At 43.9% G+C, this 69,670-nt stretch overlaps 2 protein-coding genes across 3 annotated transcripts; both read left to right on the top strand.

Moving 5' to 3' along the window:
- Positions 1–27,884: 27,884 nt before the first annotated feature.
- On the top strand, positions 27,885–49,432 carry SCIMP (SLP adaptor and CSK interacting membrane protein). 2 transcript variants are annotated; one of them, XM_054575836.1, is made up of 5 exons: positions 27,885–27,968; positions 41,139–41,262; positions 42,861–42,924; positions 45,366–45,439; positions 47,502–49,432. In XM_054575836.1, the coding sequence occupies exons 1-5, from the start codon at positions 27,954–27,956 to the stop codon at positions 47,708–47,710; spliced, it is 486 nt and encodes a 161-aa protein (XP_054431811.1). In that variant the 5' UTR covers positions 27,885–27,953; the 3' UTR covers positions 47,711–49,432. The 2 variants fall into 2 exon arrangements, with proteins under 2 accessions (XP_054431811.1, XP_054431810.1); XM_054575835.1 differs by lacking the exon at positions 27,885–27,968 and having other exon boundaries at positions 41,094–41,262.
- Positions 49,433–61,939: 12,507 nt separating this feature from the next.
- Positions 61,940–69,359, top strand: ZNF594 (zinc finger protein 594). The gene is made up of 2 exons (XM_054575672.1): positions 61,940–61,985; positions 67,348–69,359. The coding sequence occupies exon 2, from the start codon at positions 67,368–67,370 to the stop codon at positions 69,357–69,359; it is 1,992 nt and encodes a 663-aa protein (XP_054431647.1). The 5' UTR covers positions 61,940–61,985; positions 67,348–67,367.
- The last annotated feature ends 311 nt before the right edge of the window (positions 69,360–69,670 follow it).

Genomic DNA, 69,670 nt, shown 5'->3' with positions numbered 1-69,670 from the left:
ACCAGGGCTTTGTCTATATTTTTTACTTTAGTCATTGAAGTGAGTGTGAAGTGGCGTCTTATTGAGATTTGGAATTGCATTTCCCATACAGCTAATAATATTGAGCATCTTTTCATGTACTTTATTTGCCTTTTGCATATCTTCTTTGGAGAAATCTCTATTCATATCCTCTGCTCCATTTTTTTCCAGCTTACTGAGATTGATACACGTAACACTGTGTAAGTTTAAGGTATATCTTTGTTGATTTTATTTTATTTTATTTATTTTTAGAGAAGGGAAAGGGAGGTAGAAAGAGAGGGAGAAAAATATCGATGTGTGAGTCATCAGTTAGTTGTCTTTCACACACCCCCAACTGGGGAGCTAGCCTGAAACCGAGGCATGTGCCCTGACTGGGAATTGAACTAGTGACCTTTGGAATAAGAGGCTGACGCACAATCCACTAAGCCACACCAGCCAGGGCTTTTTGTTGATTTTCAATGTTTATGTTTTTTATATTGTTGAGTTGTAAGGGTTCTTTTTATATTCTAGATTCAGGTCCTAAGTGAGATAAATATTTTGAATTAAGAAATATGAGTCCTTAAATTTTATGCTTCTTTTTAAAGGTTATTTTGGGTATTCTGGGTTCTTTGAATTCCCATAGAAATTGTAGGTTCACCCTGTCAGTTCCTTCAAAGAAGTCAGCTGGGATATTGAAAGACATTGTTGAATCTGTAGATCATTTTAAGGAATGTTACCATCTTAACAATGTTAAATTTTCTAATCCAAGAATATGGTATATCTTTCCATTTACTTGTCTTATATTTCTTTCAACAATATTTCATAGTTTTCAAAATATATATTTTGTACTTCTTTTCTTACATTTATCCCTAAATATTTTATTTGAGCTACTGTCAATGGAATTGATTTAATTTTATTTTTAGACTTTTCACTAATAGTGTATAGAAATACAATTGATTTTTGTATATTAGTCTTGTATTCTGCACCCTTGCTTAACTCAATTATTAGTTTTAATAGTTTTTTAGTGGATGCCTTAGGATTTTCTCTTTACAAGATCATGTTACCTGAGAATGAAGATACTTTTTTCTTTCCTACTTGGATGCCTTTTATTTTATTTTCTTGTCTAATTGCTCTGGATTGAACTTATAGTTTTATGTTGAATAGAAGTCACGAGAGTGAACATCTTCATATTGTTCTTTTGTAAATAAAATTCTTTATTTACTTATTTTAGAAAGAGGTTAGGGAGGGAGGGAGAAAGAGTGAAAGAGAAACATCGATGTGAAAAAGAAAAATCAATTGGTTGCCTCTCATTCGTGGCCCGACTCGGACCAAATCGCAACTTAGGCCTGTGCCCTAACTGGGAATCAAAGGTAATCCTAGGACATATTTTGTGCCAGAAAGCAGAGAAGACTAAAGAAAGCTCCAAGACTAATGGAAATGTCAAAAAGAAACAGAAGACAGTGAAGTGGCTTCCACTGGCCAAATTAGTGACAATTTGAGTATCAAAATGAATGATGATGATAGTTCATAATATATTAAATTAAAATTTTCCCATTAGTCCATAGCAATACTAAGATGAAAAAGGGAAAAACTCTTCTTTGTAATAGCATGCCAGCTAATAATCACAGAAGAAATGATAGAATAAAAGAAAATAAACATTCTGCAATCTCCAGTGTAATATCTGATTCAGACAAGGATCATTAATGGATCCTTGATTGATGATGATGCTCAAAGAATCATCAATCCTGAACTATTGGTTAAAATAGAGATCCAGCAGTCTTTGCTTTAACTAAGTCATCAGACTGAGAAACCACCAAAGAACTTGACAGGAAGGGCCTCCTGATGAGATTCACTAAAAAGCCACAATAGTACCTACGTAATTTTCTCAACAAAAACTATTGAACCTGAATCTAGTCATAAGTAAACAGTCATATAAACCTAGATGAGGGTTTCTCAACTTCAGCACTACTGAAACTTTGGGCTGGATAATTTCTTGTTGTGGGGACTATTCTGTGCACTATATAGTACCTTGCTATAGATTGAAGGTTTGTATCCCCCCCCCCCAAGATTCATTTGTTGAAATACTAATGCCAAAGGTAATAGCATTTGGAGGTGGGACCTTTGGGAGATAATGTAGGTCCTAAGGGCAGAGCTCATATGAAAGGGATTAGTATAGTTAAAAAACACGCACAAGAAAGCTCCCTCCCACGTTTGCCATTTGCCATTATAGCAAAAAAAGAGCAGCCTGGGAACCAGAAGGCAGGTTCTTACCAGAAGCTAAACATGGAAGCCCAGTCTATGGTATTTTGTTATAGCAGCCCAAAAGGACTAAGACACACCAACCCAGCTGTGATAACCAAAACTGTCTCCCGACATTGCTAAATTTTCCCTAAGTGGCAAAATCACCCCAGTTGAGGGGCTCCTCAAAAAAAAAAATCAATTTTGTGAAGAAGAAAAAAGGCAATGGCGGGGTTGTCTGTTTCACAGTAAAAGAGACAAGAGATACAATGACCAAATGTAACAGATACATCTTGATTGGATCTTGGATTTAAAAGAAAAACTTTTATAAAAAATCATATTTCGGGGATTTAGGGAAATTTCAATATGTGCATATTAGATGATATTAATTTATTGTTTATTTTCTCAGATGTAATAATAGTATTATAGTTACTTAGGGAAATCTTTATTCCAATTTTGGAAGATACATGCTAAAATATTTAAGGGAGAAGTGTCATGTTGCTCAAAACTTACTTTCAAATGGTTCAGCAAAAAAATTAAGTGTGTATGGCCCTGCCCAGTAAGGCTCAGTTGGTTGGAGCATCGTCCTGTAACTGAAAGGTTAGGGGTTCAATTCTTGGTCAGGGCACATACCTAGTCTGTATTTGATCTCCAGTCCAGATGTGTATAGGAGGCAACCAATTTAAGTTTCTCTCTCATATCAATGTTTTTATTTATATATATATATATTAAAAAATATATGAAAAAATACGTATTTTTTATTGATTATGCTATTACAGTTGTCCAATGTTTTTCTCCCCTTTATTGCCCTCTGCCCTATATCCCACCTCCCATCAGCATTCCCTCTCGCCTTAGTTCACATTCATGGGCCGCACATACAAGCTCCCTGGCCTCTCCATTTCCCATACTATTCCCAACCTCCCCCTGTCTATCCTGTACCTACCATCTATGCCTCCTATTCCTTGTACCTTTTCCCCTATTCCCCCTCTCCCTCTCCCCTCTGATCTCCATCTCGGTGATTCTGTTCCTGTTTGCTGTCACTTTACTGTTCATAGTTTTTGGTCTTCTTTTTCTTAGATAAGTCCCTTTAACATTTCATATAGTAAGGGCTTAGTGAGGATGAATTCCTTTAACTTGACCTTATCTGGGAAGCACTTATCAGCCCTTCCATTCTAAATGATAGCTTTTATGGGTAGAGTACTCTTAGCTGTAGGTCTTTGCCTTTCATGACTTAGAATACTTCTTGCCAGCCTCTTCTTGCCTGCAAGGTTTCTTTTGAGAAATCAGCTGATAGTCTTATGGGCACTCCTTTGTAGGCAATTGTCTCCTTTTTTCTTGTTGCTTTTAAGATTCTCTCCTTATCTTTAATCTTGGGTAATGTAATTGTGATGTGTTTTGGTGTGTACTTCCTGGGTCCAACTTCTTTGGGGCTCTCTGAGCTTCCTGGATTTCCTGGAAGTCTATTTCCTTCACTAAATTGGGAAGTTCTCCATTATTTCTTCAAATAAGTTTTCAATTTCTTGCTTTTCTTCGTCTCCTTCTGGCACCCCTATGCTTCAGATGTAGGGATGTTTAAAGTTGTCCCAGAGGTTCCTAAGCCTCTCCTCATTTTTTTGAATTCTTGTTTCTTCATTCTATTCTGGTTGAATGTTTATTTCTTCCTTCTGCTCCAAATCATTGATTTGAGGCCATTTCCTTCCCTCCAAAGTTGGTTCCCTGCATATTTTTCTTTATTTCACTTTGTATAACCTTCCTTTTTCCTCCATTTTGCAACCATACTCAACCAATTCTGTGAGCATCCAGATTACTAGTGTTTTGAACTGTGCATCTGATAGGTTGGCTAGCTGTTCAGCGTTTAGTTCTATTTTTGGAGCTTTGATCTCTCTTTTCATTTGGGCCATATTTCTTTGTCTCAGCTCAGCTGCTAGGTTGGAAGGGGTGGAGCCTTAGATATTCACCAGAGCAGGGCAACCCAGCTCTCTGTGCTGTTTCTTTTTATTGTTGTATGTGGGGGATGTTGTATGTCGGGGAGCGGCCCGAGAGGGAACAATGCCACTTGCTCGGCTCTCAGCCGGCTTTCAGTCACTTCCCCCGCTACCCACAAGCAAATTGGGCCCTTTTGGTGCTGATTCCTGAGTGGGTTGGTTTGTGTACATTCTAGGACCCTGTGGGTGCCTTCAACAAACTCTCCTGTGAGGCCGGGAGTTTCTCCTGCCACCACAACGCCCACAGACTTTTACAGACAGAGGTTGTGAGGCTTGCTTTTCTTGCGCTTGAGCTCTGGAGCGCTGGATTGCACAGTCTGTCTCACTCCCCAGTTGTCCATCCCAGTTTATCTGCATGCAAATGTGGGACCACGTGGCCCGCCGGATGTCACCTCGCCCACCTGGCCCTCCAGCCGTTGCCATGCTGCACGTCCTCTCTGCCCCAGCTGCCCATCTCCGCCCCTCCTACCTGTCTGAATGACTGTTTCTTCTTTAACTCTGTGGTTGTCGGACTTCCATACACTTCGATTTTCTTGCAGTTCTGGTTATTTTTTGTTTTTAAATTTGTTGTGGTCCTTCTTTTGGTCATGCGTGGAGGCAAAGTGTATCTACCTATAATACACTTGGGCTGGAAGTGTATCTTGGCTGGAAGTCTGATGTTTCTTTTTCTCCCTTCCTCTCTCCCTAAAAACAAAGAAAAATTAATCTCCTTCAGTGAAGATTTAAAAAAAATTACATGTGTGTGGATGCAGGAGTGAGAGAGAGTGCACACCTATGTTAGCTAAATATTAGCAACTGTTAAGTTTTGTGTAAGAGTATATGGGTATTACTACTCTTCCAAATTTCTGGTAAGCTTAAAATTTTTCAGAATAAATAGGTAAGGGGTAATAGGACGAAATTCATGGAGAAAAAAAATGAGGTAAAGAGACTGGGAATCACTGAGGGAGAGAATGTAGATGGAGGGCAGAAGACTGTTAAGGACAAGAGTCCTGGGGAAGCACAATAGATTCATAAGGAGGAGGAGGGAAACCAGGAGAGTAGAAAGTCTTGGAAACTCAATAAAAAAGTGTTTCATAAAGGACAGCGTTCAGCAGTATCAAATGCTGCTGAGAAATTCGGTAAGATGCTAAGAGAAAAATCAAACAAACATTGGTTTGGCCAAGTTGTAGATCATTGGTCCCCTTGATAAAATAGTGAGGACAGGAGCCTGATTGAAGAAGTTTATGGAAAAGCTGGCAATGAGGAAGAGTGACAGCAAGAAAGGACAATCCCAATGATAAGTTTCTTTGGGAAGAGAACAAAGGAATGAGGCAAGAGTTGGAATGGGATGTGGGCTTGTTTGCACATTTTAAAGATGACTCATCTGACGATATGTTTGCAAGCCAGTGGGAATGACCAATAGAATGTGAAAAAAGGAGTTTGAGGAATGGAGTCGTTGAGTAGATGAGAGGGGATGGGCTCCACATGGAAGGGTTGCGTTGGTGGAAAGAGGAGATGCCTCTGCAGGCGCCTGTTTTTTTGAGAGATCGCTAAATAAAGATACCGTAAGCTGAGGGGGAGATGGTGGAGATTTGAGGAGAGAGAAATAGTAGCTCAGAAAGAAGAAAAATGAATGCACTAGGAAAGTGAGGAAGTATGGTCTGGCTGTGTTGCCAGCTTGTTTGAGGTTGTGGCCATAAAATTGAAAGTGAGTTCAATCAGTATGATGAGGTGATTTTTCTCTTACAACCTGCAGTTGTTTTGGCTTAGGTGCTGAGTAAGACAACAGTTGGGGTTAATCAGTTATAATAGACTTTTATAATTTTTACTGACTGCTCAGAATGTGAAGCCTCTTCCTATGTATTGGAACCCCTTTCCCCATCTTTAGTCTTGGTGAATGGCATAGCACTTCTCCCACCACAGAAGCTGAAACTGTCAGACACTTTCCCAGTCTCTTTTCAGCTAGAATTGAGCACATGACCTAGATGCAGCCAGTCAATGCACTGGCTTGAATTTTTATTTTTATTTTTTAAAGATTTTTATTTATTTACTTTTAGAGAGAGAGTAAGGGAGGGATAAAGAGAGGGAGAGAAACATCGATTCAAGAGAAAAGCATCAGTCGGTTGCCTCTCTCACACACCCCAGCCAAAGACAGAACCCACAACCCTGGCATGTGCCCTGACTAGGAATCAAACTGGCAACCCTTGCTTTGTAGGATGACACCCAAAACTGAGCCACACCCATCAGGGCTGTCCTGATTTTTTAATCAGGAGCTAAGAAATAAACAGTGGAGCATCATCACTAACAGTAATGGAGATGGCGACAGCAACATCCAGTTTCTGGTGTCAGCAGTGGCAACAATACCAGTGGAGCCGCCAGCTCCCAGTCATTGTCAATGTCACTGCAGCATCCATCCCTCTGGGTTGGCAGCGCAGGTGTCCTCATCAGACCCGTTCTGTGTCAAAATTTTGGTTGTGGTTCGCACTGCGTACCTTCAAACCTGGCTCTCCAGCTCTCCTGGCAATTCTTTGAGGTAACCAACGTCTATGCAATGCAAATTACTTCATTTATAGAATGGTGCATTAATTATCATAAAACCATTGAGTTCATTTACAAATTAGGTGAGCAAATTCAATTTCTTTAAGTATATTTTATCGATCATGCTATTACAGTTGTCCCATTTTTTTCTCCCCTTTATCCCCCTCCACCCTGTACACCTCTTCCCATCAGCATTCTCCCCTCTTAGTTGATGCCATGGGTCATACATATGTTCTTTGGCTTCTCCATTGCCTATACTATTCTTAAGTTCCCCCTGTCTATTTTGTACCTACCAATTATGCTTATTCCCTGTACCTTTTATCCCATTCTCCCCCCCTCCCTCTTCCCACTGACAACCCCCCTGTGCTCTCCGTTTCTGTGATTCTGTTTCTGTTCTAGTTGTTTGTTTTCGTTTTTGTATTTTAGGTCAGTTGTTTATAGTTGTGAGTTTGTTGTCATTTTACTGTTCATAGTTTTGATCTTCTTTTTCTTAGGTAAGTCCCTTTAACATTTCATATAGTAAGGGCTTAGTGAGGATGAATTCCTTTAACTTGACCTTATCTGGGAAGCACTTATCAGCCCTTCCATTCTAAATGATAGCTTTTATGGGTAGAGTACTCTTAGCTGTAGGTCCTTGCTTTCATGACTTAGAATACTTCTTGCCAGTCCTTTCTTGCCTGCAAGGTTTCTTTTGAGAAATCAGCTGATAGTCTTATGGGCACTCCTTTGTAGGTAATTGTCTCCTTTTTTCTTGTTGCTTTTAAGATTCTCTCCTTATCTTTAATCTTGGGTAATATAATTGTGATGTGTCTTGGTGTGTTCCTCCTTGGGTCCAATTTCTTTGAGACTCTCTGAGCTTTCTGGATCTCTTGAAAGTCTATTTCCTTTGCCAGATTGGGCAAGTTTTCCTTCATTAATTTTTTCAAATAAGTTTTCAATTTCTTGCTCTTCCTCCTCTCCTTCTGGCACCCCTGACTCAGATGTAGGAACACTTAAAGTTGTACCAGAGCCTCTCCTCATTTTTTTGAATTCCTGTTTCTTCATTCTATTCTGGTTGAATGTTTACTTCTTCCTTCTGTTCCGAATCCTTGAGTCCTGGTTTTCTTCCCTTCACTGTTGGTTCCCTGCATATTTTTCTTTATTTCATAGACTTAACTTTGCATAGCCTTCACTTTTTCCTCTATTTTGTGTGTATACTCAATCATTTCTGTGAGCATCCTGACTGCCAGTGTTTTGAACTCTGCATCTGATAGCCTGGCTATCTCCTTGTTGCTTAGTTCTTTTTCTGGAGTTTTGGTATGTTCTTTCTTTTGGGCCATATTTCCTTGTCACAGTGCACCTATTACATTGTAAGGAACAGATCCTTAGATATTGGCTAGGGTGGGGCAATCCACTTTGCTGCATGGTGCTGCTGTATGTGGAAGATGGGTCAGAAAGGAAACAATGCCACTTGCTCAACTCTCTCCCTCACTGTCACTTCCTCCACTACCCACAAGCAAATTGGGCGCTTCTGGTGTGGATTCCTAGGTGGGTGGGTTTGTGTACTTTCTAGAACCCTGTGGGTCTCTCCAACAAACTCTCCTGTGAGGCTGGGAGTTTCTCCCACCACCACAACCCCCACAGATTTTTACAGACAGTGGTTTTGAGGCTTTATTTCCCTGCGCTTGAACCCTGGGTTGCATGCTCTTTCTCGGTCCCCCGTCTCATTCCCCACTTGTTCCTCCCGGTTAATCCACACACAAATGTGGGACCATCCAGTCTGCCAACCGCTGCCTTGCCTCTTGTCCTCTCCACCCCAGCTGTCCATCTCTGCCCCCCTACAGGTCTGTATGAATGTGTCTTCTTTAACTCTTTGTTTGTCAGACTTCCATACACTTCAATTTTCTGGCATTTCTGGGGTTTTTTTGTTTTTAAATTTGTTGCTGTCCTTCTTTCAGTTGTGCAAGGAGGCAAAGTGTGTCTACCTATGCCTCCATCTTAGCCAGAAGTCCCCAATTTCTTATAACAAGTGTATTTTGTGGCCTACATGAACAAATACAACCTATCATAATGAATATATTCTACAAGTTTTATGGTTCTTCCAAACTTTGTGGTTAAAGGTTACATTCCTGTGAGATTAACAGAAACAAAAAACTTCCTGTACTCTTACAGCTGATTATCTCATGGAACCTCTCTAGTTCCTTCTCCTCAAATACCAGTCAACACATCGAGAGGAACTGCCATCACGATGACAAGGAAGCAAGCATGTGTAGCTTAATCATAATTAGATCTTGGTGGCACCTGGCTCGTCTCCAACAGTGCTAACTTTTCATCCTTCTCCTGTTCACATGGCAATAGCCAGCACAACACTCACATTCTCAAATAATTTTGGCACAAATATATTTCCTTTCCAGCCTTCACATCAAACACACTTGTGACTAATAGTTTCTTTTGATTTTAACTAAGGCAGGAATAAAGTTTGAGCCTTATATTTTTGAATCTACATTTCTAGCAGTTGTAAGTTTTGTTTCTTTTTTGGTCTTACTGCGTTTCCTAGAACCCTCAGACCATTATTAAACAGTAGAGGCAAGATGATCGTGCTCATGTTTTCAGTCATGCAACTGAATTCCTTCCATGACCAGTGTAAATCAGTTCTCCAGCGTAGCTACGACTATGCCTGGACTCTGGAAGAAGGTAAAGTGGATGGCATCTGGCATGCATATGTAAGTCTAACTTCTCCTTTTACTTACCTTGGCTCACTATTCTTCATTCTGCCCTCCTTTGCTTCTCGGACCTCCTATATTAGTTTTGTTGTTGTTAATTATCATTTGGCAAATGAGGAATGAGAGCCTCCAAGAGTTTGAGCCTGAAGTCACACAGCTAATTAGCGGCTGCCAAGCCTACTCAGATTTTTGGGGCAGCAAGTCCAAAACCTTTCCAGGGTGTTCCACAGCTACCAAATTCTGTGAGTTTGGGTTTCATTATAATTTAAGTTCCTAGAAGGTAGTAATGATATTTTTCTATGCTTATATAAAGCAAATTACTTGGCCAGTGAGGACAGACCTTTAATTAAATTCAGTAATAAAATTAGTTATGAAAAAGTTTTTAACTGAGCTTTAAAAAACACTGAAACTTTGTGAAAACAAAAGACTTTTTCTCTTTCATATGAAATGTTTACTTTAGTAAAAGATTCAAATAAAAATGAACTAAGAATGTAAGAATATTCTAAAATCATGTCCTCCAGAGAAATGGGAACATGCTTTACACACTTTTTAGCAACCCACTTTTTAAAAAAGATTTATTTGTTTATTTATTTTTTAGAGGGGGAAGGGAGGGAGAAAGAGAGGGAGAGAAACATCAACGTGTGGTTGCCTCTCACACACCCCCCACAGGGGACCTGGCCCGCAACCCAGGCGTGTGCCCTGACTGGGAATCAAACGGGCCACGCTTTGGTTCACAGGCCGGCACGCAATCCACTGAGCCGCACCAGCCAGGGCAGCAAACCTGTTTTAAAAAAGATTTTATGTATTTATTATTAGAGAAATGGGGAGGGAAGGAGAAAGAGAGGGAGAGAAATATTGATGTGAGAGAGAAACATCAATCGGTTGCTTCTCAAACGCCCCCTGACCAGGGATGGAACCAGTGACCCTTTGCCTCGTGGAATGACGCCCAACCAACTAAGCCACACCAGTCAGAGGGCAAACTGCTTTTGAATTTAAGATATATTATGGACATTTTTTCATTTCAGTACTTATGGGACTAACTCATTTTATAGAATCTTGTAGTGTTTTGGTTTATAAATATGCTATAATTTTTATTAGCCATTACCCTGTTGATTAATATTTGGCTTGTTTCTCATTAACACCAATGCTGCAGTAATGAACAATGGCTTCATAAACAAAACTTTAGCCAGTGAATTTCAATAAACTTGATCCATATAAGTGGGGTGTACTTAAAAAGTAGCGGTGCTTTTAAAAATATTGTTGATACAAATTGCCAGTTTTTTCTCTGAAAAGACTCGGCCAATTTACATTCCCACTAATAGTGTATAAAAGTACCCATTTCCCTACACCCTCAACACTGTGTTACCAGTCTTTTAAATTTTTGGCACTCTGATAGGTGAAAGGTGATATGAAGTTTTATTTGCATTTCTCTAATTTCTGGTTTAATCATAAGTTAATTGCCTATTTTAATTTTAGTCTTGAATTGCCTGTTCATATCCTTTTACCTGTTTTTATCTCTGAGTAATCTTTCATTGTATGGATGTACCATAGTTTGTTTATCCATTCTGCATGACTGTCTATAATAGTTAATCTGTTTTTTAAAACTTATTTATAGGAGCCCTCGATACATTATAGATAGTAATGCTTTGTTACAAATATTTTCTCACAGCCTTCTGCTTATCTTTTAACTTTGCAATGTCCATCATAATATGGACGTTTTGGGGTTTTAATATATAAAGGTCGTAAATAGTTTCTGTACAGCTTCTAGTGTTTATTATAAAGCTGTGTTGTATCCCACCACTTACCTAAATTGAGCTCAGTTTTATGTGCTGAGCAGAAGTTGGCCAGGTGAAGGCAGGAAAGAGCATTTCAAATGGAGAGACCAGAAGGGCAAGCCTGCAGGTGTGAGCAGGTGCAGCGTTTTCCTAGGCAGGCTTCCTTCCCCGTTGCTTCATTTCTGCTCCAGGGACCTGTAGCCGTCCATGCTGGGCTCCTAGTACCATGCTGTCTAGTGCTAGGGCAGAGTCAGAAAGAGACTGTCTTAGTGTTGTTAATGTGGGTAGCCAGTTAGTATTAATAAAGGAAAGGAGCAGATAAAATCAGACATGAGGCCTTAAAAGTAGGGATCTGAGTACGACATTACACCTGACTTACTAGGAAGCTCTAACATTCACATCTCCCCTGGAACTGCCGCATCCTCTGGCTAGGGGACTTAGTCCCCAAAGCAGGCTCCCCAAGGGACATCCGTTTGTTACCTGGGATTACAGAGGTAGAGATAAGGCAACAGAAGCTAAATACCTCGGCTGGGTGCGTGCACAGCAGAACCCAAGATAGCGCAGGTGGAGGGCCTACTTGCGCATGCGCAGTCGGAGCCAAAATGTCAGCCATAAAGGGGCAGTGTCTAGCCTGGGAAAAGGATTGGATTGCATAAAAGACGCAGAACCCCGGAAGTCTAGGAAAGGGATTGGATAGGAGGAGGACCCAACACAAGTCTGCCAAGAGTCAGGAAAGAGATTGGTCAGTCTGAAAGCCTAAGGTAACATAATCAAAGGTTAACCATAGCCCACAGGTAGCACACATTGGTCCGTTTGTTCACACATTTTTCTCTCTCTCTCTGTAGCGGCCACCCAGGCTCCAAGCAGCTCCAAGCAGCTCCAAGCGCAGGCCTTCGTGCAGCAGCGCTGCACCGACCAAAGCACGACCAGCAACAGAGACTAAGCTATCCGGATGGGGGCACAGACTCAGCTGGACTAAGCTTTGGTGTGGACTAAACTGAACTAGGGCAGCTTTGGATGCCTTGCCAATGCCGGGTAATAGCGAAATACCGCTGACCCTGGTGCTTCTTTTCGAATTGGTGAAGGCAAGGCTGACGTTTTTCCCCAGGGAAGCCACCTGCTCGTGAATGAGATACCAGGCACCGGGAGACAGTCCTTGGTTTTTATTTAAATAAATATTTCCACTATACCTCATCCTCCCATGCGTGTATCCCCAAAATGTTTTTCTTACAACTCCATGGAAGAACCCCATTTCCACTGGCAACAGTGTGAGCCTCAAATCTGCCCTCACTAGGCCAATTACCTTGGTCAAATGACCAAGCCCCAGTAGTGTTTTTACGTCATGTATCCATCCAACCAGCCAGCCAGTTACCCAATATTGAAGGTCCAGAGCAAGATGAGGGCCAAACCCAAAGTCAAAGATGTGGTTAAGAGTCTTGCAGAGGGACTAACATCTCTAAGGGATAATTCCTCTAAGGAAGCTGCAAAGAGCCTTTGACTGACACCCTGATAGTGAACTTGTAACTGAATAATTTGCCCAAACCAAGGCTTTTGTCAATTCCTCATCTTTCTTTGGACCATGTCATCTCCCACGACACACACCTTCTCCTTCTCTCTCGCAGTATTGCAAGCTTGTGCCTTGAGTGCCACCCTGAAACAAGGATCTGGACCTGCGAGATCAGGAAGGCGCAAGTCCTGTTCTTTTGCCCTGAGCACACACAGAAAGTCAGCCAGCCAGGCAGACAGCCAAGTTATATTTAGATTCTGTCACCTGATGGGGTCATCCATTAATCAGGGCACAGTGGCAGCTGTGGCATTTTGGGAGTAAACTGAGGTGGGGTCAGGGGTCGTGAAGAAGTGGGCAAGGAAGCCAGGCATTGACTTAAGGCTCATTTAAGCAAATCACAAAACAGATAAAAATATGTGGTTTACATTAAACTTGGAGAGATGGAGGTCAGACACAGGGAGGACCTTGCCTTTAGAGAGAAATCAGTGTCTGGCTTGGACAGGGGAAGGACAGCATGGGGAGATCAGCAGGAAGCAGTGGCTCAGCTGGTTAGGCCTCTTCCTGCCCAGGAAGCCTGGGAGGGTAGGGAGGAATCTCTAGCCCCTTCCTGCCCTGTGAACCTCTGCTGAGTGAGTGACTCCGGCTGGGCAGTTGACACCCAGCTGCAGTCAGCAGAAGGAGCTGCTGGCACAGGGCCCCATTCACAAGGGAGAAACCACGAAGAGGTAGACATGAAGGATTTTTGTTTCAAGCCCCAAAGGCCTTCCTTGCCCCAGATTTGATTGATCAAATTACTGCTTTAGGAGCCAGGGAAGGGGCCGTAAATTATCAGTGATCCAGTTTCTTTACCTTCCTTTTATCTCTAGAATTTATCTCCACCCTTGTAAGCATCTCCTGGTCTGGCTTTGGCCCCTCCAGGCTATTCCAGATCCTGCCAACAGGATTGGTTTTCTACAACCCAATCCCATCTGCAACACCCAAAGCTGCCCCTGGCCTCAGGGTCATCCACACCCCTTGGTCTGGCTTTCAAAGTCCCCCGCCTCCTAACATCCTGCCTGTCCCCAGACTTTTTTCCAACAGCTTTCCTGGGGTATTATTAACATAAAATAAAGCGCACATATTTAAGTGACATATATATATTCCCAGAAATCAACATCACAATTAAAATAATGAACATACTGATCGCCCCAAAGTCTCCATGTGTCCCTCCGTCTTCCCTTTTTGCCACTTCTCCCTGCACCACACCCCAACCCCAGTGAACTCTGATATGCTTTCTGTCACCACAGATTAGATGGCAATTTGAGAGGTTTAAAGTACAAGTGGAATCGTACAGTGTGGACTCCTTTTTGCCTGCCTTGTTTCATGCAGTACAATTATTCTGAGATTCATCCCTGCTGTTGTGTATTTCAGTAGTTCGTTTTCTTTTACTGCTGAGTTTAATACTTTTCATTGTTTGAAGGTACTATAATTTGTTTATCCATTTACCTGTTGATAAACATGTAGGTTGTTTCCAGTTTTTGACTCTCAAAGCAGCTTTGAACGTTTGTGTGCAAGTCTTCACATGGATATATGCATTCACTTCTTTTGCGTGCATACTAGGGGTTAATGGGTGGCATTAGGATAAGTGCATATTTAATACTTTTTAGAAAGTATTGTAATATATTGTCTAACTGAAAATATCTCTGATTTTTCTTTCTTTCTTTCTTTTCTTTTCTTTTTTTTTTTTTTTTGGTAAGATGTTTTCACTGATTATAAAATTCTAGATTGCACTGGCTGGTGTGGCCCAGTGGATTGAGCGCCAGCCTGTGAACCAAAGGGTCGCAGTTTCGTCTTTTAGTCTAGGACACATGCCTGGACCACAGGCCAGGTCCCCAGTAGGGGGCGCGCAAGAAACAACCGCACATGGATGTTTCTCTCCCTCTCTTCCTCCCTCTCTTCCGTAAAAATAAATAATTTTTTAAAAAGATCTAAAAATCTAGATTGATTTTTTCTTTAATATATTGCGCCACTATCTTCTGGATCACACTGATCCTGTGAAAAATAATATAAACGGAGACACTTTAGAGTGGAGTCCTAGCAGCCCTCCCAGAGGAACTGCTTTGCATACCTACTCCGCAAGCCCTTGCAATGCTAAAAATGGGCAAAATTACTTTTGGGCTGGGCCGAAAGCCGCACTGTATTCCAAACAACTTTGTTATGACTTGGGATTAGATATTGAAGATGTTCTTTAGAATTTTCATCATACGTTAGCTTATCTGCACCTACAGAAATTCCTTCTGTCTATTCAAGTAATTGTTCCTTTTTCCTTTCTCATAAGTGCTCCTTGCCTTCGCCTCCTAATCTAAACACTATTTGGGTTTCTGCCTGAATCAGTGCTTCCTAAATAGCTATTCTTTTGGACCTCAAATAAATACATGCTGCCTTTCACTTTGGCCTTTCATTTTTAGATTAACAATTACTATAAGAAAATTACTGAGCTATTTGTTACCCTATACATAATGTACCTTTATTTCCTCCAGCTGCTTTTCAATGATCTCTTTATTGCTACTTTTAAAATAGTTTGATTGTGATGTACCTTGCTGTAATTTCCTTGATGTTTCTTATGCTTTTAGTTCTTCATAGAGCTCCTTGGATTTGTGGGTTTATAGTTTTCATTGAATTTTTTTAAATGTATTTCTTTTAATGCTTTTTCTGCACCTCCTCCTCTTAGGACTCCAGTTACATATATCATAGGCTTCTTGAAGTTACCCAACATTCATCTATTTTCAGCCTTATTTTTTCCTCCACAATTTATTGTGCATAGTTTCTCTTACTACATCAAGTTCACTAATTGTGCTTTTGCTAGTGTCTAATCTGCTGTAAATTTCATTCCGTGTATTTTTAAGTATCTGTCTAGGTTTATTGGCCATTTGAAATTTAAGAAGAAAGTCATATGTCCTTTGCCCACTTTTTCTTCTATTGGTTTGCGCATACTGATTTATAAAAAAAATTTTATATACATTAAGGAAAATAACTATTTTCTTGGCACATAATGTAGATATTTTTCACAGTTTGTCTTGTCTTTCACATTTGTACTTACTGTTCTCTATGCCTGAAATACAACTCACTCATTCTCTATTATTCCAATCTCCCTTATCCTGTTCCATTTTTCTCTAATATATATGTTATGTTTCCTTTTGTGATTATCTTTTTTTTTTAAGTTTTATTTATTTATTTTAGAGAGAGGGGAAGGGGAAGGGAGGAAGAACGAGAGGGAGAGAAAACATCGATGTGTGAGAGGAACATCAATCAATTGCCTCTCATGCTTCCAACTGGGGACCTGGCCTACAACCCAGGCATGTGCCCTGACCAGGGATTGAACCTGTGACCTTTTGGTTCTCAGGCCTGTGCTCAATCCACTGAGTCACACCAGCCAGGGCTCTTTTCTGATTGTCTTTGAAGTAGAAAATAAACTGTACAAGAACAGAGATTTATCTCTTTTATTTACTGCTGTACCTCCCAAGTATCAGGAACAGTACATGATAAATGCTTATGAAATATATTTTTGGGGGGAAAGGGTTAATTTTGTTTCAATGTTTTTTGTTATTAAAATCAAACACATTTTCTGTTATGGTTCCTGACTTTAAGACATATTTAGAAAGATTTTCTCACTTCGAGAATACTTACTTTAACTGTAATTAAACATTTTTTTAATTTAAAAAGATATATTTTTGCATTTAAATTCTATTTATTTATTTATTTTGTTGTGTCACTTATTCATTCATTGGTTGATTCTTTGTATGTTCTATGACTGTAGATGGAACCCGCAGCCTTGGCATATGGGGACCCCCATTCTAACCAACTGAGCTACCCAGCCAGAGCCCAAAACCATATTCTTTTAAAGTACATGAACCCAGAGGTTTCAAGGGTAGGTCTGTATGTTTGTGTGGGTGTTTGTTTTTTTTTAAAATTTACTCATTAGTTGATGCTGGGGAAAAACAACCCAAAAACTTTCAATTGTTCTGATTTGAGTGTCAAAGGCAGTGACATGCAAGTTTCATCTCAGAAATGAAGTACACATGTAATTCTGTAAGTGATATGCCATAGTCCCACTCCCCGAGTTCAGGATTGTGCTTGTTCTTTGATCTGCCCCTCAAAGCCTCTTAAACTGTGTTGGTTTGTAGAGAGCGGGCTGAGGCGCAGTATTGACAAGCTGTGGTTTGCTAAGTTTGTCTCCCAGATTAAAGTGAAACTCTTTATAGAATTTACTAGGGGAGAGGGAGAAAGAATAATGTTAACTTTGGTTTGCCATCTTTATGGTAAATCTGGCATTTAATTTTCCCCCAAAAAGTGTGCATGTGAGAAATCCTGCACTTTGTAAAAAAACCTAGGGTGAGAGCTGTGTGGTGCAGGCGCCGCAGCGAGCTCACAAGCTTCCCAGGAAGCTGTGTTAGGCTAGAGCGGTTCTCAGAACTTTTAATCTCAACTCCCCTTTCCACTCAAAAAAAGTTAGAGCATTTTGGCTCATGTGGATTATATCTGTTCCTATTTACCACATTAAAATTAAAACTGAAATTTCTTAAACATTTCGTTACTTTCTTCAAAAGTAAATACATTTCAGCCCTGGCTGGTGTGGCTCAGTCGATTGAGTGCCAGCCTGAAAACCGAAGAGTCACTGGTTCGATTCCCAGTCAGGGCACATGCTTGGTTTGTAGGCCAGGTCCCCAGTAGGGGGCGCGTGAGAGGCAACCACACATTGATGTTTCTCTCCCTCTCTTTTTTTTCTTGAATAATATTTTATTTATTTATTTACTTATTTACTTATTTATAGAGAGGGGAAGGGAGGGAGAAAGAGACGGAGAGAAACATCAATGTGCGGTTGTTTCTTGCGCGCCCCCTACTGGGGACCTGGTCCGCAACCCAGGCATGTGCCCTACACTAGGAATCGAACTGGCAACCCTCTAGTTCGCAGGCCAGTGCTCAATCCACTGAGTCACACCAGCCAGGGCCTCTCCCTCTCTTTCTGCCTCCCTTCCCCTCTGTCTAAAAACAAATAACAAATGTTTTAAATAAATAAATAAATACATACATACATTTCATCTTAATGTAATTAATATTTTTAGAAAAATATCTTCCAAAACCAAAGCACATTTTAACGAGTGACATCATCTTACAGTTTTTTGCATTCAAATTTTTAAATCTGTTTGGAATTAATGATATGTGAAGTATGATTCTGATTTCCACAATGAATTTTCTCTCCTCCCCCTGGCTCCTGGCAATTACCATTCTTCCTGTCTCTCTGAATTTGTTCCCCATATAAGTGGAGTCATACAATATTTTTTCCATTTGTGGCTGGTTTATTTTACTTAGCATAATGTCCTCAAGGTTTGTCCATGTTCTACCATGTGTCAAAATTTCTTTACTTTTTAAAAATTTAATCTTTATTGTATTTTTTCCACTACCATTTAGTCCCCTGAGTAATACTCCATTATATATATATTTTTGTTTATGTACTCATCCATGAATGGATACTTGGGTTGTTTCTACTTTTAACTATTGTGAATAATGCTGCCATGAATCCTGGTGTACAAAAATCTCCTTGAGATCCTGCCTTTAATTCTTTACAGTATATACCTACAGGTGTAATTGGTAGATAATATGATAGTTCTATTTTTAAGTTTTAGGCAACTACCATACTATTTTGCATAGCAGCTGCACTTTTTTACATGCCCGCCATTAGTGAACATGCATCCTAATTTCTCCATATCTTCACCAACACTTGTTATTTAACCTGTTTTTTTAAAAAATAGTAACCATCCTAATGGCAGTGAGGTGGCATCTCCTAGTGATTTTGATTTGCATTTTCCTAAATGATTAATAATGTCATGCATATTTTCATATGCTTTTTGGCCATTTATATATATTCTTTGAGAAAATGTCTATTCAATATGTTCTTTATTTTTTCAATCAGGTTCTTTGGTATTTTTTCTGTTGTTGAACCATTGAACTTTTAATGGTTGAAATTTCCATCTTTGTACAAAGTCAAGTGAAACAATAGAAAGAATAAGAAGAAATGTGTGGTGAGGAAGGTTGGAGAAAGAGAGATTTCTGATCAGGATTTCCTTTCCCTGTCTTGATTTTCATTCAGCTCTCCAAGCAATGACTGCTTTCCCCTACTCCTCCCTCAGCCCAGAAACTTGAAATTCCCACCTCCTGAAGGGAGCAGGGTAAATTAGGTTCTGCCAGGCTCCTTTTTAGTTGCGAGAGTCACTTATCTGGTTTAACAATTAGCTCACCTGGGGGTGAGGGGCGCCCTCTAGTGGTAGAAGTGAGAATGTTTCCAGACTTGCAACAATTCTTTCTTTTTTTCTATCCTTCCTTCCTGTCCCTTCCTTTCTTTTTTTGTTTATGCTATTAGTTGTTCCTGCTCTTTCTCCCTTTTTCCAACTTCACCCAGCCCTCTCCTCTCCCTCATCAATCCCAATGTTGTTGTTCGTGTCCATGGGTCATACATAAACGTTCTTAGGTTAACCCCTTCACCATCTTTCTTCCAGTCCCCTCCCCCCTCTTCCGCCTCCCCTCTGAAATGTCTCTCTGTTCCATGTACCTACTCTTCTGACCTATTTGGTTCATTAGTTTATTGTGTTCATTAGATTCCATATATAAGTGAAATCATACGGTATTTTTCTTTCACTGACTGGCTTATCTTACTTAGCATAATATTTGCTAGGTCCATCCATACTGTAGCTAAAGGTAAGAGTTCCTTCTTTTTTTTTTTTCTTACCACTGTGTAGTGTTTCATTGTGTAAATGTACTACAGATTTTTTATCCATTCATCTACTGATGAGCACTTAGGCTGTTTCCAGATCTTGGCTATGTAAATAGCATTGCTATGAACATAGGGTGCTTATATTTTTTTTGTATTGGTGCTTGGGGATTCTTGGGGTATATTACCAGGAGTGGAATCGCTGGGTCCACTGCTGGGGATACTCCATATTGTTTTGCGTAGTGGCTGCACAAGGCTGCATTCCCACCAACAGTACATGAAGGTTCCCTTTCTCCGCATCCTGGTCGTGGCTTTTTGTTTGTTGATTTATTGATGGTAGCCATTCTGACAGGGGTGAGGCGATACGTCATTGTGGTTTTAGCTTGCATCTCTCTGATGATTAGTGATGTGGAGCATTGTTTGATGTCTGTGGATCATCTGTCCTCCTTCAAGAGGCTGGATGGACATAGAGGCAGGATTTAGCCACACAACCAGGTTTTTACATTGTTTTTTAAAATCTTTAGCCGAGGATATATTTATTGATTTTAGAGAGGAAGGAAGAGAGAGAGAGAAACGTCGATGTGTTAGAGAAACATTGATCAGTTGCCTCCAGTATGTACCCCAGCTGGGGACTGAACTTGCAACCTAGGTACATGCCCTGACTGGGGATCGAAGCCACAATGTTTTGATGTATGGGACGACTCTCCAACCAAATGAGCTCCTGACCAGGGCACCAGGCTTTTACTTCTTGAGAATCTCTACAGCTCAGTGGGTACTGAAGTACTTCCTCACCTTACTCAGTTTGGCGGGGTGCCAGGACAGAGATAACAGACAGAACTCCTCATGCTGTGTTCATAGGGGCTCCAGGATGTCCATGCCCCCAAGCAGGGTTTCCCTTACGGAGTCCCAAAAGTCCCTCATTTATGGAATCCTTGGGGCTCATTTTGAGGTAACCTTGTCCTTTCTGGTTTTCGTTCTGGAAGGTGTATCCCGCTGTTCAGGCCCAGCCCTCGTGGCCTCCCTGACCTGCAGAGCATCTAGGGCAGTACCTGGTTTGAGTTTCCCAGCCTTGGCTAGGCTACCTGAGTGGACCAAATGCCTTTCCCCTGCAGCTTTGCCCTCATCTCAAACACTGTGGGCCTCCTGTCCACCAAGACTTTAGGGTCCAGTTTTGCTTTATGGCTTTTCTTTCCTACCTGTCCCTAAAGCAAGCCCTCATACCTTTCACATCAGAGTTCCACTGCAAAATTCAGCAGAGACCTAAGCCATGGGTAATGTTACCAAACTAAAGGGGTTTGTTTTCCTGTGCACATTAAAGCTCAGTAAGACATGAACAAAAGGAGGGAGTGTTTGAGATCTTGCTCCACAGCATATCTCATCAGATTGGCTCACATAAACTTTTATAAAAATTGAAGAGAGAGAGAGAGAGATGAACAGGAGTTTGCAGCAAAAAAAAAGTAAGGGTTTATTTAAGGAAATGTCACCATATCCGGAAGCACAGGTGAACTAGTGAGATAAAACCTGGCTTATTTTTGGTTTCTAGGGGATGGGCTATATAGGAGACTAAAGGAGTTGGGGTCATGGTCTCTACTGATTGGTCAACACTAAAGTAAGGGGTAGTTAATCATTGCCTGTGGTCCTAATATCGGCCATACCGTCACTCTGCCTGGTTTCACAAGGGGATGGTTGTTGGGGTTGTTCTGCTTTTCTGAGTCTGGAGCTGAAACACAGCTGAGGCCTAGTTTGACTGAAGCTCTGTCCCTGTGGTCACCAGGCCTGTGGCTTTGTCCCTGAGATTATTTGATGCTGACAAGAGCCTCATTGTCCTGAGGGCTTAATGATTAAGGGAGTGGATGTACAGGGAGAGAGAGGTGGACAAAAGTGTCAGGGCTCTGGATGAGGCCAGTCTGAATCAAAAGGAAAGAAAGGAGTAAAGGTCATATGAAAGAGATGAAGTTTCTGCTCAGTTGCAGTAACAATTCAACAGCTGAAGCTCTGGTCTTGGGGGACACAGAGAAAAGGCAAAAAGACCCTCACCCCTCGGCTTTGATATGGCCGGGGTCCTCATTCTGTCTGAAAGTAGTCTCCTTATCTCCTGGATGCTCTGCCCTCCCCTGCCTGGCTCAGGTTTGAAACAACACTGGAGACAGCCCTAAACTGGATTGGGTGGTTCCCAGGGGAAATCAGTAAATTCTTTAAAGTATGCTTTGTTTTTCCCTCAAGAGCTATGATAACCAGCTCATTCTGGGAAGGAAATTTACATTATTTACAGACCCTGACCCTAAACCCTTTGGTGCTCTTATGTTTACGCTCTCGAGTTTACTCCTCTCTTCTCAGATCCATGTAAATCGGTGTGTTCCTGCCATTTGTTTTCTTCAAAACATCATCTATTCTCTGTAACATTAACATACTGATGTCATGAGATCAGCTGTACATTCCTACTAGCTAGCCCCATTGATAACCCTTTCAATAAAAGCCTTTGGATACAGGGGCTCAGGACCTTATCCAGTAGAGGAAAGAGACACCCCCTCTCCTGGCAGCCAGAGAAGGGTCTGGAATGGTTTATTTCATTTCCCCCATCTATAAAGACCCTGGGACGGGCTCTTCGTGATCAGAGCCCATGCTTCCACCTCAGCTGACCCCCGGAAAGGGACCCTCAGATCCAGAGCTGCACTCTCTCCCACAGTCCCTAGTTCTTATTGGTATACAAACTACTTTACTCCTGATGCCCCGCCTCCCTCAGAAGCTCTATGGACCTGCTCTTCTTTCTAATTCCTTAGTCTCAGCCCTGCCATCTCTCATGTAGAGAAAAATTTCTAGTGGAAAACTTGAGACATTGTCTAATCTCCAGAGGACATTCCTTCAGGTTTTCTAGTTCCAGTTCTCTGTAAAGTGTAGATAACTGATAGCAACACAGAAACAATTCTTCTCTGAAGATATGGAAATTCTGTCCTATCCTACGCAGGGGTGTCCAAACTTTTGGTGTCTCTGGGCCACACTGGAAGAAGAGTTGTCTTGGGCCACACATTAAATACATTGTGACACATAATCACAAAAACATCTCATAACATTTTAAGTACATTTACAATTTTGTTTTGAGCCACATTCATAGCCATCCTGGGCCACATTCAGCCCACGGGCCAGGGGTTGGACAGTTGAATTGACTTTCTTTCCCACTCACCCACTTTGTGGAAAAACCAGTTCCACTTACATTTGTACATCCAGGCCAATATTCCTGAGCTATACTTGTCTGTCCTTTGGATTCTCTTTTAAACCTAGTATAACATTTGGCTGCCTCCCTCATTCATTAATTAGTAGGAGAAAATCTTTAACAGGTGCTCCTTTTTATATCTGCATGAGAGTCATGGTTTTCCCTCTCATTGAAAATTATCCTCTAACACTGAAGTGGGTAGTCCCCTACCCCCGAAAAGCCCAGCCCTCCAGCACTGACATGCGGAGTCCATTTTCAGGGGGAACAACCTGGGTGACCTGGTTCCCCTGTAGTTGCCCTCTGGCCTCTGGTGAAGACCTCACCTCTCTGTCCTGGTCACCATGGGTAGAAGGAACTGGCTTTGAAGATTTCTGTTTTGTTTTAGAACAGTTCAGTACAACTCAGGAGCTCAGGCGTCCTTGCACTTGCCAGGGTATTAAATGGCTGACTTTTGAAGATTTTGTGAAGTGTTAGTCTTTTTCAGGAAGAAGTGGCTACCTGTGGCTGGGGAGTGGGGAATGAGGACTGAGTTCTAGTTTAGGAAGATGGAAAAGTGCTACAGATGGATAGCGGTGATAGTTGTACAACGGTGTGAACGTTCTGAATGACTCTTGAGCTGTACACTTAAAAATGGTTAAAATAGTAAAACTTTATGTTATGTACATTTTACCACAATAAAGAGAGAGAGAGAGAGAGAGAGAGAGAGTTGCTAATTTGAATACTTTCCTGGGTGGGCCCTGTGGGAAAAGCTGATTCATAGCTTCTCAGAAACTGAAATTTTGTGTGTGTATGTGTGTGTTTTAAAAATAAACCTTCCTCCTCTCACCCCCGCCCTTAGTTCTCAACCAAACAGCAATGACTGTGATCCACCATCTCCAAGGTTCTAGGGAGCAAAATGGAGGAGATGAAAAGAAGGAGCTAATGGTGTGAAAAGACAGGCCTGTCAATGTGCTACTTATTATGGTTCTGAAAGGATTGTTTTGGTAGCAAATGACAGACACCTTCCTTGAGCTGGCTTAGCCATAAACGAGAAGGTATTGGGAGGATCCTGGAGGTGCTGGAGGGAACATTAGTTTCCTGTTGCTGCTGTAGCAAATCACCACAAACTCAGTGGCTTAAAACAATACAAATTTAATTTCTTACAGTTCTGGACATCAGTGAAGTCTAAGGTGCATTGGCAGGGCTGGTTCCTTCTAGAGGCCCTAGGGGAGGATCTGTTTCCCTGCCTTTTTCAGCTCCTAGAGGCTGCCAGCATCCCTTGGCTTATGGTCCCTCCCTCCATCACACCATCTTCTTGCTTCCATGGTCACTTCCCCTACTACTGACTCTGACCCTCCTCTTGGGAGGACCCTTGTGATTACCTTGCGCCCACCTGGATCATTCAGGATGACCTTCGCATCTCAGAAACCTTAGCCACAACTGCAAAGTCCCTTTGCCTATATAATGTAACATATTCATGGGTTCTGGTGACCAGGGAGCTTTCTGTGAAAGCTTGCAAATAAGGAAAGGACTACTGATGGCCCCCATACCCTCTCGTGGGGACCTTCAACTTCAGGAAAGGGGAGAAGTGGACCCCTTTCCCACGCAACAGATGGCTGCCTCTTGCCCCGCCACACTCAACTATCTCCACGCAGACCTTGCATCTGAGCCGGAAAGCTCCGACCGCGGTGACCTCGGGGCAGGGGTGGGAAGGAGAGGAGCTACAACGCCCACTTGGCTGTTGTTGTTGGGGATGAACAGAGTGACCCCAGGGGGGCGTCGTGATGGCCCCCAGCCCCACCTGAGAGCTCTGGCCTCCCGCACCCCTCTCAGAGCTCTTCAAAGAGTTCTCGTCTTTGTGATTCACAAACATGCCCACACATCCTCAGATGGTAAAAAGAAGACAATTTAAATCTCTAAAAATCCCACCACCCAGAGGTAACCACAGTTACCATACTGGTGTATATCTTTCCTGACATAGACTTAAGTAGACAACTTTACAAAATCGTTATACTAGATGCTTTATAATCTGCTTCATTCACTCAGTAATATGTTGTGATCACTTTTCTATGACAATAAATGTAGAATTACCATTTCTAGTGGTTTCATAGTATTGTAGAGAATAACATAATTAGTATATGATTGACTACCCAGTTGCTTTTAACTATTATAAACCGTATTACCATGAACCTCTTTGCCATCTGTCTATGTATCTTCTTAAGGTAAATTTCTAAATATGGAACTGCTGAGTCAAAGTCATATTTATTTACATTTGGATATTATTGTGGGTTAAATTGTACTCCTCTCTCCTCCCAAAAGATATGTCAAAGTCTTAACCCCTAATATTATCCATATTTTCTTCCAGTACTTCTATAATTTTGAAATTGGAATCTATGTAGGTAGTTTTTCAAAGTGATTAGACAGTACAATGAAATAAATAACCCATGTTTTTCATGCTGATCTGAAATGCCACCATTATCATATCCCAAACGTACAAGTGTACTGGGGGCTATTTCTGGACTCCCTCTTGGGATCACTGTTGCAATTAGCCTAACTAGTCATCTACTCTTCTTTATCCCAACTGGGAAAGCACAAGAAGTCACCACCAGAGGGCGCCTTCCATCCTCCTTGACGCCCCCCACTCCAGGCTGTCTAGCTGCCAGAACCTGCAGGCTGCATTTCTGTTGTGAGGAAAGATCAAACAGGCCACCCTGACTTCCTGCCTTCCTCTTGTGGTGGAAAGGCAATAGTGGAGCCAGGGGAAGAGTGTAGGCAACAGGATGTGGGCAGGTCCACAGGCCCTGGTGTGGGACCCGAAACTTCGCTCTCGGGCCTCCCTCTGCCAACACATCCACTCCCAGTCAGCTGGGACAGAGATGCCAGCTGTTCTCAACGCACTCTGGCTTGGTTTATCCACACTCTCTCCGCTAGGTGAGCTGCTACATATCCTTCACGGCCCAGTTCAAATGCTGCTACTGGGACCCTCGCAGTCCTACTCCTGTCTGTGCTCCCTTAGCCCCAGCATCCATTGCTTTCTGTAGCAACGACTTATGTGCCCTACTGTCCTGGAGAACCTGTGCTCCCCCAGGGACCATGACTTGCTCAGCTCTGACCAGAGACTTGTGAGCAGAGGGCCTGGCACAAAGGGAAGGACATTGAACCTCGTCTACATTCTATCATGTCTTCACCTGCCTCCTACACCTTGAGAGACTTCCCTGAGTGCAGGTGCTTGTCTGATTCTTCTTTCTGGGCCTCACACTGCCCAGCACAGGGTCTGGCAAAGCAGGCCCTCAAATTTGCTAGAATGAAGCAAACTTTGGTATATGTAACTCACTTCTGTCCGTGGATGTCTTTTTTCAGTCAACATGCGTCTCTCAGGCATTTTCTGTGCCCTGGGACTGTGCTGGGTGCCTCAGCTGGAGAGTAGCTGAAGAAGCGCCCTGTCCCAGCCAGGGAGAGCAGGCAGTCACAGGTGGGAGATTCCATGGCCTCATCGCTGGAGCTGCTCGATGTTTAACAGTCAAACTCTTTCATTTTACAAACAGGGATATCGAGGCTCAGACAGGGGAAGGTTTCACATTGGAAGTTGTTGGCAAACTGACCTTGGAATTCTGATCTCTGACACCCCCGGTTTGGGCTTGCTGTACCAAGCGCACTGTGGAAGCAGCAGGCCTGTTGAGCCTGCTGTGTCACAGCCAGATAGGGCTGTCCCAAAGGGTTAATGACATCATTTACAAATGAATCGATGGAACACAAGCCAAGGATTCTCCCGCTTTAGTAGCAGAGGATAAGCTTTACCTACAGAAGAATTCGTTCACTTCTTGAAAGCTCATTTAAAATTTGCTTTTAGGCCCTGGCTGGTGTGGCTCCCTGGATTGAGTGCCAGCCTGTGAACCAAAGATCGAAGGTTCAAAGATCGAATCGCTGGTTCGAGTCCCACTCAGGGCACATGCCTGGGTTGCAGGCCCTGTCCCCAGTAGGGGGCATGTGAGAGGCAACCACACATTGATGTTTCTCTCACTCTCTTTCTACGTCTCTCCTCCTCTCTCTAAAAATAAATAAGTAAAATCTTTCAAAAAATAAAATAAAATTTGCTTTTGGGGAGGTTTTTGAGCAGCCACCCTTTAGATGGACCTTAATAAGAAAGAGAACGTACTTTGCAAATGGACAGAGCTAGGTTCAGAGTCCCTCCCTGGCTGTGCAGAGTTAATTCATGATATAACCTCCCAGAGCGCCAGTGTTGCCACCATAACATGCAGATGATCGTCTCCCAGGTGAGAGAAGGAAAGGAGAACGCTGGCGCCAGACCATGGCCCCCGCAGGGGCTCAGTCACGGGGTCGCCAGTGTAGCGGGGCACCACCCATTGTGCTCCTCTCCTCCCAATGCCACGTCCAGCGACGAGCTGCCAGGGGCTTGGAATCGGCCACAGTGGGAGGAGTTACATCCCAGCACTTAGCAAACACTACCGGTCAGGTGGTTTTTTGTTTCCCAAGACATTTACAAGACAACTCAGGGTGTCATCATTATTGCGGAGAAGAAGAATTTGTGACCTCTGGGCAGACCCAATGCACACAATTAGGCTGTTTTTACTAACATGACCACTCATCGCCATCAGAATGGTCAGGTCAACAAAATGGTCAATTGGTTGTGGTTGACTGGCCCCCGTTTTGAGGCTGTCAGCCTCGCTGGGAACCCTGTCTTGTCGCGTTGTGTGGAAAAATTTAATTCAGTCAAAATTTCTTGACTCCGCCTGTGAAGTGCCCTCAGAAACAGGAGTCCTTCCCTTTCCTCTCCCAGCAGAAGCTGGGTCAGCAGCCCCAGGGCTCCCTGGGCGTTGCGAGGGCTGCTCTCTGTGTGGGGTGGGGTGTCGGTCACAGGCGAGCTGGGTGCTCACCCAGGTCTGCCTCTGGATGGGAGTCAGGGTCCTCTCCTCCGGAGCTCCGGCAGTGCTCAGGGCGGGCTCAGCTGTGAGGATGTCCCTGTCCCCCTACCCAGGGCCCTACCCCTCCCCACTAGGACAGGCCCCTGGCGCGGCCTGTGGGTGTACAGGGGGGAGCAAGGAGATCCTGGCTCCTGGAAAGTCTCGGCAGTCAGATTCCCTGGAAGAACGGATGGCCCAGTGGCTGCACTGGGGCCTTTCCCAGGGGGCTGAACCGAAAGAGGAAGTGTGGTCAGGCCTTGGCACTTGCTGCTTGGGGTGGGTGGGAGGCCTGTGGGTGAGGAACGCCTCTCGGCCGCTGTGCCTGAGACACGGCACTCCGGACACTGCCGTCACCTCAGCAGCTCACGTCTGAACATGATTACGACCCAGGTAAGCATCTGGGCTTATGTCAGTGTAAGTGCCTGTCTGGGCTTGGGCTGGGGGCTGTGGCTGGAGCCTTCATATGGCCACTGGGTGGGGTTGGAGAAACACTGGCCTTGAAGAATCCACTGTGCTGGTCCCTGGCTGGGCGACCTTGGAATCCCTCTGCTCCTCCCTGGGCCTCCGTTTCCTTGGTGTGTTGGGGTAATGAAGAAACCCATGGGTCGGGTTGAAATGACAACAACTGGGAGTGAGATGCCTGTGCTGCGAAGAGGTTGTGACCGCTCTGGATTCTGATGGCGAGTTTTGGTAACTAAGGGCCCTACGGGGTCTGTGTTGTTCGGAGAGGGGGCGTTCGCTGTGTGAACTTTGGGCTACGTCTTGGAGGAGCTGTTGGGTGAAAACCCTACACCACCAGCAGCCTGGGTATCTCTGTCACTGTGTCCCTGTGCTCTGGGATTTATTTGTAAGGCATCCTGCCTTCCAGAGGCCTCAGGATCGAGGTGTGTTAGGTTGGGGTCAGATCTCCATTTTGTCATCTGCTCTCACCCTCTGGAAAATTACTGTGGAGGAGACCTGGGTTCTGCTCTGTTGATTCCACTTCCACCTTCTCACTCATTACTTGTCCCGAAAGCCACTCCCTTTTCTGGCCCTTTGCACACACTGACCTCTGAGGGGGCATCGAAAGTAGACACTGATGAGCCCGGAAATGACAAGGCCTGGGAGCTTCTGTTTATTTTTTCAGGGTCTTCTCTCCCGCCTCTGAAAGCTGGAAATCTGCAGGGAAATAGGGAAACAATGGCCCCAAATCCCGCCACCTCACAGCAACGGCGGGGAAGAGTTTGGGTTTTATCGTCTAATCTTTTTTTCCTGGGTATACGTATTTTGATGTAAATACATTCTAGAAATAGAAATACAAACATGACTGCTGTGGTCAGGGCCCAGCCGTCTCTGTCCCCTCCACCCGCTTATAACGCCAGCATTATTGCCTGGGAACCACTGAGGGACAGCTTTAGAGTTTTCCTCCATATTCTTAGAACCAAACACATAAGAAAAGTGAGCTAAGCAAGAGACAATGTGGTTGGATCCAAGGAAAGGCTTCTGGGTTGTAGAAATCTGGGAGTAAATGTACAAGGAAGCTTGAATAATCTGCCACTTCGGGAGGCTCTGCTAAGGGCGACCAGCACCTCAGAGATACGAAAAAAGCAACCTGTTTGGGATCAGGGAGCAAAAGCTCTTTTTAAGACATGGTACCTGAATTTTTGAAAATGTGTTTACTTTATGCTTCACAGCAAGGCCAGGTGATAGCGAAAGAAAGAAGGACCCTACTCCCACCCACTAGAAAATCAAAATCATTCTTCCATGTTTGCTCCCCGTCGTCCCCAGCCACAGCCTCAGGGAAGGGCGCGCGTGGATGGGGCTGCAGCAGAGACACAGGCTGTGCTCTGCTCTTGTCCTTCTAAGCGGTTTCCCAACAGCCCCCTCATGATGTTTTCTTCCTGTTGCTCGATTGCTGCATCCTATCCCATCAAGTGACTCTGTCATTTTCTTCTCCAGCCCCCTCAGCGTTTGACTGCCGGGTAGCTCCCTGTTCATCTGCACTGCGGTGCACATATTTATGCACTTAGGTTTTACTCCTTTTAGATTATTCCTTAGGTTAGATTTCTAGAAATAATATTATGGAATCACAAGACAGGACCATTTTTTAAATGTATTACCATTTGCTTTCCAAAAAAATTTAAGTCAATGTATATAGGTGGCAAAGGCCATGTGGGAGGATCCGTTTCACCACAGCTTTGCCAGAACAGGGTTTTATTACTCCTTTTTCATTTTTGCTAGCAAACAGATGTAGTTTCTAACTGAGAGCAGACAAATGTGCCAGGAGACAATAAACCAGCACGGCCAAGGGCGTAGGAACCGAGTCAGGCCCTGTAATGAACTAAATCCAACACCGAGATGAACCTCGGAGCGAAGGTGTGCTCGATAGGCTGTCCCACTGAAGGAGGCGGGGGCGGCCAGCGTGGCTCTGCGTAGTCAGAATGGCGGGTTCAGTTCACCCTCTCCTTCTTAGTTCTCTAGGGTCAGCCTTTCACAGAAATGGGAGGATAGACAGTGGGAGAAGAGAAGCTGCGCTCCTTTTAGTTACATTTTTAATTGCCCTGCCCTTTTCCAGGCACACTTGACTTTTAAGCTGCCAGCAGCTATCCACATGGCCATTTCTGGTGCTGACCTCAGCCAGCAGATCAGGTGGGAATTTGCCCCCACTGAGCCTGGGGAGTGACTGTCTGGGAACTAGAGGCGAATTCAGGCAAGAAATGCTCCTACTGACCTGCAAGTATCAGCTGAAATGCTACCTCCGGTCCCCCAGGCCCTTGGGATCTAGGTTGATAGCAGCTCATCTTATGCTCTGCTGAAGTCCAAAGCCCGCCCCAACGCTGCTGTGGGTCCCCAGGAGGACGCCCCTTTCGCTTGGCTCCGAGCCTCTGCAGGAGCCTCTGTCCCGTGCTGCACCGACCAAGGGGTGAAACTCAGCCCCCTTCTTGGTTCCCTGCACCCGAAGCGAAACCGCTCAGCAAAGCACTGGCCGATACAATAGATCTCACTAAAGGTTGGGTAGGAGGCCCCCCGAGGGAGGTTTCTAAGTGAGCAACGCAAACAGCCGTCCTGTCCTTCAAATGTCACGGCCACCCCGCCCCTGGGCACTTGGCGCCAGTTGCCTTTCCCAACTTCGTGCCCCGCGGCTGGCTCCCCGCCCTCCCCTCCTCCCACTCCTTCTCATCCCCCTCCGCTGCCCCCCAACTCCAGGTCCCGCACCCAGGACACAGAGGAATCCCACCTTCTCCAGTCCCTACCAGCCAGCTTCCTTCCCAGCCCAGGCCGCTGAGTACGTTAAAGGCAGCTCATTCTATTTTTTACTTTTATTTTTAAAATGAGGTATAAATAAAATGCACAGGTTTTAAATGAGCAGTTCAGTACATTTGACAATTATGCATGTTCTGTAACCACTGCCCAAAATAAGATGTAGAATATTTCCATCAGCCCAGAAAGTCCCCTTGCGCCGCTTTCCAATCAGGCCCCTTCCTCCCCCATTGCAACCGCTATTCTGATTTCTACCGCAGTGAAGTCATTCAGTCTGTTCGTGAACGTCCCATATAGAGAAGCGCACAGATTGTGCTCTTTTACCTCTGGCTTCTTTCACTTAATGTTTCCAGGATTCATCTACATTGTTGTGTGTATCAAGAATTGGTTTTCTAAAATTTCTTGGTAGCATTTTATTCTATGAATATACCAGCCTTTTTATCCATTCTTCTGCTGAGTTTCATTGTGTTTTTACAGATTCACATTCTTTGAGTAAGCACAACATGCCCAGATGGTTGATATTAAGAATAAGAGTGTGAACAGGGCAGAGGGGGAAGAATTTCAATGGGAACATGGGGATAAAAAGAGGAAAAAAGCTGACATTTTAATAATACATTTTACTTAACCCAATATATTGAAAATATTGTCATTTCAATATGTAACCCATGTAAACATTTATTTGTTTATTTTTATAATAATTATTAAGTTTATTGGTTATTCTTTTCTTTTTTTTTTTTTAGACAGAGGGGAAAGGAGGGAGAAAGAGAGGGAGAAAAGTGTCAATGTATGGTTGCCTCTCACATGTCCCCTGCTGGGAACCTGGCCTGCAATCCAGGCCTGTGCCCTGACTGGGAATCCAAACTGCTGCTCTTTGGTTCGCAGGCCGGCGCTCAATCCACTGAGCCACACCAGCCAGGGCCCACGTAAACATTTATTAATGAGATATTTTTTACATTCTTCTTTCCACACCAAGTCTTTGAAATCTAGCGTACATTTCACACTTACATCTCAGCTCCAACTTGCCACCTCGCTCAGTAAGTGCCTGACAGAACGGCCTCATGGGGCCAGGGGCTGCTGCCTCTGTCAGAGCAGGCCTCGGCCTGGGGGGGCGGGTGTCCGAGGCCACAGGAGGAGCTGGGGTAGAATTCCGACCTCCCCAGCTTCCTGCTGAGCTGTTTGCAAGCCTGCCTCCTTCTGCGGACACTTTTCTGAGGGCTCTTCCAATTCCAACTTTCTGAAACTCTAATCCCTCTACACACCCATCCTACCTACACCTTTGAGGACTCATGGCTGTTTCAGATCATTTATTCTTCATGAGAAAAACTCGAATTTTTCAACGTACGGGACATGACCAATTAGTGGGTTGTGAAATAAATTTGGGGGTTTACACTCAGAACTTTTCTTGATGAGATCGGCTGAAATAATGGAGAAAATGTTGGCGTGCCTCGCGTATCATAAAGGCGTTTTAAGAAATTTGTTTCATTTATGTGCATATACGAGTAGCTGTGACATGGAAAGCTGTATGTCTCACTCTGAGGATCTTGTTGGGGGAAAAAAAGTGTGAAATAAACCCACAGTCTCCAGAATTGCCAGTGATGCACAGCAAGTGTGATCTCTGACACTGACCCCCCAGCAGTGCCTTTTGAGGAAGTGAGACTTGGAGCTCCATGGCTGTTGCTTGAGCTGCTCTCCCCCCTCACACCACGCAGAATTGCAACAGGCTCACTGACAACAGTGTCCAAGGTTACCGAGAGATGGGGAGAAATAAGACAAGCTGGAACTCCCCCCTCCTGTGCCCATGTGGCCTGTGCTTCCCAGTCAGCTGTTCGTTGCCAGGAGCGGGGGCGGGGGGGGGGCAGAGGGAGGGCAGGGAGCCTGCCTAAGGTTGGGTGTCCAGGTGAGGTGGCTTTGGAATTAGAATTTCAGCCCTTGGGTCCAAGCTGCTGACCGCCCTGCATTGTCACTGAGGAGGTCTGCCAGAGGCAGGGGAAAGAGGCCAGGGCATCGTGCATGTCTATAGCCACAGATACGCATGAAGCGCCCACTGTGTTCCAGGCGATGCACTAAGGCTCTGGAAACAACATTAAAGAGACAGGCAAGGCCCTTGCTCTCACGGAGTGTACAGGCCAGTGTGGGAGACAGACAGTGAACACATAAACCGAGAGGCAGCCATCTTGGTGAGTGCACATAGGCTCATTTGGAGAGAAAAAAAGGTCTTTTGTGTATTGATCATGACATACTGCGGGAGAAGGTGTGTGTCTGCCTCCCGCCCCTCCCCACCCAGCACCCTGCCCATGGATTCTGCCTCCTGCTTTGGAGAGAATGGGAGCTTCTGGGTGTGATCTGTCAACGTCTTCTCCCGGGGCCCCAGGTTGGGTAACCCAGCAGCACACCCTCTGCTGGTCCTGGTTCCCTTTTAAACGCTTATCCTTCCCTCTGGGCCTGCGGGGGCGCCTCCTCGGCTCCTGGGGTCCTGCTCTGTCCCTTCATTTTGGTCTGTTTCCTGGTACCTCGCAGTTCATAAACACGCTGAAGTCTCTCATACATATACAACTTTTCCTCACCCTCAGTTTCCTTTCTTCTTGAAATTCAGGCTTCTCTTGGTTTCTGGGCTTTGTTGCCAGTCAGGGAGACCCCAGAGCTAATGAGACTAGTCTGTCCTGAGGGCAGGATGAGGGAGGAGAAAGCGGGGAGCCCCTGGGAGGCAGGGAGGGGAGGACAAGCAGGAGGACGATGCCGGGCACCGGGGTCTTCCTGGCTTCTTGGTCCTGTAGGAACTTCATTCCTGTCTTGTACTCAGTTATGACCATATACTAAAGACCTTGGATAAAATTCTAGATGCCCCTGCTCCTGCCAATGCCCTAAGAAAGGGATTCAGAGACCCGACAAAGTCTTTCACATCTTAGTAAAAATCAGTTTGTTTTCTTCAGTGTCTGGCACACCAGGCAAATGCGGGGAATAGGAGAGAGGAGGGAGCATGGAACTTTGCTCTGGAGAGAAGGGACTTGACAGTGATGAAATTCCAGGCTCTCGGGTTCAAGGGGTCTTTTTTAGTGCCTTTCACTCCACCCAGCTGCTGCTGCTGCTTCTGACGGTTGCAGGGAATAAGCCTCCAGCTTCCTTACCTGCCCCAGCTGGGGGCTCTGCCGACTGGCCTGCGAACTGCCTGGAGTGCTTGTTAGAAATGCTGATACCTAAGTCCCACACTAAACCTACACATCAGGGGTGGGACTGGAGTAGGGACGTAGGACCCTGGTGTCTGCGTTTTACTACTTCTCCCATGGCCCTGGCCTTGGTGGTCACCAGATAGGGCTCTAGAGTCCGAAAGGCGTGGGTTTGGCTTTTGATTTTTCTGCTTGCTAGCCCTGCAACCTAGGACAAGTTATTGAGCTCTTGTAAGCCTCTATTTTCTTTTTTAAAAAAATATATTTTATTGGTTATGCTTATTACGGTTGTCCCAACTTTTCCCCTTTGCCCCCTCCACCAGTTCACCCCCATTCTCTCCAGCATCGCCAGCCCCCTTAGTTCATGTCCATGGGTCGTGCACATAAGTTCTTTGGCTTCACATTTCCTATACTGTTCTTAACATCCCCCTGTCTATTTTGTATCTACTAATTTATGCTTCTGAATCCCTGTGTCTTTTCCTCCATTCTCCCCCTTTCCCCTCCCAGCTGATAACCCTCCACGTGATCTCCATATCTATAATTCTTTTTCTGTTCTTGTTTGCTTAGTTTGTTTTTTACATTCAAGTGTTGATAGTTGTGAATTTATTGCCATTTTAACGTTCATGGTTTTGATCCTCCTTGTTCTTATGAAATTCCCTTTATCATTTCATGTAATAATAGCTTGGCGGTGTTGAATTCCTTTAGCTTTACTTTGTCTGGGAAGCACTTCACCTGCCCTTCCATTCTAAATGATAGCTTTACTGGATAGAGTCATCTAGGTTGTAGGTCCTTGCTTTTCATGACTTGGAATACTTCTTGCCAGTCCCTTCCAGCCTGTAAAGTTTCTTTTGAGAAATCAGCTGACAGTCTTATGGGAACTCCCTTGTAGGTAACTCTCTTCTCTTGATGTTTTTAAGATTCTCCCTTTATCTTTAACCTTTGGCATTTTGATTATGCTGTGTCTTGGTGTGGTCCTCTTTGGGTCCAACTTGTTTGGGATTCTCTGTGCCTCCTGGATGTGTATATCTATTTCCTTCACCAAATTAGGGAAGTTTTCTTTCATTATTTTTTCAAATAAGTTTTCAGTTTCGTGCTCTTTCTCTTCTCCTTCTGGTATCCTTATGATTCAGATGTTGCTATGTTTGGAGATGTCCCAGAGGCTTCTTAGACTATCCTCATTTTTTTTTTTAAATCTTTTTTGTTCTTGTCGTGCTGACTGAATATGTTTTTCTTCCTTATGTTCTAAGTCATTGATATGATTCTCAGTTTCATCTCCTCCACTGTTGGTTCCCTGAAGATTTTTCTTTATTTCACTTGATGTAACCTTCATTTCTGCCTGGGTCTTTTTTATGCTGTTGAAGTGCCCAGTGAGTTCCTGGAGGATCCTGATAACCAGTGTTTTGAACTCTGCATCTGATAGGTTGATTATCTCTGTTTTGTTTAATTCTTTTTCTGGAGTTTTGTTCTGTTCTTTCAACTGGGGCATATTTCTTTGTTTCCTAGTTTTGGCAGACTCCCTGTGTTAGTTCCTGTGTATTAGGTAGAGCTGCTTTGACTCTGTCTTAGTAGCATGGCCCGTCTGGATGAATGCGGCTTCTTTAAATCCTTGGCTGTTGGACTTCCATACAACTTGATTATCTGACAGTTCTGGGTGATATTTGTTTTATAGTCTAGTTGTAATTTTTTCTCTAGTTGTGCAAGGAGGCAAAGTGCGTTTACCTACACCTCCATCTCTACAGGGAGTCTTAAGTCTCTGTTTTCTTATCTGTAAAATGGGATAATAATTATGATCTGCCTTATTAGAGCCTTTGTGAGGATTAAATGAAATGGCACCTTTAGAGTGTTTAGAACTTGTGGTAAGTTAGTCCATGATGCATGTTACTTTTGTAAAGTGCGTTTTCATATTGAGGTTCTTATTATGTGAAATCAGTCACAGCTAAAAGCTGAGGTCTTGCCAATATTGGAAGTTCTTGAATGAGGGTTCTGCTTTCAGTTCTGTAATGGAAAGAAACTTCTATCAACCTGGTATCAGCCTAGTAGAGTAAAAAGAGTGTGAACTTTGGCAGTGGACAGGGCTGAGGGGCCATCTTAGGCTAGCCAGTCAGTGGCTGTGTTGCCTTTAGCAAATTGCTTAATATCTCTGAGTTCTACTTCTTCATCTATAAAATGAGGGTAATCATAGTCCCCTGGTATATAACAAGGTTATAATAAAGATTAAGTGATAACATGTATGCTAATGGTTTTCAACCTTAGCCTCTTATTAGAATCCATTGGAGAATTTTATTAAAACAAACAATATCTCAGTGGCCAGGTCACAGCCCAAAATAATTTAATTAGAGTCTCTGCTGCTGTTTTTCAAGCTCCCCAGGCAATTCTGAGGTTCAGATGGGGATGGGAACTTAGGCTGTCCTTCAGGCTCTTGGCCCAGGGCCTAACACACTCAAGGAGCCTGATAATAACAAAAATGTGCTCCCATAGTTCCTCCTCCTCCTCCTCTTTCCACTCATGGTGTCCGCCAAATGCTCCCCAGTTGACAGAAACCAAAGTGAAGGCTTGCAGCTCTCTGACCTCCTCCTGACAGCTTGACCCCCACACCTGTACGTGGGGACTCAGTCCTTCACCCACCGTGCCCACGCTGTGCTCTGGCACTCGCTGACCTAGGGTTCAGAGTTGGACCAGCCATTCCTCACATTGGATTTTACCCTCTCTGGTCTGTTCTGGGCAGTGCGCCCCACTCTGGTCCTATGAGCCAGACTTATCTCTGAGTCTGAGTCTGAGTCCAGCCTGGAGAACCTTCTCGTGTCAGAGGGATGCAACACCACTGGCTTTGCAGACAGAGGACGGGGCCAGGAGCGAAGGAACATGAGTGGGCTCTGGAAGCTGAAAAGGACAAGAAAGCGGCTTCTCTAGCTGAGCCTCCGGTAGGGTTCACGGCCCTGCCACACTGTGATTTTAGTCCAGTAACATCATGTTGGACCTTTGACCTTCATAACTGTAAGATAATATGTTTGCGTTGTTTTAAGGAACTGTGTTGGTGGTATTTGTTAGAGCGGCCATCAGAAGCAAATATGATTTGTTTCCAACTGCTGCTGCCTGGGCTCCCACCTTGTTCTGATAGGGAGCGGTCTCCCTCAGTGACACTTTAGTCCAATTCCAAAATTTTTAAGTTACTTTTGGTTACTAAGTAGACTCATTTTAGCTTTAAAAACTCAGTTGTGCTTTATTTTTTCTATCCTCACTCGAGGGCATTTTTTCATCGCTCTATAGGGAGAGAGGAAAGGAGAAAGAGAAACATCAATGTCAGAGAGAGGCATCGATTGGTTGCCTCTTGTACATGCCTGGACTGGGGACAGAACCTGCAACCCAGGCATGTGTCCTGACAGGGAATCGAACCTGTGACCCTTTGGTTATGGGACAATACCCCAACCAACTGAGCCACACCAGCCAGGGCACTTGTGCTTTTTTGAAAACTTCCTTCTTTGGCTCAAAACCCTCTCTCCCCTTTGCCCCAGTGCAGGGAGTGGCTAAGAGGGTGGGGCTGCCTCAGCTCCCTCAGCACCCCTCACCTGCATCTTTTTCTTTCGTATTGGATAGAGGAGGAAAGACCAGGACAAGCACCTCTCCACAGGAAATCTCCCATCTGTGGGCCATTCCCGCTGAGCAGGATTGCGGTGTTGAGCGAAGACTCTGGCCCTTGGCCCCTGAGAACTTCCTTGTGGACCGTTGAGAGACCCAGCTGCATCGCTGAGCTGACTGCCAGCATCCTCTCATGCGAACACTTCTTTGCCCCACGTTTCAGTAGCTCTCAGCCATCCTGCACCGCACAGCTCTACCTACTCCAGGTCTGCTCACACCGGTGGGATTCAGCTTGCACATTTTCCAGGGCCTGGACTTGACCACGCAGCCACTGCCCACTGCCCGCTGGCCAGACTCCCTGCCATCACTCCCCAGAGCTCCTCTCATCTCTCTGGTGGCACCTGGCAGTTAAACTGTCCTGGTGGCCCAGAGGACATGCCACTGGGAATGGGATGTGATTCCCTTTGGGCTTCCTCTCTCAGCTGCACTCTCCCAAAAAAGACAAGCTCTGCTTGGTTCTGTCGAAAGATCTTTCTCAGTGGTCCATAGGGAAGAGGGCCGTTTCTCTGATCTTAGAATGGGGGGAACTTGAGATGCTTATTCTCAACTGTAGGCCCTGATCATTCCTTCTGGGGAACCCCGTGGCCCCCCCATAGCACATGCCAGTACCACCATGAGGCTCCTTGTGCACTTGATTTTAGCCAAAAGGCCAAGAAGTGATGTGATGCTACTTTTGAAGGTGCCCTGCATCTCGTTTGGCTTTTCATTGATGACTTGGGAGCATGATGACTAATAATGGAGGAAGGCTCTGTAACAGGAAAGCATCTTCTTTCCTTCTCACCTGGGTGACCTCGGGCAAGTCATTTGACTTCAGTTTCAGCTCTGCTGTGGTGGAAAGGAGTGCGGTGTTGCGGATGAGCTGAGGAGAGAGATGAGAAAGCCCTTGTGGGACTGCTTGGTGCACTGAACACGCTCGAAACATCTGATGGAAAATCAGATCCACTCAGTCTGTAAGAATACATCGACAAAATATTTGTCACTCCGCATCATTCTGAAAAGTGACTCATAGTTTCACTTTCTGATGGAATTTCTTTGAACTTGAAATCTGAGCTATGGCTTTTCACAGAAGTTACACAATATATGGTTGATTGATGCTTTTTAAAATTTATCAAGCTAAATGCAAACAGTTAAAAAATATCAAGTAATCCAGAAGTTTTATGGTGGAAAGTTACAGCAGCCCACTGTCTCCCCACTTCCCTGCTTCCACCCAGACATGTTCCTCAGATGCAACGGCTTTAACTCTTGTGTCCCGGTATTTACTTCTATAGATCTAAAGAGGATGTTGATAGTTCTTTGTGGAGAAATCCTTCCAGATTAAGACAGAAAGACAAAGGGATATAAAATAGGAGAGGAACATTAGATAAAGAGACACATATTCGAATAAGAGAAAAGAGGAGAAAATGACGGGAAGAAATTCTGTTTATCTATCTGTCTATCCATCTACCTGTCTGTCTATCTAGTTCACCAGAGCTAAGAAGGTGTGAGTCCAAAAAAATTTTTTTAACTAGGAATTAAAAGGACATGTTCAAAATGGTGCGATTCCTATTCAGGTATGTTGAACAAAGAGGCTGCCCCCTGCTATGTGGTGGGTTCTTAAGGCCAGTGCCCTTCCGCCTCATGGGGCCCTGCAAAACCCACTTTCATATTCCCCATTGAAAGCCAAGTCTCTCCTCTCCACCGTTTCCTTTTCTCTTTGTTCTTCTTCCTCCCATTACTTTTCTTTGTGCATCCCGAAAGGGTGGTCTACAACAAAAACTCTGCCTAGCACCTGCCTGGGGAGTGAGATACCCCCGGTCCCTGGTCGCTGACACTTTGCTCTCTTTAAATAAACCCTCAGCACATTTTCCAGCATGGGTAAACAACAAAAACAATGTTGAACAAAAAAGGAAGCTGCAGAATGACGAGTATAGAAAGTGCTGGTTATACATGGTTGGTTTTGCTACACATAACTTTATTAATAGACAAAGAGCATTATATTTGATTAAGCCAAACCTTCGCTAAGGAAACAAAATTGGAACTGAAAATCCGAATTGTAATATAATAATAACTTAATAAATAAAGACACTGTGCCAGTAATGCTCACTTGTAAATGGCAAGTCAAGTTAGGAGGTCTTTGTAGTAATAATGGCCTTAGCAGCAGCCTAATTTTGCCCCTGTTCCTCTGCCACCTGCCTGGGTCCCTGTTGACTCCAGGGAGTAATAGTGTTAATATTACTCCAAAGCATGGATCAGAAATCGCGCTACATCAACACGCATGGGCTAAATAGTGACACAGGGCTCTGATTCTCACATCACCAGGGCATTCCAGGATCTGTCCCAGGCCTCAAGGATCGTTTTTACTTTAATGTCCAAGGGAATTGGCAGAGCACCCATTCCACGGGTGAGGGGAGCCCAGCCCCTCCCCGGGGTCCCCCTGAATTCCTGCAGCCTGCTCCCCACTGCCACTTGGAGCCTGGTAGCTGCTCTTCTCTCTGCTTGTCCCTCAGCCACCCCTGGCTTGGAAAACCACTGCATACATGTCATTTTTCTCCAGATTCTGTTCACATAAGCTGTTGTTGTGCGATTTAATCAAAGATTTGATGCTGACAGAAGATTAAAACAATTTGAGTGAATATTAGACACAACTGTCCTACAAAGGCACTGGTCACTTTCCACTGCAGAATCTTTCTAATAGTGCTCCAACTTTCTGCTATCTTCTTTATTTTTTTCCTCCCTTCCAACTTTATTTACGTATAGTTGACATATAACACTGTAAGTTTAAGCTGTATAGTGTCGATTTGATAGTTATGTATTGTACAACTTTTACCACCATTGCACTAGCTAACGCCTCCATCACATCACATAATTACAATTGCTTTTTGTGGGAGAACGTTTAACACATACTCTCTTCTTGGCCTTGCCCTCTGCTACTACCTTTTCCCAGACTTTCCTTCTCTCTAGTCAGCCCACCCTCAGCCCCCAAATTCCTGTTACTTTTCTTGTGCAGACTAACTCAGTGTGCTTTGCTTCTTCACCTTCCCCCTTCTGACCATGTCTCACTCAAAAACACCCATCAAGGTATTTTTCTAGCCCCTACCTCAAAAAAACTCTCAAAATTCTGTCTCTGCATTACTAATTAAGCCTATGTTGCCTCTTCGATATAAAAACAACTGCAATCAGTTATTGCTTTCAATGGCATTTCCCCTCCTCCTGCATGTCTGGCAATATAAAAAAGAGCAGTGATTACATCTGTCATTTCTAGAGTACCCAGTCCATCCCTAGTGTATTCTAATCCTCACAAATCCCCTGTGAAGCCATAGGCGGTATCACTCCCATATTGCAGACAAGGACACTGAGGCTGAGAGAAGGTTAAGTGGCTTGCCTGTGGCCTCCCAGCTGCTAATTGGCAGGGTTTGGCCACGAACCAGTGCCCACCTGATCCCTAAGCAGATGGAGCCTCATACAACATGGAAGGCAACCACCCTGCCACCCCAGGATGCCTCACACTCATGCCTCATCCCCCTATCTCTGCTCTCCTCAGGAACCCCCTGTGATGAACTGGTGGAAGGACAATTTCTGGATCATCTTAGCTGTGGCCATCATCATAGTCTCTGTGGCCCTGGGCCTCATACTGTACTGTGTCTGTAGGCGGCTGTTCAGACAAGGTAATGGCATCTCACCTGGGCAGGTGGAGGGCTGGTTAGCAGTGCATTAGGGCTCCTTTAGAGCAAGAAGATTAGCTCTGGGCCTGTATGGGCTGAACTTTGGATTAAGCATCATGTATTCTGGGTTTCAGTCCGAGCCCTGCCACTAACTTTTATCCCTGATCCTCAGTTTCCCCATCTGCATAGTGAAGGAAGGGAGGTTAACTGACATCCAAGAGGTCTTGTAGCCGGAAGGGTTTGGGTGAAGGCAGAATCTCTTTTAAGGTGCACTGTGCTCCGGTGCTTTCTCTCTTTATTGTGGCTGCTGATCACAGCATCTTATCTCTGAGACGTGAAATAGAGCACAAGTCTATGTACCGTCAAAAGCTGTCTTGGTTCCAAACCCATCAAGCAGTATACATTAAATGTGTACAGCTTTTTATATGCCAATCATACGTCAGTAAGTGGCTTTTAAAATTGTCTTGAGGCATGAAGAATAGACTCAATCTATGATCAACCCGTTTGTCTACCATGATCATCTCCTCTATGATCATACTCTGAATTCTGGTATTATCCGTCTTGGCCAGAGATTCTTGGCACCTTCAGACATGAATAAGCAGACATGAATAAGCTGGGGATTAACATCAACTTTGAATCACCTACAACAGGGTGTTCCATTTTGCTATTCCTCTCTAGAAACATGACATCCTTGATTCAGGGGTGTGTTTTCTTGAGATCTTATCCCTTTACATCATGACCTAAACCTGGAGTACAGCCGGGGGTGGTGAATACACGGAGAGTGAGAGCCGTTTCCCATGGCCCCCGGGGAACACCCTCCATGGCCGAGGCACTGTGCTCCGGCTGCATCGGGACACAGCCTCTGCGTCCGGCTGGCCCAGTGCCAGCGTGCCAGGGCTGCACCAGACGGGAACTCTCACCGTCATTCTTCTCAGTCTCTGTTCAGAGATAAGAAACTGAAGATGCAGCAGAAGGTAAAGCCTTGGTTAAGGCCTGGTAGCGCTTGGTGGCAGAGTTGGGAGAACTCAGGTCCACAGAGCCCCCTGTTTAATATTCTTTCCTCTCTAGCCCTTGATGGTAGTTAGTTTTTTTTAAATATAAAATGTGTATTTTGACCCCTATCCATTTGCTTTCTTAAAGTGTCCTATTCTCAGACACAGACAAAAGTCTAACCCTGAACAAAAACGTTACCTATTCTTTTATCTTGACCAACTCTTATTAACAAGCAGTTTATAATTACTAACTTATATGCCCAGCACATCATAATTTACAAACTGCTTTTCCCATCCTTTATCTCATTTCCCCCCAAACACACTTTTGCTTATTCATCTGACCAATATTTCTGAAGGCCAACTACGTGCATCGTACTAGGCAGTGAAGAAACGAACAGAGCCCACAGGCTCCTGCCTTCATCGGATTAGCAAAAGGCTCAGACAGCCTGGGTTAGATTCAAGCTCTACCAGTGTTTGGCTCTGTGTCCCTAAATCTGCTTTTTCTTTGTGGTTCTTCTAAAAATCCTGAACCCATGTGGTTTCTGATGATTTTTAAACTCTAAAATCACAAGTTTTGTCCTTCTTAAGTCAATATATTTTTTTCCTTAGGCAATAAATTGGAAATTGCAAAGCCCATGAAACAGAAGCAAAAAGATGAAGAAATGATGTATGAGTAAGTGGGGAAAACCCTTCTGCTTTTTAATTTGGAGAACCGCCTGTTCACTTCCACTCTTGGGCCTATGCTGCTGTGCGAGTACATTCAACGCCTACTTTTCTTTGGCCGCCAGTGAAATGTCATGTCTGTCAATTCTCCCCACTTTAAGGGAAAAGGTCTCAGGCTTTAGGGGTGCAGGGCACCATCTGTCTCTCTCTGCTTTCCAAGTGTCCCTCACGTCATCTACTTTGATGTATATAACAGGTCGGGCTCTGTGTTCTGGGTCTACCACTCAGGGTGAGTTCAGCCCTTCTTTTCTTCAAATGGGTTAGAAGTATAGTCCTCTGAAAGCTATTGTGCTGAACAAAGATAATACATCTACTTTACTTTTGTATTTTATGATATCTTCGGGGCTTTTTGATTGCTGTCTGTGTTGGGCGTCCCCAAAACCGCCCTTAGGCTGGGTGGTTTACTAAAGGGCTCACAGGACACAGAAAAGTTGTTACATTTATGGTTATGGGCTATTACAGTGAAAGGATACAGGCTAAGATCCGCAAAGGAAAAAGGCCCATAGTGTGGAGTCCAGGAGAAACCAGGTGCAAGCGTCCAGGTGTCCTCTCCCAGCGAAATCACATAGGCTGCGCTTCCTTCTCGCAGCACGAATGGTGACAGCATGTGCCCACCAGGGAAGCTCGCCTGAGCCTTGATTGCTAGGGTTTTTATTGGGGATCAGTCACATAGGCATGGAGCGCCTGCATGGCCACATGTCCATTTTAGCTGCTCAGCCTCCAGCTCCTCCAGAAGCCACACTGATACAGCGTGACCCATGGGCCTAGGCAAACACAAGCAGCCATTCACCATCAGCCACCTTGTTAGCATAAACTATCTGGCTGGCCCAAGGCCCTGAGTACACAAAGTCATACTTATCAAGCAGCATATTCCAGGAGCTTAGAGGTTATCTCCCAGGAGCTGGTCAAGAGCCAGTCCTTAAGTTGGAATGTACACATCATCTGAAACAAAATCTATGCTTTTCTAAAATGATTTTTGTTAGGGCTCAAGGAATCCGGCAAAATAATAGGCCTCTTCCCCACCAATTCTGATCCACTGAGGAGTAAGACAAACGTGTGATGCAGTTGGGTAACCTAAATATTGCCTTTATTGAGAACAAAACCAGCATTGCAGAATGTGGCGCTTCTCTGTGGGCAAGTGCGTTTCCTAATTCAAAACCCGGTGAGCTTTCCTGTACAGGCAGCTCTGGAGAATCTCAGGTCTCCACCGCTGGGCAGCCCTTTTCTGTGAATGGCAAAGACCAGAGCAGAATACACCCTTTCTGCTCTGGAGGAGAAAGGGGGAGGAGCTGGACTTTCCCAAATTTAGGAGTCAGATAAATCTCCCTCCTCTCCTAGGGAGAGCCACACACAAGTGGAGAAAAAGGCCACTGATGGAGCTCTTGCCACATGTCCCCTCCTCCACTCACCCCAACAACCTAAAAATGTGTATGCCTTCCCGGGGGATTAACCACATAAATGAGACCACAACTCATGAGAATCTAGTACCAGTTTGAAAATCAGAGTACACCGAGGGGAATGGGGGGCTAGGTACGAAGGCCTGCTTGGAGTCTATCTCTTTCTTGAAACTTCTTAGCAAAATATAGTATGAATACAGAAAAGCACACATGGTAAGAGTACAACTCAATGAATTTCTACAAATTAAATTGACCCAGGTAGCTAACACCCAGATCAAAAAACAAAATTACCAGCACCTCGATATCTTATATTCCCTTTCAGTCACCCTACCCCAAGGATTTTCTTGTTTTTATGCTTCATATAAATGGAGTTACACAGTAGGTATTATTTGGTGTTTGGCTTCTCTTGCTTGGCACTTTTGTGAGATTCACTGGGTGTGGCTGTAGGTTGTTCATTCTCACTGCCATAGAGTATTGCACTGCACTGAATTTATCCGTTCTACCGCTGACGGGCATTTGGGTAGTGACCAGTTTGGGGACGTTATGATTAGCGTTGCTATGAAAACATTCTAGGACATGTCTTTTGGTGAGCATATGCGAGCATTATGATAGGGTATGTACCTAGTAGTGGAATTGCTGTCACATGGTGTGTGTACAGTTAGCTCTAGGGGTATATCAGTGTTGCAAGTCAAAATACAGCTGGTGCTTACCTCCCCGTCCTCACCAGCCCAGGGGGCGCGCTCTGTGCTCTTAGTGACAGCGCCTCAATGCCCTTCCCTCAAGTCCAGGTGCTCTCTGAGCTAGAGGAAGTGATTTCTTGAGAGTACCAGTTACAAATGGGATACGAACCCTAGAAAAGGAAGGTAATTCCGCCAAGTTTTAGGGACCAAGTTTTGACTCTTAACCCTGCCCACTTTCTTTGATGCTTTCCTTTAAATCCACTGACAGGGAGCATGGTCAAAAGCAAACACCAACTCCTTTTCTTTCTCTCCAGGAATGTTACTGATCAATCATCAGTTCAATTACCTCCTCTGCCACCCAGGGATTTTCTTTCTCAACAAGATGCCTGTAAGTATATTTTTCTGATAACAGTCTTATTCAGGGTAGGATAACAAATTTATCGAGGTGTCTTAGTTGGCTCAGCTGCGTATAACAAGCTATTATACACAGGGTGGCTTGAAGAACAGAAATTTATTTTCTGGCAGCTCTGGAGGCTAGAAATCCAAGACCAGGGTGCCAGCTGATTTGGCTTCTGGTGAGGACTGTCTTCCTGGCTTGCAGATGGCGGCCTTCTTGCTGTGTGCTCACACGGTGGGGAGAGCTCTCTGGTGTCTCTTTTTTATAAGGGCACTAATCCTAGTGGACCAGGGCTGTAGCTTTATGGCCTCATTTAACATCCGTTACTTCCTTAGAGGCCCCATCTCTAAATACAGCCACTCTGGGGGTTAGGGCTTCCACATACACATTTTGTGGACACATTCCGTCTATAACACAAGGATGTGCAGATAGCAGCAATCTGACTAAACGAGTTTAAAAGGGTTAAAATAAGTATCAATGCTCCCAATGTTTGCTTTCTAAGTTCATATTCAAATCCTGGCTTGGAATACTAGTAAAAAGGAACTTTGGGTTGTCACTGGGCCTCTCACACTTCTTTTTTTTTTTTTTTTTAATTGTTTTTCTTTTACTGATTCTAGGGAGAGAGGAAGGGAGGGAGGAAGGGAGGGAGAGAAACATCAATGTGAGAGAGAAATATTGATCAGCTGCCTCCTGCATGTGCCCCAACTGGACATTGAACCCACAACCCAGGCATGTGCCCTGACTGGGAATTGAACCTGTGACTCTTTGGTTTGCAGGATGAGGCCCAACCAAATGAGCCACACTGGCCAGGGGAAGGGCCTCTCACATTTGTATCTGCCTGGTTCCCTTGACAGGAATGTTGTTCCTTAAGCCCTTCTCAGAGCTGGCTCTGCCTCCTCCTCCAGGTGTCAGTTCAGATGTCGCCATCCCAAAGAGGCCTTTCCTAACCACTCCATCTGGAGCAGTCCCACTAATTTTCTTTATGAAACTTAGAGGAATTACCAGAATTGTCTTATTTAGTTACTCTTCATCTGTTTATCAATCTCTTCCACTAGAATATAAACTCTAGGAAATAGGAGCCTTTCTTGTCTTGGTCACCACTGCTCACCCACCACTTAGAATAGTGCCTGAAGCTTAGCAGATAATTAATAAAAATGTTTTGATCGAGCAGATAAGTAGTAATATTAGCTTACATTTATTGAGCACGCACTGTGTGTTGGGCCCTGTGCTCGGCATTTTACAGGCATTATCTCATTTCACCATTTCAACAACTCTATGAGGCAGGTACATTATTATTACCCTGGGACAGGTGCAGACACTTAGGCACAGAGAGTTTAAGTGACTTACTCATGGTCACATAGCATGTGACTGCTGGAGCCTGAACGTGAACTCGGATCTGTCTAGCTGCCTAGTTCTGCAGAAAACAGAGTGGTGGCAGTTTTGGGGGTTCTCTTAGGAAGAGATGAGATTGTGGTACAGGCAGTTCCCATCCCCGTGAAAAGTGGAGCTGAGCTGTTCTGTCATCCCTCCCCTAGCCATGCTAGTCCTTTTGCTATGTACCCATTATCCACTAATTGCACCACTTGAAAACACCACAGTCCCCTTCTTCCTTAGAAGAGAGATTCACACATGAGCAATTAGTGATAGTTCTGGAAAACAGTGCAAGTCATTGTGAGGCATATGCCAAAATGGAAATGTGGTTTGTATCACTTCCTTATGAGAATAAGGATCTGTAGACACAACATTACTCACTTGGCTACTAGCTCTGGCCCATTTCTGGTCAAAGTTTCTGTTTCATGGTTCCCGCCACAGCGCAGTCTTCGGCAGAGGGACATGGTAGTCAAGGTGGCTGACAAATATGGGCCATTTGCTTACTTGGGTGACCCTGAGACTCTGTCGTGTCTGTGCTTCTGTTTCCTTTATAAAATGAGGATCTGGTTCACCAGGAAATAGACAGGTCACTGAAACCCATGAAAGCCATGCTGAGCCACATGGTCAAAAATATATGCATACACAAGAGCTTTGCGTCTAAAAACCTTTTTGTATATTCTAGCCCCACAAGAAACCCCAAGTGCGCCGCCAGCAACATACTCATTGGTAAATAAAATTAGAAATAAGGAAACGGTTTCCATCCCGAGCTACATCGAGCCTGAATGTGACTATGATGATGTGGAAATGCCTGCAGGTATGGAAAATCATCTCTCTGAAAAAGCCGTTTCTTCTTTTTGGAAAGCTGAAGAGAGTTCACACGGCTTTTTTTAAAACCATCAAGAATGGTTGAACTTCCATGTGTCCAGTCCCGAAAGCAGCGGTAACGTTATGAGGCTGCATAAGACAAGCACTTCTGAACCTTAGATGAAGAAGCTGTAGTGATCAAACGATGGCAGCCAGAGAAAGATGCAGCCGCTCAGCCCTGAAGACCACGAGGAATCAGGCCTTGAGCTTCTGTTGAGCGAGTTTCCACGGGAAGGACGGCTGGGCCTCCGGCTCCCACCCAGAGAACACACTCTGTTCTCAGCACTCTTCCCTCTTTCCTTCCCTTCTTTGTTCTGAGAGATCTTAAAGCTTGGGGCTTGATTGTGCAGAGCCTCCTAGGTTCCCATCCCCAGCACCACAGCTAGGAACACAAGGTCCTGTTCCCACCAGCCCCACCCACCTCCTGCGTAGTGTCTGCGGGTGGCAGTTACAGCTGAGCGCTCTTGTGTGCAAGTCATCCCGTCAGCCTTGTGAGTTCAAGGGTGGGGAATGCTCTCTGTTCTTGTGAACCCTGCCCACCTACACACACACCTCAAACCCCAGTGCCTCTCTATGACGTTGGCCAGTCTGACCAGAGTTCAAGTTCCCACCCTTGTTATTTCCTGTACTTCCCAGTTGCACCAAAATAAAAAAGGGACAGATGTTACACATAGAAGTGTCATTTTGCAATATGTGTATTGGGCTACAGGAAAAGTAGAGTTCCCCAGGAAAGAAGGGGGTGATTAAACGGCAGATTCAAGATGAGAGTTCAGGGGCTTAAGGCCTTCCTGCATAATTTTCATTACTACTTGCTCCGTATAGACAGCCAAGGCCCTTCCCTCCAGATCACTGTCCCTGAGCCTCTGGGAGGCAGCATCTCCAGTATGAAGTGCTGCAGCCCATGAGATGCCAGGGCAGTGGGCTACTGTCCTGCTAAACAAGTGCCTTCATGTGGTCACTGGGCCTTACGTCAGCTTTGTAGGCTCCTGAACCCAATTGGTTCTTTCAAGTTGATCCACTAGAGCTGCAGGACTTGACACTTTCTAACCAGACTCACAAGACGCTGATTTCTCAGCAGTCCCTGGAAATGCAGCAGAAGAGCAGGGAGAGCAGATGAGCTGTGAGAAGGCATGGGAGGGACGGTGGGGTCGAGCACCTCTTCAGCGGATGTCAAGCTTCCTCCCTCAACCAGTGCTAGACCAGGGGGACACATCTTTCTCCCAGGCTGTGTCTTTATAGATGCCATAGAGACTTCCGGCTTCCTGTTACTATCTCTTTATTTTAGGCCAGTGGTTCCCTCTCTATGGTTTTATAGAACTCTGGTATTCAACACACCAAAGAGAGGACCCTTTTCCAAAATTATAGAAAATAAGTTAACAAACAGAAGTGTTTTACACATATGTTTTCCTCTTGTAAACTTTCTATAAACTGTCCACATCTGTGACAACAGTTAAAGGCAAATGCCTCTCATAGCATCGGCAGGCTGTAACTTCCTGTCTACCTGTCCTCCTCAACTGGACTGAGCACGGCATGGGGACAGAGACTGCATTTCTCTTTGCCTCACTGTTCTCTCTCCGCCCATTCAATGCCCAGGCACTTTGTAGATACTCAATAAAAATGTTGACTAAGTGATCAATTGAATGAATAAACTCCGCTGGAACCTCACCACTCCCTGTACTTGGCCCTGTGAAAAACATTCCTCTGTCTGCACTGCAGTTGCCTGGTTACATTTCCATTCTCCTGTGTTAATCTGGGGCTCATATGGGATGGAACTCACTCGTCTGGCTCACTGCTATATTCCCAGTATCCAGGACAAACCCTGGCACGTGCTAGGCATTTAATATTTATTGGATGTTGAACATTAATGGAAATTCTATCAAACATTTTGACAAAAACAAACAAGCATGTGTTATTTGGGCACCTGCAATAAAGCCACATTTTTGCCAATAAAGTTGTTACAAGTCTAGATGATAGAATTAAATGTATCAAGATTTCATAGGACCTTCTGTGTACCCTAACCCCACAGGAAACCCCAAGTCAGCTACCAGCTACATACTGATAGAAGAAGTTAGAAATAAGAAGATACTTTCCATCCCAAGCTCTTTGGAGCCGGAAGGTGACTATGATAATGTTGAAATCACTACAACTATTGGAAACTGTCATTTTAAAACAACTCCTGGCCTACCACCTTAACTATTTTTGAGAACTGATGGTTTACTCATACAACAAAACAGTGGATTATAGTTTTCTTTTAAAAAGTTAGCAGTCTGATATTTGTGACACAAATAAGATTGTTGTCAGAGAACTAGCAGCAAGTTTTAAAAATCATGTGTATCAGTATGCTCTAGGCTGCAAGGCATGGACTATCCAACTAAAAGTAACTGAAACAACGAGGAGTCTATGACCTCACAAAACCAGAAGTCTAGAGGTAAGCACCCCAAATTCAGCCACTCAGGAGTGGCCTGACCTTTCTTTGATTCTCTTAGCTTTACCCTGCTGGTGGCAAGGTAGCCGCCATAGCTCCAATCATAACATCATCGTATGGTGACATTCAAAGTTAGGAAGGAAAGGAGCATTTCCTCCCATGTAGCTCTTTTTATTAGGGAGGAAAATCTTTCCCAGAAGCCCCGAGCAACTTTCTGTGATGTCTTATTTGATTGGATTGGTTCACATGCCCAACTCTAGGAAAGGTTGGGGAGTGAACATTGGGCATTTTGAGCATTTCTGCTTTGTCATCAAGGAAAAAGCAAAGAATGGCTGCTGGATAGGCAACCTCAGTTCACTGTCAAAAATCACATTATTCATTATTTGCTTTTTTTTTTCCGTTACAATCTCAGAGTCATTAGGAAGTTCAGGATAAGGTATGCTGTCTAGATTCTACCATTCACTCTTCTCCCACAGCATTTTGGCCAATAAAAACAGACAAAGGATTGTCAGTCAGATAAGGATAGTGACAATAACAGCAACAGAAACAATAAGAGGAGACCGCAGTGACTGCGCACTTCCTCTGTGTTCAGAGTTCTAAGGGCTTCACTGTCCAGTGTAACCATGGCCTTGAACAGACAGGACTCATGTGTGGTAATCAGAGAAGAGCTGCATCCTCCTGCCACCTCTCACCCACGCTGTTCCTTGAAGTCCACTCCAACGGGCTCGCTCTTCCTTGCCCTCTTGGATAAAACCTTAGGCAGGTGCCATTGGGTTTTCTGGCCACTCTTAGGTAATAAAAAGTCTTCCAGGTATGTGTGACATGGGATCATGAATCTGCCAAAACTCAGTGAACACACACTTAAGATTTCTGTATTTCAACCCAAGTAAATTTTACCTCAAAAGAAAAAAAAACCTGTAAACAAATATTGAACTGTGGTTAATAGTATATTAGGTAAATACTGGAATATTTAGGGAAAAGTGTACTGATGTCTGTAATTTACCTTGAAATGAGTCCAAAGACAAGATGGTGGTAGAGCCTGAACTTTTAGGTATAAATGGAACCTCCTTGTTCTCATCCTAAGTGCAGGGAGGTCTGGGTCTGCAAGGCCAGCTCCACCCCCCTGGCCTGCCTGGTTCCTGGAAGAAAAAAATGGAGGAATACCTGTACATGCATCAAAGAGAGAGGTTGGAGACTGCTCTCCCCTTTTGAGGCAAAATAACTCCATCCATATTCTCAGCAAATTTAGATTTTAGATTCAACTCAGTCAAGATAGTTAGTCCCTCCCTCTCCACCTCATGGGGAGAGAAAGGGACTCTCCTCCCCTCAGACATTGAGAGAAAGAGGGTAAGGCTCCCTCCTGACTAAGGATGACCTTCTCGGACCTTGCTCTGTGGCCCTCTCCACAGCTCTGGAGGGGCATCGGTCAGGGCAGCGTCCTTGGGGTCCACCCAGCTCTGCCTCCATGGTGGAAACCTGCTCTTCATCTCTCCGATATGGGTTCCACTCTTTTCAGCAAAAGCCTCAGAGTTTTCTGTTGGATCCACTTTTTTCTCTTCTCTCCACTGGTGCAATTTGTGTGGAGCCTCACCCCAACTCAGGGGTAGAGCACAAGACTAAGGCTGGCCAATCAGAGATTCTCATTCCCTTGACCACAGTGCCTGACTGGTTGATTCTCTGAGTTCCAGAGCAGGCTTTTCGCCCATGGGATTTGAAGCTGTAATAACAGGCTTGACACTCTCAAGGTAGACCCTGTCACAGAAGACACTGAGCTGAGGTAAGAAGAGAGTTCAGATCCTAATGGCATTGTCTGAGCTCCTTTCTGTTGTCATGCTTGATGTAGGCATACTTGTGGAGTTTTTTAGTTACATGAGCCAGTATTTTTGAAAAGCTTTCAACACTGTCCCTTAAGAACTGTTGCCACCATCGCTGACTAATACAAAAACCTCTTGACTGCTCTCTCCTCCTCCAATTCACCTCCGACTTGCTGTAAGAGGGAACCTTCTAAAATACAAGTCTGACTAGATCATGGCCCTGCTTAAAATCCCTCGTGCCTACAGGCATAAAATCCACACTGCCTAAGTGCACCCTGCCAGGCCCTGAGAGCTTGGCCCCCACTGGGCTCCTGTCAGCGCCTCCTCTCCTCCCCCCACAAACTGACCGCAGAAAACCACTGGCAGCTCTGAAAGCATCAAAATGGTGCTAAGTCTTCACACGTTTTCTTCCTCCTGCTGGGAATTCCCTTTCCCTCTTTCTCTACCTGATAAACTGCAACTCACCCCTTAATACCCAGAGGGAGCACCACCTTCTCTGAGAGGTCTTTCCTCACTAGGCTGCGTGCAGCCCTCCTCAGCATTTCTCTTGCACTTATCACAATGCATAATGATCCCCATCTTGTGGTTACACATCTCCCCTCCCAGTAGCTACGGGGCTCCTGAGGGTTAGGATTATGTCTTAGGGTGACTTTACATTCAGGTTTGCCCAGAATGATAGTTTTGACTTTTGTTTGATGTCTCAGCATAATTATTAAGAGCACCCCGTTTTACTCTCAGCTGTCCTGGTTTGGGATAAATTACATGTTCACCATACTTATTTATGATTAAGTCTGTGTCTACAAAGAGGGAGTGTTAAAAAAGTATTTCCATGGCCTGGCTGGTGTGGCTCAGTGGATTGAACATCAACCTGTAACCCGAAAGGCTGTCAGTTTGTTTCCCAGTCAGGGCACGTGCCTGGTTTGCAAGCCCTGTCCCCAGGTGGGGGCGTGCAGGAGGCTACCGATTGATGTTTCTCTCCCTCTCTTCCTCCTTCCCTTCCTCTCTCTAAAAATAAATAGATAAAATCTCTTAAGAAAAAGTATTTCCAAACAAATGCATGAATAAGGGATCTTTCTAAGTCTCATTTTATCAAATAAATAACTGAATTAGATGATTTCTAAGTCTTTTATTGCTTGAAGTGGTTCAAATTAAGTCAGCACTCCAAAAGGACAAGACCAGCAATTTTGGTTTATCTTCCCCTTGAAATGACCCACCATACAGAATTCCATATTTAAACATAGTAAACCTGGATTAACAATTTTAGAAACTATGACCTGCTGGGAGCCTGGACAGTGACACAAGTAACTTCTCTACTGATGGCTCAGCTCCCTCAGTTAGACCCACCAGGGGCTGGATAATCTCCTAACAACACGTAAAAAATAAATTCCATTAATTTTTTGTGATGCATGGTGCATCAATAGGATTATTACTGCTCAGATTTGCCCCCAATTTGTGTTGTGCTTCCGTTTCCAACTGATCCCATCCATACCCCTGAGTGCACACAGCACACTCTGCTGTGGCCCAGCGGCAGTAAGAAACTTCACCAAGATTTACACTTGGGCGCCGAACGCCCTCCCCCATAAATACCAGGTAACAACTGACTGTGGTTGCATTTCATTTTACTAGAGCAGATGCAAAATCTTTGGAAGAAACAGACAATTAATATTCTTGCATCTTGGTTCTTTCACTGTAAAACTCAATTTTTTATATTTACCCACATCTTATTGCCAAACTCTAGTGTCGTTAAAGTTTTAGAGCAGCTACCTTTGAATAGTTTAAATATTCTACAATCAGAAAACAACACTAAATAACCTCAGTCACTTACAAAGTGGCCTATAAACTAACACCCTTTGAATTTTTTTTAAACATCAGATGCCTTAGCATTTTTTTATTTTTTTTTACAAATTGGGTGTCAGTGGAACATGGCTTAAGTTTTTAAAAAATTGCAGAAGGTAGTATTTAAGAACAATGAAATTCCCCTGATGGTAAAAAAAGTTTATTTGCATAACTTCTAACCTCTACTGCCCATGAGGCACAAACAAAAATAAATTTTCCGATATATTTAATGTTGACACTCTACAATGCTATTTTCAGTGACCAAGAAAAATTTCCTCTGAATGCATGAAAAATAAATATTACCTTGCATTTCTTACTATTGTTTAGAAAAGATATTAAACCAACATTTCATAGATCAAATCTCTGTTGTATCACTGGACTAGTTTATAAGAATCTCACAATTCTTTACAACTTGAGATTTTCCTGAAAAAAACCGCAAATACATACAGATTTTTTTTTTTTAAGTTCTGCTTTAGCCACTTTGGAGTGCAATTTAGCCGCATCTAGTAAAGTTGAAAGTATGGATACCCTATGTGACCGAGCAACCCCACTTTAGAAGATGTACCCTAGAACAGTGGCTTTTGAACTTGTTGGTACAAGATCGCCATTACACTCTTAAAAATGACTGAGGACACCAAAGAGATTTTATTTATACAGAAGACATCTACTGACATTTAGCTAATTGGAAATTAAAATAGAGAAAGATTTTAAATATTTATTAGTTAATTTTAAAATAATAAATCATCATGTTAATATAAATAACATTTTTATTAAAATAATTATGTTTTTGCCCTGGCTGGTGTGGCTCAGTGGATTGAGTGCTGGCCTGCGAACCAAAGGGTCGCTGATTCAATCCTCAGTCAGGGCACATGCCTGGGTTGCAGGCCAGGTTCCCCAACAGGGGCCGCTCAAGAGGGAACCACACATTGCTCTTTCTCTCCCTCTTTCTCCCTCCCTTCCCCTCTCTCTAAAAATAAATAAAATCTTTTTTAAAAAAATAGAAATAAAATGTTTCCTCAAGAAAAACAGTAAAAAAGAATGGCATTATGTTAGATCTTTTTGACTGTTTAATATCTGATTTAATAGAAGGCATCCAGATTCTCCTGTCTGCTTCTATAGTCATTCTGTTGCCACGTAAACACCATGCAGCCTCTGGGAAGTTCCACTGTACATTCATGAGAGAGGAAGCATGAATAAGGCCAAATAACATCTTAGTACTGTTATAAAAATATTTCTGATCTCATGGCCCAGACCACACTTTAAGAATCACTGCCCTAGAGAAATTCAAGCACGTGAATAACGATGTTCTTTGTAGCATCACTTACTACGATGAGAAAGTGGAACCAATGTCTATCTTGTAGTCCATCCACAGCGGACTACAAGATCCATGCAGGCTGCCCTGCTGTTGCTTTGCTCACTACATACTTCCAGCTCTTAGCACACGGTGGGTGCTCAATAAACATCTGTGGAAGGAGGGAAGTGAGAGAAGCAATAAGAGAGGAAATACAAATATTGTTCTGCAACTTGCTTTAAAATTTAGCTCTATTCTGTGAACATCTTTTTCACAGATGTAGATTTAAGTCACAGGGTAGGAATGACCAAAAGCCACATGGTTCTTGTATAGCTAGTAAACATATTTTTCTAATATCTAAACGTAAAAGTGTCTGTATTTTACCTGTTAATCAACACAGGCTGCAAACCACTGCCATCTACTGATGCATTGAGAAGTCCACACATTATGGGCAGACTGGCCTTTGTTGTTAAAAAATGTTGCCCATATTTTGTTTGGAGGTGTTTTGTAATTCCTTTTTAAAGATTTTAAAAATGAATCAGTTATTTAAAGGCCTTTTTAGAAATAATATAACCAATGTAGATCTCTTTGTTACCCCTGTAATTTTCATCTACACTGGAGGATTTTCTTAAGATAATTTTGGTAAATTTGTTAATATTTCTCACATCATACAGCAAAATCAATGGTTAAAACAAGTTAACAGATTATTTTGTTCACATAAATACCCTTTTCTTCCTCTCCTCTTTCATTGACTTTGCTTGGTCCTAATTTACATGATGAGAGATTTTTAAAACTGCATGCAGAAAAAAAAAAAAGCAATGCATAGTAACTGCTCGATAACATTTGCTCCTAATTAAAAAAAAAAAAATTCACAGCCTTCTATCAATGCCTTTTTTTGTTCAATTTTATGCTCTCAATGCCTAACACATATGGGAGTCCAGTAATAATTGTGGAAGGAAGGTGGGGGGAAAGGAGAGAAGATGGAAGGGAAGAAGGAAGGCTGATTATGTTTTAAAAAGATGGTTATGATCTTCAGAGGGCCTTTTATCTTTATGATTCTAGAATAGTAATAACTATAACAAAGAGGCCATGGTTAATTAAGAAGCTTTCAGCCCTGCCTGGGTGGATCCATTGGTCGGAGCGCCCTCTTGTCAGCCACCTACACTGGTCTTCTATTTCTCAGGCACATTGCCACCTGCCACAGGACCTTGTACATGTAGTTCCTGCTGCCATGAATTCTGTTCCCCTGTGGCCTCTCATAATAGACATCTGCTACTTTGCCTGTCCAAAAAGCTATCTCATATTTCTGGTAAAAATAAAAACAAACAAAAAAAACTGTCTTTTCTTTCCATCACCTTGTGGGCCATGTAGTAACATGGATCCCTTCCTACATCCCAACAGGTAATTCAAGCTGGCCAATCAAAGTACCTCATCCACTAGATACAATGATTGGTCCAGGTTTGGACATGGGATCCAAGCAGAACCAAGCCAACTCCCTTTTTCTGTAATTGCTATAGATGCTTTCCTTCAGCAATCCTGGCATTGAAACATATCTCCATGTGGAAAAAAAAATCTATGAAGTCAACACAGAGAAAAGCAAGACTAAGAGATGGCGAGAAAGAAAGGAGTCCCGATGACAGCGTTTAATCCCTGAATTCTGGCCTTTCCTGAAGCCTGTCTACCCCCCTGACTTTTCTGTTACATGAGACAAGTTACACTCTAGCCAGAGCTAGGTTTCTGCTACTTCATTGTCCTTCGTCTGCCTAACTCTTCAAGGAAAGCCAGATTCCAGAAGGTCTTCACAGGCCTTCCTGTGCAGGTCAAATCTTCTTTTATAAGTTCTTAGTGTACTCTCCAGCAGAGCAGTTTCCTATTTATTCGTGGATTTATTTAAATATCTCCTCACAAGCTCCATGAGAGGGCCTAGGGTTTTGCTCAACATACACTGCATCACCAGTGACTGACCTAGAGCGGGCACTCCACACATATTTGTAGAACAAATAAATTACATAATGAACTCATGCTTCTGAAAGGGGCAGCAAGTTAAGCCCAGGAAAGATCAGGAAAAAAAAAAGTTATTTGTTCAAAAAAAAGACTAAAAAGTCAAAATAAACCACTCTTAACATGACCTCATATTTCTCAACAAAAATGTAGCTACTGTCTTTGCCTGCAGCTCCACTGTCATTCTTCTTCTGATCTTGGTTCTTAGAACAAAACTAAAGCTAAAAAAAAAAAAAACCCTTTATTTTGTTATTTTAAAGGGAAATAAGAAATACGAGAAAACATTCATGGTTACAATTTTCCTGAAAAAAAGAAGAGTAAATCGTTAGAGGACTAGTCCTACCAGATTTTAAAACATAATTTAAAACCTCACAATGATTAGAAGAGATCAGAGAAAAATAAACAAGTGAACAGAAACATACTTCAAATACGTAACCAAATACATATGTAAATTTAGTTAATCCGCATTTAAAATCAGTGAGGAAGAGGACGATCCATTAAAAGGGACTCAAGCCACACAGCTCATTAGTGGTGGGTCAGCTATTGTCTGACTTTCTGACCTCTGAACTTATCCTATCTTTGTTTCTCTCTTTATGAGACCACAATAGCATGCAGCGGGAGGGGAGAGCGGCGGGGGGGCGGGGGGCGAATATTTAAAAGACAGAACAAAAATGTAAAATTATTTGATGGGGTAGTCCACCCGGACCGACGGGGCTGAAGCCCGGCCGTAGGCAAGTCTAGGACCTCCGGAGGACTCTTCATCTCGGTGGTAACCAAGCGCACCTGGCGCTGACGCCAGCAGGTGCATCAATCTCCGCGGTGCAGGACCCTCTAGGAGTCGACTCACGCGAGACCCAGCGTAGGACCAAACCAGCCGAGTCAGTGCAGAGAAGACATTTGAGCCTGTGGGAGGCAGCCTGAGGGAGCACATGCGGGTTGGTGGGCACAGCCGGGGTTGAAAGCGAGGAGCCGGGTAGGGCGACCGCCTCCTTGGGGAGCACGCCGGAAGTGGCCGCCCGACCCTGGGCGTGGTGTCCAAGATGTTGGCTCCGCGCCCCAATTAAGAGCAGGGGCTGCGCGACGGCGGCCCTGGAGGGGGCCCCAGTGGAGCGGTAGGCTGGGGGTGGCCTGGAGGTGAGACCCCGTTGCGTTCGCAGAACTGGGAACCCTGGTGCCTGGATCCCTTCGGGAAGCGGGGTGGACAGCAGATATTCGGAGGCAGGAGGCGGACCCCTCTTTTCTCCGGGTGGGAGAGGCTGGAGCTTCCGGGACGTGGGTGCGTGGTGCATGGGCTTGGGCCTTCTGTGTCCTTGGCCCTCTTCTGGGTCTCGGTGTGCCCTGCCCACGGCCCCCCCGCCGTCCCCCACCCCGGCCCCTTGCTGTCTCCACACCCCACTCTAGTGTTTTCCAGTTTCCTCCTGTGCGTATTGCAGACTGCGCCTCCCCCAAACCCAGAGTCAATCCTCAGGCGTAAATTGACCCTATTCTTTGGCCAGCGCTGTGGCAGGCGCGCTTGTAGGTGTAACAATGGACAAGATCTGTTTTCTAAGCTCCAGGAGTAACTGACAGCCCCACTGGGGAGACTAGACTGAACTACAGGAATGAACTGCATGCTTCAGACATGTTCTAATATTTGATCTAAACTATTCGCACTTCTGGAGTTCAGAGGAGGGAGCGATTTAAGGCTGGCCTCTTCTTTGTAAAGGTTTGCATATACTTTCAGGAGTAACTTCAGAAATCACTTTCTTTGAGAAGCCTTCCAGGATTGCCACCTCCTTACCTCCATTTTTAAGCTTCTCATTTTTTTTTAGCTTATTTAGCTAGTGCTAAATTCATAAACTCTTACCACTTTGTTTCAGGTGTGTGCCTGAGTGTGTTACAGGCCCCCTCTCTAGCCAGGGACTCTATCTTTGTTTAGCATCACCTAATGCATGCACATGAATATGAATTAAGGAGGACTGAAATGGTGCCCTGGCCGGGTGGTTCAGTTGGTTGGAGTGTCATCCTGTAGACCAAAAGGTTGCTGGTTCAATTCCCAGTCAAGGCACATATCTGGGTTGTGGGTTTGATCCCCAGTCAGGGTTCATAGGGGAGGCAACCGATGGATGGTTCTCTCTCACATCCATGTCTCTCTCTCTACCTTCCTCTCTCTCTAAAATCAATTTAAAAAAGAAAGGATTGAAATGGTTAAAAGGTACTGACTAAGGTGTCTGCAACAGTGGGAAGTATTTGTGTAAGTCAGAGGTTGAAAAATGATGGCTCCTGGTCAGATCTGACTAGATACATTTTCATAGTTCATGTTGTTTTGTTTTTATTTGAATTAGTGGCCAAACTTTTATATCAGGAAATTTCTTTGACATCCATTCACACAAAAATCTAGATTTTCAGTACCTCTAGGAAAATCAGAAGATGTAGCCAAACAGGGCCCAAGTCCTGCATGGTGCCATTAGCAGGAGTTGAGTAGCAAGTTACTCCTTTACACTCAGTCTGAAATTTCCAGATTCCTTGTCCCCACTAATCCATTGCCTCTCCCTGACACAGAAGCAAAGTGTCAGTTGTCATTTGTCACTTAGTTTGCTGCACTCCTTCTGATTAACTGCCTGGCCTCTTGCAGCCATTTGAGTTCTTGATTCCAGATGTAGACAGAGGTGAGTAGGAAGGGCATCACAGTTAAGAGAGTCATGGGCAAAGGGATGGAATGGAGAGAAGCATAGTATATGGAAAAATTATGGAGGATTCCAGAGCATGGGTTTGCTTTTAGAGGAATCGTAGAGTTGGGCTATTGTTATGAGTTGAATTGTGTCCCCCCAAAAAGATACTTAAGGTCCTAATCACCAATACCTTAGAAAGTGATCTTATTTGGAAAGAGGGTTGTTGCAGACATAACTTGGTAAGATGAGGTCATACTGGAGTAGCATGGGCCCCTAATTCAGTGTGACTGGTTTCCTTATAAGAAGATGGCTCTGTGACGGGATAGACACAGGGAAAGTGCCACATGCAGACTGAGTCAAAGACTGGAGTAATACATCTACAGCATAGGGAACACATGGGTTGTCACCCGGCTCTAGGAGAGAGGCGTAGAACAGATCCCTCAGAGCCTGTAACTGGCTCTGGGCAACCTGTTTGGACCTAAAAGTGATCCACAGTTTGTGGCTGCCTCTGCTGGGCCTGCATGTGCACGGGAAGGACCAAGCTGTGCGCCAAAGCTGGCTTCCACCAAATCTGGGGACAGGTCAGCAAAAGGCCCCAGGCACCCAGAGATCTGCATCTGCCTGCCTCTGCCTGCCGGCTGCCTGATGGTTTCAGTCGCTGAAGGAGCCTCTGGCAGTCACTGAATCAATAGTCCAACTCTACGATTCCTCTAAAAGCAAACCCATGCTCTGGAATCCCCCATAATTTTTCCATGTACTATGCTTCTCTCCATTCCATCCCTTTGTCCATGACTCTTTCAGTGACTCAAGATGCATGAAAAAGGTTTTCAGTGAGTCACCAGGTAGAAGCATGTGGTGTTTGCCAGACTGATACGGGTTCAATCTCAGTGCTAGTGCTGGGTCTGAGGCCACTCAGCAGATGTCCCAGTGTATACCAAGTCTGGCTGCCCCCTTACTGGGTGCCCGCAGACCTTTGTGGTGGGCCATGGTCTCAGGAAATCATCAGAGTGAGGCAAGCAGAGTTTATCCAGACCAGACAGACCAAGATTTGACTGTGAAAAGAGGACTGCACCAGTCAGCAGCGTGAGAGAAAAATAGTCCCTGTCCTTGAGCCACACACCTCAGTCTGTCCCAGATTTTGCCCAGAGCCCAAGTTCAGCAGAGCAGGGCCACCAGGAGTCCAGAAGGACGGGGTTAGTGGATCTCCCATGTGGGCGAGTACCAGTCAGGTTTGGGGGAAGGAGGGAGGAGTGGCCCTCACCCCAGAGCCACACAACTCAGTCACTGAAACCCCCTGAGTCTGCCCGGACCTCTACACCCCTTCCCAGGCAGCTGACTCCTCAGATGGACGTGAGCTCTGAAAGATGGGGTGACAGGGAGTTTGGAGGGAGGGGCTATTGCATTCCCCCAGGCTGATGCCATAAAGAGGGGAGTGCTCCAACCAAGAAAGATGGCATCTGCAGTATGGGGAATGACTCAGCCTGGCAGCTGTCCCTTCAGCTCTCTCCCCAGAACCACAAACCCCAGTCTCTCCTTAAGCAACTCTAGTCCACTCTGCCCTCCCTCCACCAAAGCAAGAGTGAGTGGCTGTGATCGAGATTCTGTGCATTGGCCCTTTAAAAGAGCTCCTATGTCCCTAGCAGACTCCTGTCTCTCCCTGGCAGACAGAATCCCCGCTGATTTTTACAGTCAGATGTTATGTGGGTACTTCTTCTGGCTCTGGTGCTCTGGGTTGGGGAGCCCAGTGTGGGGTTAAGACTTCACGCTCCTCAGGGGGAACTTTTGCAGCGGAGATATCCCTCCGAATATCAGCTGCAGCCCATGGGTGTGGGGCCAGCCCATTGTGCGTCTCCTCCCACTTCCTATCAATCTCTCTGTGGCTTCTTCTGTAAATCCTTGGTTTTAAGACTTCTGTTCAGCTTGTCTTCAGTTGGTTATTCAGGTTGATGGTTCTATGTTTTTGTTGTAATTCCAGTTTGGTCCTGGGAGGGCATGAGTGTAACGTCCACCTACTCCACCACTGTCTTGGAACTTGGTCTCATACATTTTTAAAGGGAGTGGCTAGATGAGCTCTTGAGACCAAGGGTAATGCAGGAAGTAGTAGAGATTTAAAAAGAGAAGAGAGGATACTGGCTCACAACTGGGCAGTTTTTGAGCAGGAACTTCTATTTCAGGAATTCAAGATGCTACAGGATGCAGCTGTGAATGAATCATGAGAGGATACTGGACACCAGATCTGCACTCAGTGGAGTCTGTGAGGAAGAGGCAGAGCTGGTCTTACTGGGTAAGGGCTCTATCCTCTAATGTAGAATCCATACACTCTTAAGTTCTCTGAGTTTTAGCTGGAAAAAAAAAAAACAAACCAGAAAGGTGTTTTCAAGAGCTGAGTGGAACTAGAGGATGAAGGATTCCCAATGGCTTTGACCCTTGGAGGCAAGATTCTTCAGCTCTTTGTTAAAGGATAGGTAGCCTGACCCATCACATCAGAAGTTCACAGCTCCTTGACTTTCCTTGTGCTTTCTCTATCTCTGTCTTATTAATCCTGTTAGACGAATAGATGACCAAAACTCTCTTCATCTTCAAATCTTCAGACCTACTCCTCCCACCTTTGAAATCTACTCTTCTTCCTGTGTCCTCTGTCTTCATAAACTGCACCATATCCCACTCATTGCTCAAGTCAGAAAACTGAAAAGTCATTCTTGACTTCTTCCTTTGCCCACATGCAGGTACCGTGTTCTGTTGATTCTAGGCTATCCCATAGTAGACAGTGCTTATCTTATTGGTCACTGATCACACTATCTTGTTATGATCCTTTTACACATATGTCTCCCCTCCATTAAACTGGAAGATTCTTGAGGGCGAAGATCACATCTAACGTTCACTTTTGTATCCCCAATACCTAGTACAATGTCTGGAACATAGTGGGTACCCAGTTAATGTATGTTAGGCAGACAAATCAATGAATGACATGAACACTGAGGCACTTTTCCCAGAAACTTTGAGTTCAGCTAAATTGGACTGTGGAGGAAGACTTACCACTGATCAAGCCCTTGTTTCAGATTCTGTTCCCTTCTACTTCAGACATCCTCTGAGGGAAAGAGTTCCTTAAATTACTCCCTATGGAATTGGATGAAAAATTTGAGTAGTGGGGCCACTTGTCTCTGAAGAGAGAGCTACAAAGACTGGGTACTTTGCCATACCCATGTCTGGGGCAAAGGTTGATTCTAATGATTCATATAGAAGAGCACTTTTATCACTATTTCCAAACAATTTATTGTTCCCCCTTTGTAGCCCCCTTATTACTTTGCTTATATCATCTTCACTTTGTTCTAGATCTAAGGTGAAATTATACTGTGCATTCATTATCAGCCAGGATCCAGTCAAGAGATAAAAACTATACCAGTGATTTAAACAGGGGACATATAATATTAAGAATGTTTACCTAGTAAAAGGTAGTTAACTACTAAAAGGGTTACAAGAGGACTCTAAGGAACATAAAAATCAATAATGCCGGAAGCAGCCTTACCTCTCATTAAGGGAGAGCAAACAAGGAGGGAACCAAGAATTTAGAAGAGGACTTCACAGCTAAAAGCTGAGGTTCAGACATTTTTTTAAGAGGTTGTGGCTGCCAAAGAGACACATAGCCTGATGGCGGTGAAGAGGCTTGTCGGAGGGCATAGGCCAGAGCTGGTCTATGGAAGTGGCCTGCCTAATGCAGAGAAATTCACTGTAGGGTATAGTCCATAGGAAAGGCCTGCTGGGTGGGCCAAAGGTGGTCCACCACAAGCTATTAAGCCTTCCATCTGTTGATTTGGTGGCCCGGCAGAAAACAAAATAGCTCACTAATATCAGGAAGGGAAATCCCTTGCTCTGTATGGCTTACAGTGCTCCTTCAGGGCCCTCTACTGACGAAGCCAGATGACAGAGGAGAAATATTTCAGGGTCCGGCTCCAATACCAAAAGTCGGGCAAAGAAGACAAAATGGGCCTGCATAATATGATCCCATTTTCGTGTACAGCAAAACATTGGCAATGGCTGTCTTTGGATGGCAGGGTCAAGGGATTATGAGGGCTTATTTTCTCTGTTTTTTATTTTCCTGTAATAAACATGTAGTATTTTTATAATCAACAAAAAAGTTTTGGAAAAAGTGTAATTTTAAAAGATTCTTCCTCTAAAATTATGAAAAAAATATGATTATGAAACACATTAAGAGTTTAAGTCACTTGAATGGTATCTGTTGATTTTCTGTCATGAAAGATAAGTAGCCCAATTTATACTCACTCCCACTCCTTCTCCTCCTCATAGTACAATTTTTATAATTATTTTAACGTCATCATTATTTAAATCACTTACTTCTTGGTCTACGAAAATAATTTCCAATTATTTTAAGCTTAGTTCTTCATTTAAAATAACTCAGTGCTCACCATCCATATTTTTTACAACCTTCACTCAATTCCTTAATGTTTATTTTAAGTTATTACTTTATCAGCTATATTTTAACCAAGTAGTTCTTTTCAAAAAGAGGGCTAATGAGTGTCAAATTCTGTGAGGTTTTTTTTCCTACCAGATAATGTTTTCTGGTGCTTTTAACATGAAAGTGCATGTTGCTGGGTAAAAAAATTTGGGGAGCACACTTTGTTTCTCTTCATAACTTTATAGACATTACTATACAGTCATCCCTGGGTATCGGGGTTTAATCTGGTTCCAGGATGCCTGTGGATACCAGAATCCACAGATGCTCAATCTCTTGTATAAAATAGTGTAGTATTTGCATATAACTTACATACATCCTCCTATCTACTTTAAATCATCTCTAGATTACTTATAATAACTAATGCATTGGAAATAGTTGTTATACTCTATTGTTTAGGGAATAATGACAAGGAAAAAGTCTGTACATGTTCAGTATAGAAGCAACCATCATATGCCTAACTATGTTGTACATGTCAGCAACAATGTAACTTTTTTAAAAAAGATTTTTCAACCAGTGGTTGGTTGAATCCACAGTTGTAGAATGCTAGGGTGTGGAGGGCTGACTGTATTCTCTCTGGCATTGAGTGTAACTGTGGAGAAGTGTAAAATCAACCTGAAATTCTCTCACACATTACTTGCTTTAAACTGCCTAAGTGCCCATTTGTTCATTTGTTTCTGAAATTTAGTTACTTCACCAGGGGATATTTTGGTGTTGACTGTTATATATCAACTTTTTATGGGCTACAACACACCATTCCAATAGATTCAAGTCTTCCTGTCAGCAACAGTTTCTTCTGTTAACTATTTGAATGTTTTTTTTCTTTGTTCTTTTCTTTTTGTTAGGAACACTAATCGTATGTATTTGAATATCTTTCTATTGCTACTGGTCTTCTCTATAATTGTATTTATAACCATTTCATTCTGTATGATTTCTCTGGACCTCCTCATGACCCTGTAGTGATTATTTTTGTTGTTTCTTAGGTGAATTTCTTCTGCATAATGCTTTTAGTTTTCTCTTGCATTTCTTTTCTCAGTTCTCTCAAATTCTCACTTTTTATTGTTTTATAACCTATAACCTATTTTGAAGCCTTATATTTGTCTGTTCTTTCAGACAGTGGAGAACTCTCTGATGCTTCATGTCAGTTCCTTTGGTATTCCTCTGGGGTGTATGCTCCTAATCCCTCTGTTATTCATGTTCCTTTCTTTCCTAAAACAACCACCACCACCTGTGTTCAAGCACACTTCCCACACAGTTACCTTAATGATTATGACCGAGCAGTGAATGAGTCAGGCTCTCCTTGAAAGATTACTGTGGGAAGAGGCAGAGGGAACGGAGGTAAGGCACTTCAGAACCTTCCTGCAGATTTGCTCCCACATACACCTTCTCCTCTAACCTATAGCCATATCTCAAGTTTTTGGTTTCCAGGAGATCAGCATGGCACAAGATAAAGCCCTTTAGATCACAGACTTTTCATAATACAATGTGAAGGAATCACACCATCTACTACCCCTGCACCTTGCTTAACCTCTGTCAGTTCCTTAGCGGAAACTAGGCGGGAGGTAAGAGAGACGACCTGCCAGCATGGCTCCCCCTTTGGCATCTCGTCCTGCCGCTCTGACATGTCAGACTGGCTGTCTGTGGAGACAGTCCTTGCTTTCTCCATGACTCCCCTCCTGCCGCCCTCTAGATCCCTTCACTCTAATCAGAAGGCCACTGGACACGCCTTCAGAAATATGAACCTTTGGGAGATGCCTGTACATGGCCCTCTTTTTTAAGATGAAATCCACCTCATTTGTCATTCTTTTTCATTTTTTTCAGTGGCTTCTGAGAAATACCTTTACCATCTTTTAGTCTGTTTCTGACTTTTGAATGTATATCAAATGAACAAACCAAAAACACTTTAGGAGAAAATTATGATAAAGCCAATTCCTTCCAGTATTTTATTTGACTGTTATTTAAATAAAATCCAGCCTGGATATGGAGGTTTGTGCTAGGGACATTTTACTTAATGATAATTCTTGGGCTTAAAGGGTAAAGATTAATAATAATAATAGTAATAATAACAGCAGCTGCCACCTATATAGTGCTTTCTACATGCCAAGCACTGTTCTAAATGTTTTACATATATTTATTCTCATAACAACTGTGAGGTAAACGTTCTTATTATCTCCATGTTAGAGTGAAGAAACTGAGGCACAAAGAGCTCCAGGGACTGGCCTAAGGTCACACAGTCAGGAAGTGATGGAGCCAGGATTCAAACACAGGCAGTGGTCCTGTAGTCCATTAGGAGCCTATGTTCTTAATCACTATGTTGTGTTGCTTCTTATTTATTAGAAAAAAGATTAATGACTAGAGAGTTTATAGCACTAGGGCCAAGGTGAAATGGCTCTCTCAAGGAGCTGTTTTTGTGTGGGAAAGGTCAGGGATTTGAGGATGTAGGCTCTCAAAAATAGTAAGCTCATCTGCTTCCAGTCACAGGATACAAAATTCCCATACAAAAGGAGGCAATTCCCCCTGAATAACAGAAAGGAAAATGCCAGATGTGATAAAGGGAGAATTGATTTCTATTAAAATGACAGGCAAATATTTGTATTCTGAGACATAGTTTCAGATTTGTTTAACTGTCATGGTATATTGGGAAGAAAGGGTAGGGTGCCAGTTATTAATTTATTGTCTCTCAAGCCCAAATATCCCTTTCTTTGCTTTGCTTTGCTTCTGTTACTGAATCTCAACAATTTCTCCTTTGCCGGCTGGCACAAGTTTTAGACAGTTGTCAGTGGAGGATGCTGGAGGGACAATGCAAGGCCATTGAAAAAGAACGGAACTCTTCCTGGTGCTCGTGTGCTTTTTTATTACACACAGGATCCAACAAGTTTCTACCCCATCCAAAAGGCCACTTCTTGGGGCCAGCTCCAGACTGCCCACCTCCTCCAGTGAATTTTCCCACCACTTCTACACACCATCTCCAGCCTGCACCTGACAAACATTTTCTCTACCAGTAGGCTGTGTGTTCCTGTGGTAGCCACAGTCTCTCTAAAAAGGGTTGAATCTCAGCCTCAGTGAGGAATAGTCCTCCTCTAGTGTTTTTGTTCCTCCTCCTTAAACTTCCCAGCATAGGGAGAGGTGATTTTTATATTTTAGGAATTACAGAATGGCCTACTTATCATTTCAGATTCTGAGACCAGGAATAAGATGAAGAACTGGAAGACAAAGATGAAAGTTTCTGAAGAAAAAGATTTAGCGAGGGCTGTATCAGGAAGGCTCCAAAGGCAGATCTCCCAGGAAGGTGGGTTAGTCAAGAACGTTGATCCCAAGGACAGGTTATTGCTGCATTGGGTAAGCCCCTTAGAGGATGCAGTGAGGCAGCCTCCTTCCAAAGAGAGAGCCATCAGGGAAGTGGATCTCATCCCCAAGAAAGCCATTGCAGGAGAGAGGGGCCACGGATATAATGAAGGAGGAAAAATACTTTCTGCTGGAGAAAGATCCCACAGATATGACATCTGTGGCCAGAGCTTCAAACAGAAGTCAGAAGTAACTGAGCATCAGAAAATTGATAATATCAAGAAAACCTATGAATGTAAAGAATGTGGAAAAACTTTTAATCGGGGCTCAAGCCTGATTATGCATCAGAGAATTCATTCGGGAAAGAAACCATATGTATGTAATGAATGTGGGAAAGACTTTAATCAAAGTTCAAATCTTATTATACATCAGAGAATTCATACAGGAAAGAAGCCTTATATATGTCACGAATGTGGGAAAGACTTCAGTCAGAGTTCTAATCTGGTTAGACATAAGCGAATTCACAGTGGTGAGAATCCCTATGAATGTAAAGAGTGTGGGAAGGCCTTCAAGGGGAGCTCAAACCTTGTCCTACACCAGAGAATTCATAGCGGAGAGAAGCCATATATATGTAATGAATGTGGGAAGGCCTTCAATCAAAGCTCAGATCTTATAATACATCACAGAATTCACACGGGAGAGAAACCATATGAATGTTATGAATGTGGACAAGCCTTCAGCCAAAGTTCACATCTTGTCACACATCAGCGAATTCATACTGGAGAGAAACCCTTCAAGTGTAATGAATGTGAAAAGGCCTTCCGGCAGCGTTCACGCCTTACGGAACACCAGAGACTCCACAGTGGAGAGAAGCCCCATGAATGCTGTGAATGTGGGAAATCCTTCAGTGGGCGCACAACGTTTCTTAAGCATCAGAGACTGCATACGGGAAAGAAACTGGAATGTGAAAAAGCCTGCACTTCTGACTTGGATCTTATCAAACAACAGAGAATTCATAGGGAAGAAAAGCCATATGAATGTAGTGAGTGTGGCAAAACTTTCCGGGGAAGTTCAGATCTAATTCGGCATTGGATAATTCATACTGGAGAGAAACCGTATGAGTGTAGTGATTGTGGGAAAGCCTTTAGCCAGAGGTCTCACCTTGTTACACATCAGAAAATTCATACTGGAGAGAAACCCTACCAGTGCCAAGAATGTGGGAAAGCCTTCCGGCAGCGTTCACTCCTCATTCAACATCACAGAATCCACAGTGGGGAGAAGCCCTATGAATGTAAGGAATGTGGAAAATCCTTCCTCTGGCGCACAGCTTTTCTCAAACATCAAAGACTTCACTCTGGAGAGAAACTTGAAGAAGGTGAGAAAACATTCAGCAAGAATGAGTTGTTTAAAGAAGAGCAGAGAATTCACCACAAAGAGAAAGCTTGTCCAGGTAATCAGCATGGTAGAACTTCCCAGAGCAGCTCAGAGCTCATCACACATCAGGTCACTCACGCTGGAGAGAGACCATATGAATGTAAAGAATGTGGAAAAACCTTCAGTCAGAGCTCAGACCTTATGAGACATCATAGAATTCATAGTGGAGAAAAACCTTATGTATGCACTAAATGTGGGAAATCTTTCAGGGGCAGCTCAGATCTTATTAAACACCACCGTGTTCACACTGGAGAGAAACCCTATGAGTGCCCTGAATGTGGGAAAGCCTTCAGTCAGAACTCACACCTTGTTAGTCACCAGAGGATTCACACCGGAGAGAAGCCCTTTGAATGCAGCAGCTGTGGGAAGGCCTTCAGTGGGCGCACAGCCTTCCTGAAACATCAGAAACTTCATCCTGGAAAGGCACTTGGGGAATGTGAGAGGGTCTTCATGCAGGACTTACTGTAACAGGTTGTACAACCTAATGAATGTAGGAAAAGCCTGGTGGAGACCACTTCTTATTGCACTATAGAGGATGTTTATTATTGAAAACCATTTGAAGAAAGGAAAACATTACAAGAATCCTACTGGATGGAAAACATGTAAGTATAGTCAGGTGGAAAAGTTCTTGGCATAAAATAGCCATTCTTCTGCCTCAGAACTATACTGAATTATGGTCCCCAGCATATAATGACGTGAGAGTGTTTTAGGCAACTTCTATTGTTACTAAATCATTAGAAATCACATTGGCAACAACCCCAAAACTAAATTCTTCCTAA

Source organism: Pteronotus mesoamericanus, unplaced genomic scaffold (genome assembly GCF_021234165.1).
Source record: "Pteronotus mesoamericanus isolate MK-2021 breed Mesoamerican mustached bat unplaced genomic scaffold, CSHL_Meso_final contig_317, whole genome shotgun sequence".
In the NCBI taxonomy this organism is placed as follows: Eukaryota; Metazoa; Chordata; class Mammalia; order Chiroptera; family Mormoopidae; genus Pteronotus; species Pteronotus mesoamericanus.
Note: the sequence above shows the minus strand (reverse complement) of the source record. Positions and strands in the feature narration are given on the sequence as shown.

What these genes read in the sequence shown, in the direction of transcription:
- SCIMP (XM_054575835.1), top strand. Translation starts at nt 41,094, where the DNA reads ATGCCTCACACTCATGCCTCATCCCCCTATCTCTGCTCTCCTCAGGAA. An exon ending in TAGGCGGCTGTTCAGACAAG is followed by an intron (nt 41,263 to 42,860) that starts GTAATGGCATCT and finishes TTTTTTCCTTAG; the next exon opens with GCAATAAATTGGAAATTGCA. An exon ending in GATGAAGAAATGATGTATGA is followed by an intron (nt 42,925 to 45,365) that starts GTAAGTGGGGAA and finishes CTTTCTCTCCAG; the next exon opens with GAATGTTACTGATCAATCAT.
- ZNF594 (XM_054575672.1), top strand. Translation starts at nt 67,368, where the DNA reads ATGAAGAACTGGAAGACAAAGATGAAAGTTTCTGAAGAAAAAGATTTA.